Raw genomic sequence first — 60,948 nt, forward strand, 5'->3', positions numbered from 1 at the left:
AACAGTTTACGGTTAAAACAGTTCTGGCAAACATCCAAGCATGTCACTACAGCGTCCTGTAGTGTACTTGTGCCTGTCACAGTTGTTTAAAATTTGCACTTCATTATTTTAAACTGCATTATTAATTTGCATATACTATAACATTATAACTCCTTGGTGAATATGCCATTAGAGTACTGCACTGGAATACCTGGAGGGCAAACATGTACTGAAGGATGCCTTTCTGACAAGACAAAGTAGCATTCACCTTTCATGAACTCATTCATGAAAGCAGCATTACTCATTCAAGGCAGCTGATTCAAACCTGCGTGAAGTTGGCACCCCAAGTATTTAAAAAGTTCGAAATGGTATTACTGTTCGTTTGTGCCGTAAAAAAATTTTGTTTGTGCTGCTATGGTTTTTTAGATATAACAAATTATATTGTATGTGCTGTGACGTCACCCAGCACCCCAACCTCCTCCGAATTGCTCCAAAATGGTCTTGTTCGTTTGTGCTACGTTTGTGCTGGTTTGTGCCGTAAAAATTTCGTTTGTGCTTCTATGGGTTTCTAGATATAAACATTGTATTTTTGGGCGATGACGTCACCCAGCACCCCAACCTTCTCCGAATTGCTCCTAAATGGTCAGTTTCTGCTACGTTTGTGCTGGTTTGTGCCATGATAATTTACGTTTGTGCGGTCATGCTTTGGATAAACACTGTACTTCATGGCAAAAATTCTGTGACAACTTCCAGAACGCTGCTTTCTCCATAACGAAGAAAGTGAGTTCTACTGTGCAACGTTTGCTGGTTGGTGCCCTGAAAAAAAAACTTTGGCATTACATTATTTCCTGATAGGCCTACACAGAGCACTTCAATGCCAAGATCAATAACATTACATGGGATCCCAGTAAACTTACGTTGCAGCGCTATTTGGAAAAATCCAACACTTAAAAATGACAAGCGCTTGTAGCTATTTTTTAAGCCAGCTAATTACTTACAAGGCCCGAGTTGCATTTGCCAAAGTTTTTTTTCAGGGCTCCAAAAGGTAGATAAGGAAGTAATATAAAAAGAGAAACCACCTGGCCCAAATCTTGCCTCTGCTGCGGAGCTCAGCCCCAGGAGAAGTGTTTAATTGCATCACTGAATGCTAATGGCAGGGATGCAGGTCTTGACAGCTTTGTGCATCTTTGTCCTAGTATATCTGTCCCCTGTGAGAGGTGAAGTGGTGGAGGGGTTTCATGTATGCCCAGATTTCTTCTAACAGAAAAAGGAGCCACAGCTGGGCTTGCGCGACGATGCAGTGGTGGCCCGAGTGTGCCAGCACTTCAACAACAAATACCACTTTGCCACACTGTATGACAAGCAGCATCGCATAGCTGTCTACTCTGCCTACATCTTCCAGAGAAGCAATGGCGGGGGACGGTCCAACAAATGGTTTGTGGAGCCACAGGCAAGTAGACAGAGAGAGAGGGAAACATTTTACTGTTCATATGGAACGTGGCATTGATATTTCTGCATGCTTTCTCCAGCTCTTCGAACTGACATCACATGCTTTCTTCAGATCTATGTATTAGCTGTGCACAAGGTCATCTGTTTCTACAGATGGAGGGATTGATAGAGGGAGAGAGAAGAAGTGGGTAGAGAGATAAAGCAAAAGCGATGTGAGAGAGGCAGATATGGAAGAGGAGAGCAGTGTAGCATAGTGGTTAAGGAGCAGGACTCGTAACAAAAAGGCTGCCAATTTGATTCCCCATGGGGGTACTGCTGCTGTGCCCTTGGGCATGGTTCTTAACCCACAACTGCCTCAGTAAATATCCAGCTGTATACATGGATAACATTGTAAAAATACCTGTAACCTGTCACTCTGGATTAGAACGTTTGGTAAATGCCAGTAATGTAATGTAATGAGAGGGTAGCAAAGAGAAGTGGTGATTTGAAAGTTACTTTAAGATTTTTAACCTGTAGAAGGACAAATAAGCTATGTGTGTATTGGTTTTTATTTAGCATTTTCTTAATGATGTCCTAAGCTACTCCTATATGCTCTTTGTTGGTAAAGTTAGCATATCTGTGGAATAAGACTGGCAGCTAGCTGGAGCTGAGACTCCCTCTCACCAATAAATGTTGACATTCACACTGTGGTGACAGATGAAAGAGCTTTAGATGTAACAAATACTCTCAGTCTCTTCCACATAACAGAGGTACACAGCAAGTAAAGTAAAAACTGAGACCAGACCTTTGAGAAGTAGAAATACTGTACAAATTTACTGTAAATAAAAAATGAACAATCTAATTAGATGAAATGCACCTTATGTGCAATATGTAGGTTTAGATGGTTTTCTGTCAGCACTACCTGTTTTTTATTCCAATATATACAGGGGATTTCTTGGTATGACCTTAATTAGCAAAAATCTGACTTGGAACCATGCCTTTTTAATGAAAGGATCCATGAAAGCTTATAGACATGCTGCAAATGTAATTCCTGGATGACATGTATGTCCATACAAAGTGACACACAGCACAGATGGTTACTATAACAATTAACAGCTTGAAATGAAGTGAGTCTTGTAAACTTCTAAGAGGCACATATACTACACACACACACACACACACACAGGAATCAAGGTCTGACTGCAGTACTGTATCACAGCTTGTTGATCAGGGGTGGGGCAAAGAGATGATGGAAGGTGACTCGCTGCAAAGGCAACACCGAGGTATTTATTTGGGTAAAAACCAGGCTCTCAACGAGGACTACAGGAACTCTGGCTTTGACCGCGGACACCTCAACCCCAACGGGCACCATGAAGATAACACTCTCCTCACCCTAGCTCTGATCAGAGGCTGAAATACAGCAGTGGTGCCACACATTAAAAGAAAAAAAAAATATTTTCTCAGTTTTTAAGTCCAAAAGCCTTTCCATCCGTCATTCCTGCAGGGGAAAGCCGCAAAGCCACCTTTACTCTCACCAACGTGGTGCCCCAGAACAGAAAGCTGAACCAGGATGCTTGGCAGAAGTATGAATCCAAACTGACCGAAGTCTTCAAAAAGTGTAAAACAGCCTACGTGCTGGTGGGCGCCATCCCCTCTGCAGACAACTGGTTAAAGACAGAAAAAAGGGTCAACATCCCAAAGTATCTCTGGAATGCCTACTGTTGCCTGGACCAGAACGACCGGCCCAAATAGCGGGGGTGCAACCGCAGTCAACACTGAGGACAACACAGTTGTTGAACACACTCTCAAGGCCCTCACCACGTTTCTGGAAAATTACTTTGCTCCAGTGAAGCTCTTTCACAACAACTGTAGAGCCTAGACAGGTCAGCACTAACACAAGAATCAGAAAGCCAGAGAAACCAATGTCACAAAGGGCAAATTTCTCTACTCTACTAGTCAAACACAGGAGCTATTTCTCTTGCACCTTCCATTATACCGTATATTATACAGTATACGGTATATACCCATATAACCTCACTGGCTCTTCCGAGTGTTTGTATGACACCAATTTCCAATAAAAAATCTTCAGCAATCAGTTCTGCTTTGTTTGTTTGAATATGGGAGGAAATTGGACAGTAAGTGGTATTTAATCCAACAGGTACGGAAAGCAATAAAGCACACTCAATGGATCTTAAGTGTATCATGACAGGTCCCAGAATTACTCAGGCTATAACATTAAACAATGACCCAGATCAGTTTGTTTTCCAGTGGCTGGTATTAGTATGTTTATCTAATCCTGGGCCAGTGCCCGAAGACACCAAAGTGAAGTGCTATTGTTGATTATAGGACGTATGTATGTTAGCAGTGAATAAAATGGGTGTGTTATTGTAACAGAGGTATTCACAGGGGTGAGGTGAATCCCATAAATTGTTTTCAAAATGGCTTAAAATGGACAGCACGTGCAAAATCAACAAAGAGGTCCTGGGGTAGCCATGACAGTTAGCAATGACAATACAGCACTGCCAGTAGTACTATAATAAATGATGAGGGCTGTGTTCATGACTGAATTGCAGTCACAGTTGCATTTCTAGTTCAGTGTTAACTGAACTCTAGTAATGCTAGCTTCATGTTTTTCCTCTTTCAGGTAATTTTGGGTTCATCCATAGAACGATTTCCAATAAAAGGTCATAATTATTATATATTTTTATTTTCAGTGAACTCAGATAATTAATGCACTGACCTAAATCAAGCGATTAGCAGTTTGAAGATGACACAAAGGCTTTTCTACTACTGACGGACTTTGTAGCATGTAAGAGCAGTGGGATTATTGATTATGATTAATACATTGGTAAACAGGTACGATTTCTCTGCTCCACACCTAGCTTGCTTGTTTTCACTCTATTGCATCTCAATAAGCTCTTTTCTCCATATTAACACATGGAAAACTGAGATCCTCATAGCAGGGTTCCAGCACAGCGCACTAAAACTGGGGGAATTTGAGCTAACCATACTTGGTAATCTTGTGCAACCTATCCAAGTAGTTAATCTTGGAATTGTGTTAATTGTGATTGATTCCCAACTCACACAAGGAAAGCACATTAATAATATCAGAATGTCACTTTTCTATTTAAGAAATATTGTCAAAATATTTGCAAAATCTGTCACTACCAGATGCTGAGAAACCTGCATGTTTTTTCTTTCTAAGATTAGATCACTCCAATGCACTGCTTGCTGTGATGCCAAAGTCTATCCTGATCAAACTTCAGCTTGTTCAAAATGCAGGTGCAAGATTACTAATGAGGACGAAATAAGCACCACTGTCACACATCTGTACTGGCACATTTGCCCTGACTTTCAGTTCCTTTCAGAAGACAATTCAAAGTCATGCTTTTAAGCTATAATGCCCCCACTTATCTGCCTCTGTAACCGTCACTGACTGACTTTGGCCTCCCTCTAGACATTAGGGCTAGTAATGATGGGTAAGTTGCACTGTCTTTAAAATGCAAATAAAATCTTATTTATACAAAATGGCTTTTAATGCATAAACAAATTCACTCACGTTACTGTAACACTTAATGGTGTGATGAGTCTCCTTGTCTGAATATGCTTCATTTATTAATGCACATGGCATTGCTTACACTGATGTAATTATGACACTTCTGTGTTTACATTTAATGCTTTTATACTGCCATATAGTTTTGTATTATTTTCTCCCTCTAGCATATTTTTATTTGTTGTTTTCTTTGATTGTGATGCATATACAGTCCTTTTATAATGTCAAATGAATCACGCTATAGAATTTATTGTTATTAATGTTATTATTCACTGTGGCATCATTATGATTTCTTGCACCTTTAATTATAACTGCCCCATTTCAACACCCACCAGTACCTGAAACTTTTAAACATTTAATGTCATCAAAAAAGAGTTTTCTGTAATTTAGCATTACCATTACAGCAATTACATACTACTAAGTCTTACATAATTGTGAGCTGACATACAGCTGCACCTCTCTAATTCAATTCATGAACACACACTGCAAAGAAACACCTCTTTTTATTCATTAACCCCATCTGGCCTGTATGTGGTGTTGCAGCATCTTAAATACTTTAATTCAGTGTTTCTCAATCCTACTCCTGGAGGCCCAAAGTCCTGCATATCTTCTATCTATCCTTGTTCCAAACACACCTGATTAGTGTGATTAACATGCTCTTGATTAAATCAGGCCACTGATTAGTTCAGTCAGGTAGGTAGAGCAGGGAAAGATGGAAAACATGCAGGACAGTGGGTCTCCAGGAGCAGGATTGAGAAACATTGCTTTAATTGACCACATATCCACATCTAACCGCATTTTTAGACATAGCCACAGGAATAAATGTGCAAAACACGGGTATAGAGTGTAAAGTGTTAATGGAAGGTGGATAATTGTTTTGTTTTTCCATTGAGAATAAATATCATATTCCCCATTACTAATAGATATCCAAATATTACAACTCTTGTGCACATAAGCACCAGGGGCCTCATTTACCAGGCAGCCAGGTGTCACTACTCCAGGTAAGATCAATAAATTGAAGCATCTGTAGCAGGCAAAACTGTGACACATAGCAGGGGTCCTGAATGCTAGCCTCTCCAGACGGCAGGATCTGAGTCCTGACTTCTGACTAAACTAAAAAGTGGGATAGAAGTGTATAACTAGTAAACTAACAGTATACCTATAAGTTCACTTTTAGTAAAGTTCACAGTATAGTTGCAGTACAAAATAAAACTTAGATGTAAACTAGTTGTGTACTCAAAGTTTACTACTCTTACACCTAAAGAATACTTAAAGTATACTTTCATAAACTAAAAAGTGGGCTAGTATGACATAACTAGTAAACTAACAGTGTATATATACATTTATTTGCAGTATACTTCAAAGCATACTTTCATAAACTAAAAAGTGGGCTAGAAGTATATAACTAGTACCCATAAGTCCACTTATAGCATAGTTCACAGTATAGTTGCAGTACAAAATAAAACTTAGATGTAAACTAGTTGTGTAGTAGTGTAGTTTACTACTCTTACACTTAAAGTATACTTAAAAGTATACATTTATAAACTAAAAAGTGGGCCAATTTAGTCCCAAGAAGTATTGAAATAGTACACTTACAAGTATCCTACTAGTACATTGATATTAGTTTACTTACTGCATAAAGTATACTTGGGAAATATACTTGAACTTAAGTTTACTTAATAAAATGAACTTTAAGTATACTTTTTTTGTAAGGAATTGAGGTGTGCTGAAATAGTCCACCTCATTGTAATCTGCATTTCTCTCCGTTCCACCCTTCCATCTCTGTAAGTTTCCCCTTGGATCTGTCGTGCATCTCCATACAGCCTATAATAGGCTATATAAGGGCCCACCACAGGTCCTTGCCCCCTCTACAATGAAACATCAGCTCCGCCCCTGGTCAGGAGGTTTACAGAGATAAGGTATACTACTATTTAATTTGAAAATATACAGTCCATGAGGTTGTTTCTTTTTTTACTGTTACAAAAGTTATACATCAGGTCAATGCAATAAAGCCTTTTTTGAAACATTGAGATCTTGTTTTAAAAAGTTAAACAATTTCAGCCAAGAGAAATGTATATATTCTCTTCAAAGAACAATTATATATGTATAAATGACTGTCACGGAGGGGCAAATCTCACGACAGTTAGCAGACAAAATGTGTAATGGAAGTTATGATGCTGTCATGTTTCTGTTATAAGGTAATATTTATAAAGAAATGAAAGCGCCTTTTCCTTTTAAAAGACTAGTTCTTTGTTTTCTCTTACCCTACTCTTCCTCACTCTTTCTCTCAAATTTGAAGATGAGGCAGTTTGGACTGTTGTATGTATAATGCTGTAAATGAGTCAGTTTATGAGTCAGTTTTTGTTCACCCACGTTGTGGTTGAACACAAACTTCCATCAGGACCGATACCATATCCGGACTTGGTCATCATTTTCCAGTGGGTTACTATGACAGCGTGGCAAAAAGGATAAGGATGCAGGGAAAAGCATGCATGGATAACCTGGCAAAGGGATGAGCATGAAATACCATACACAGAGATTAGGCGAGCTCTGATCAGAAGCACAACAAACGTCATGAAAAATGGACTGGAATTACTGAGGGAGCAGAATTTCAAACAATTCACATGATAATGAAAGACAATATTGTGTGAAAGCAGTCTGAATTAATAACGGTTTGTTACTCATTTACTGAAATTAATTCTGGAGAATTTAACTTTTAAAGAGATCTGAAAGTACACTCCTGTTGAGCATGACATTTGTGAATAAAAAATGTTATAGGTTCCGTTAATATGAGGTGACTCCAGCCCCAATAACTGCATGTGTCTCTGCTACAGGTCTCCTTACATACTGTACCATCTTTTTTTGTTGTTGAAAATATTTAGAAATAATGACATTAACAAGCCACCTTCAGCAGCTGAAAACTTTACTGCAGCGAAAAGGTAAGACTTACATACATACTGCATATGCAGCCATTCACACATCTGTTTCATTTATGAGCCCTTATTAAGTCATTTTTCTCCTGCAGTGCATCCTAGATCAGAGTGATCCATAAATAGGACAGAGACTCTGAGGGAATGGAGGTGACCTGCCTGGCCACCGGCTTCTACCCCCGACACATCAACCTGACCCTGCAGAGGAACGGACAGCCTGTTCCAGACCAGGAGCTGACCAGGGGGGAACCCCTGCCCAACGAAGACGGGACGTACCAGCTGAGGAGGAGCCTGAGTGTCAGCGCTGAGGAGCTGAGAGAGAGACACCTCTACACCTGTACTGTCACACACAGCAGTGTGGACAACAAACTGGATGTCAGCTGGGGTGAGAAAGAAAAAACAAAAAGACTTTCTGTCTTAGGGGTGTGGATACATTATACAGCTATTAAAATATTGTTGTTGTAGGCATGTGACACTCTTTGATAAAAAACTCCCAACGCACCTGCATCTTACTGTGGTGACACTGAGTACGCCGTGTGACACAGGTTCCCACAATGTACTGTTTCACTGCTTGTGACTGTTTCTCCAACTTCATGGTGACCAAGGGCCAACAGGCTATCACCATGATCACAAACATTTACATTAATATTACATTTACATTTTGTCATTTAGTAGACACTCTTATACACAGCAACATCCAATGTGCAAATACAAAGCACCTTAAACAAAACAGCATGAAATTTTCTAGAAAAAGACAAGGACATGTACATGATTCAACACATGATGTCAGCTGGGGTGAGAAACATAAATTAGAGAGTTATGTATCTGGAATATTATGCTTTCACTGAATGCAAGTAATTAGGGGTCAAGCACCGAAGGTGCTAGGCACCTATTGTAATTGTTAGAATTTTTCACTATTATTATACTTTCTCCTCTGGGAGTCTATGGCAGCCCATAGAACCCGTTGGTGGATTTTTATTAAGTCTGGCACATTCATAGAGGACAGTCCAAAGTATCCAGGCCTCAAATTTGGGGTCAATCCATCCATCTCTGTAGTGCCACCAACAGGCCAAACTTCAAGGCTTTTTGCTTATAACTTTTGAACCATTTGTCCTAGAGTTTGATTTTTTCTCCTGAATCCTTGGGCCATATTGGATTTTCTGCCATTTTGAATTTTTCGAAAAACCTACTTTTGCAAACTAGTCCTAGGCCATTGATCCTATCACCACCAAATTTGGTAAGTATCATCTACAGATGGGTGTGACTAAAAGTTATTCAAAGATTTTTGCTAGGGCAAATGATGTGGCCGCTGTTGTCCAATGAATTTCCATGCCAAAGACACCAAAACAGGAAGTGAGCCATATGTCAGCAAAGCTTGGTTGGAGTCACGCCAAAATTGGTATACTTTATTGCCAGGGGGAATATTGGATACCCACCAAGTTTCATGAAATTTGGCCACTTGGGGGCGCTGTACCAGAAAAACAGAGAAAAAAATTCAAATGCCTATAGCTTTGGAACCAAAGCAGATGTTTCAACCAAATTTCTTGTGCATCATCACAGTGAAAGACCCTAGCTGGGAAAGCATGAAACTAGTGTGTTGGCCATTTTGTTTTTCGGGCATCTTGGTATTATCATTTTTTTCAATGGTTTTCTAAGGCAGGCCATAGAAGCCCTATGTGGATGTTGGTGGAATCTGGCACCCTCATAGAGCACAGTCCAAGGTATCCAGGCACCAAATTTGGAGTCAATCTATCAATCCCTGTAGCGCCACCAACAGGCCAAATTTCAGAATACATTTTTGCTTATTACTTTTGAACCGTTTGTCCTAAAGTTGTGATCCTTATTTATGCTGAGGGTCCCTGGGTCATGATGAATTGAATAGACTCATCCACTGTAATGGATTTTTGAAAAAAAAAAAGATATTTTCAATTTTTCAAAAAACCTACTTTTGCGAACTATTCCTAGACTGTTGATCCTATCACCACCAAATTTGGTCTGTATCATCTACAGAGGGTTCTGACCAAAAGTTATCCAAAGAATTTTGCTAGGGCAAATGATACTGCCGCTGTCATCCAATGAAATTCCATGGTGAAGACACCAAAACAGGAAGTGAGGCATATCTCAGCAATGCTTTGTTGGAGTGATGCCAAACTTGGTACACTTTGTTGGTATTAGCAACACTGGGTATGCACCGAGTTTCATGAAATTTGGCCACTTGGGGGCGCTGTACCATTAAAAATCATCAAAATACCCATTACTCTGGTAGAAAAGCAGATATCTCAACTAAATTTGTTATGCTTCATCAAAGTTAAGGATCCTATCTGGGAACCTATGAAACCTCCACATCAGCCATTTTGTTTTTCATCCATCTTTTATTTTGTTAAAAACACATTTAATCACCTCCTCCTAGAGTTATGGCACAATGAGGTTTTGTGTATTACCTCTTTGGACCATTGTCTTTAACAGTTGTTAAAGGATAGTTGCCAGGTTGAACAATGTGGCTGCAGTGTACCCACAAATTTGCCTGTGAAGTCGCCATAAAGGAAGAGTAGCCATATCTCTGCAATGCTTTTGTTCATTGGCATAAAAGTCAATACACATGCTTACAATTAGGCCAGGGTACCACACAGCAAGTTTAGTGAAATTATATACTGAAAATACTGATTATATACTGAAAAACAGGTTTAAACACCCATGTGTCCATGTACTTAGATTTTCATGACATTTTGTTCTAATGGACATCACAAGGCACAGACCACACAAAGGAAAGCAGATATTGTGACCAATTTTTTGTAGGTCATTACATCATTACATATCAGGTCCTAACTGGAAAATGAACACATAGTTCAGTGAAAAGTGAGGTTGTCTTACATGGGAGGACTAGACTTTTTAATATCATTATACATTAAGAACAGCAGATGGAGATTGAGATCTGTAGTTATGTGGTTCACTCAACAATCTGAGATTGTTGAGTGGTTTTAGAAATCCCAGTATTTTATTTTTATTTTTATTTAAATGTGGTAATTTCATCTAACAGATGTGGAAAATATATCAGAATACCTTGTTTTATTCAATGTATTTTATTAAATTGATTTCGGATTGAGATTTCCTTTATTATCATTTTATCATGCACTTGCGTACAATCAAGAATGAAATGCGATTTCTCCTATATCAACAATATATATAAATTACAAAGAGAATTAAAACAACATATCCATAAACAATACACTCAGTTTTGTAAACATTTGGAGGGGAATAGCAGCATGACTCTATGGCGGCATGTCTTTATGGTATAGCTGGAGGGGAATAGCAGCATGTACTGTCAATAAATGATCTTTTTTTGTCTGTACAAAAAGTGCCAGGTGCAACATGAAATGAATTGCACTAGTGCAGAATAGAAGCCTGGTGGTATCAAATGACAGGGGACATTTTATTATATTCAGCTAATATGGTATGTTCTCTGCCATTTTTCCCATTATTTTGGATTTTTTCAAATACCCAAAAATTACACTCCTCCAATAGCGTTGGCACTTCTCATTGCAATGTCCCAAGAAGGCACACTGCATTTTATGGCACTGCTTATGTTTAAGCTTGACATATATGTAGTGGGGGGCAGTGTGGTGGTGCAAATGGGTAGCAGAACTGCCCAAGGTTTCAAGTTCGGGGTGCGTCTGCATTCAGTTTGTACCTTGTCCCTGTGTTCATGTGGCTTTCCTCTGGGTATTCTGGTTTTTCTACCACAGTCTAAACACATTCAGGTAATGTCAATTGGACATGCTATATTGCCCATAGGTGTGTGAGTGTAAGAGTGGGTGTCAATGTGTCTGTTCAGCCTGTGATGGATTGGTGTCTTGGTCAGGGGTTGTTCTCATTAGTTGTCTACCTGGTGGCCATGTGGTGCTTGGCCCCTTCATTGCTGCTTGCAGCTATATTTATTCAATTGTTTTCACATCTCTAAGTTGTGTCATTAACTTCTCGTGTTCTGTCTCAGATGTGCAGCACATAGCAGTAGCAGGTGAGTGTTCACTCTCTCCAGTCTATGAGTTCAGTGTTTGCTGCAGATATAAAGTCTTCAGATGTTTGTTACTTTTGCTCCTTTCCTCAGAGTGGAATGATGAGTTCTCAGGTGCTTCAGAGCCACTTCAGGGAGAGCCATGTAGATATTCTAACAAAAATATACATTTTAGAATGTGGACAGAAATCAATACTCAGAAAACAACCTCTCTGAGAATTAAGTTCTTTTGGTGGTTCTGCTGAGGGTGACCTTTTATAAATAAAAATAATTTTATTTGTAATAGTAGATTGTATAAAAAATACTGAACACCTGAAATACCTGCAAACAACTTGAAGCAGTGCAAATACACATGCATTGTGTAAATAAAATGAATGTGATTTTCATGCACTGTCAAAAGGAAAGCAGATTTGCGAGTCTTCATTTTAAATAAATGTCTCACCTCCTCCATTTCCATCTGACAATGGTAATGCTAAAGTAAGCATGGCTTCCACTTGGCTAAATATAATCTGACTGTGAGTGGTCTTAATAGGAAAAAGCAGAAAAGATCAAGACTTTGGTGCAGCATGTTAGTGACATTCCCATCTGGAGTTGAGACAGTGGGAATTACAGTAATATGTCAGTGAACGTAATGTTAATGCTGAATGTTAATGTCTGTTAATGCTTAATGTTATTTATTGATCACACATCAACACATAAACACATCCTAGGATATAACCACGTAAATAAACAATCTGTATATTGAATAGATGCCTATAGAAATTCTGTGTGTGTACAGTGAATAACAGCTGGTTAAGTATTTTGCTTTTTATTGATTATATATCTTCATATAACATAATTTTAAACAGATATGGTATAGTATTCACTGACTAGAACTCTGGACTGGATAGGTATCTGCATATTACAGCTCTTGTGCACATAAGCACCTGGGGCCTCATTTACCAAGCAGCCAAGTGTCACTGGTAAATGGTACACTTTATTAATCCCAGTGGGGAAATTCGTCTTCTGCATTTGACCCATCCGAAGCAGCGGGCAGCTGCAGTGCAGTGCTTGGGGAACAACTCCAGTTCTTTTGTCAGTACCTTGGTCAAGGGCACTGACAGGAGTATTAACCCTAACATGCATGTCTTTTTGATGGTGGGAGGAAACCAGAGCACCCGGCGGAAACCCACACAAACACGGGGAGAACATGCAAACTCCACACAGAAAGGACCTGGGACGGCCGGGATTCGAACCCACAACCTTCTTGCTATGAGGCAACAGTGCTAACCACTGAGCCATCGTGCTGCCTCAAAATAAAGATATATAAACATTTAAGGCTAAAGGCATAATGATATAGAATCAAAACTGGGATACCTAGTCTGCCTGTATCTGCTGGTGTCTGTAGCTTTCGCAGATGAAGTCTAGGGTATATGACGTTCTGGCATAAATGGTCAAACTGTATCTTCAGATATTAATCAGTTAGCTGTAACAAAATGGAACTTTGGTGCATATTGTAAACATGTTGGCCTTGCCCAAAAAAAAAAAAATGAAACAGGGGAGGCCATCAGTATCAGAATTCAAATTGAAAATTGCTACAAATGAAATGTGTTGGGGATGGAATGTGAAACCCAAATATTTGCTGCCTTTTCTGGCCAATAAACACTGCCTGTCTGAAACGGGGACTTTGGATGGTAGATTGTGAGAGGAGTATCTGATTTCAGCCATTTGTGGACATTCTTGAAAAGATGCACATAGCCAGGGGCATCATGCAAACCAAATTTGTGGGTGGGCACCATTTTCAGACATGTTCAAAACCACACACAAGAAATAAAAAATACACATATGCATATATTAATATAATAAATATGAATTGTCTGCTTCATTTTACCAATAGAAATAATACAATAATATAAAATAGTCACTGACAGGATGATGGTCATACATTCAACAATAGCAGCAAGTGGGTAACTACAGTCAAATTCTGTATGTGCCCTGTGGAAAGTTACTACATAGGCTACTGTTTTGATCAGATTGTAAAAAAGAACAAGGCACACAGAACAATCACACATCCACAAAAAAAAACTGGCTCATAAATTAATCAGCAAAAACATGCCATGTAAGTAGATACTGAACCATGTAACTATTTACAGTTGCCGTAGTTCATGCGGTGAGCATGAAATGAAGTAAGCAAGTTTGGCAGTGTAACATTTAGCTAGCTAGCTAGTTAACGTCAGCCAGAAAATAGTTCGCTAGCTGTGTATGTTTAAGCTTGTAATGCAGCTTCACAGTATGTCTGTGCTAGCATATTGATTAAATAGCTAGCCAAGTAGACATGTGCTACTGCAGCATATGTCTGCGGGACAACACAGGAACAATTCAGTTACCTTCTTATTCTTGCAGCAGCACATTTGCTTGGCTAGCAGTTGTAAACAGCTAAATATAGCTAACCTTGTTTACTGTTGCTGCGACGTGAGATGAACCCATTGATGATGGGGTGCGGATTAAGAGGTGCAATCTGGCGGAGGAAGCTCGCTCATTTAAGATAAACCTAGGCTGGGTTTTCCCTGACTGCAGGCTGAACACTGTAGGCAGGTTATTGATTGATTGAATAATTATTAATACATTTTTGCAAAATATTGGGTGGGCACGTGCCCACCTAAATTGATTTGCACGATGCCACTGCACATAGGGATGCAATGGTACAGTGGGCCCACGTTTGGTATGTATCGCGGTTTTTGGGCCACGGTAACAGTACAGTTTCGGTATCTTTTTTCTTTATTCAAAAAAAATGAAAACACATCACCCTTTAAACAATGAACTCTTTATTTAGCCTATAGACAAATAAAACTGTCCATTCAGCAAAATGGCAGTATGACTGACTGGTAGGGCTGCTTGATTATGGCAAAAGTCATAATCACGATTATTTTGGTCAATTTTGAGATCACGATTATCACAGATTACCCATTGACGTTGGAAACGTCAAGCATTTATTGAACTTTTAATCCTTTCGCATAGTAACTTGTTTTTATGCTATGTACGTGTGTTACGTTACATGGTTTGTTATGTTTTCATTAGTATTATTAAGCTTCTCATAGTTTTCAGTTAGCATTTGCTATATTTTTTAACGTTAAATCGCTGTTTCCTCAAAGCTAAAATTAGCTAGAATTTTTCCAATTTAGTGTTCTAATCATACTAGAGATGAAACGGTATGAAAATTTATACCGTTGAAAAATCTCCGGAGCGCTGTCACTGCCTCCCACCATGTTTTCACTGACAACACAAACCCACGTTGTATGCTGCGCCTGCGCACCTGGGAGACTGCTGCTAACTTTGGTTGATGCTAGGCAGTATTTAACGTGAGATTTAAAAGCGCGGTAATCAACCAAGGATTTAATGATAATTAAAATTTGAAACGGTAATACTAACCGAATTTTACCGTGAAACCGGCAACCGTTTCATCCCTAAATCGCACTGGTTTTAGCATACGTGCTAAACCGCAAATCACACCGGTGTGAAGCTACGTGAGAATATTTGTTTTTAGATTCCCCTCCCACCCAGCAAAACTCGTTGAAAAGACAGCTTTGCCAGGCGTCTCAACAACGGTAAGATTTGGTTGAAAAGTGAAAGGTGAAAAGCTGTCTTTTTCAGGACGTTGAAAAGACGTCTATAAAAAGATGTCCCTCTTCGTCTTAATTGGGTTGCTTTTTCAGGCTGTTTCAACAACTTGAATTCAACCTAATTTCAACCATGAATGATTTTGTATTATAGGCCCTATTCATTATATTATTATAGGCCTATCATCATATTATATTCATAATTACTCTCACAATAAGACAATAGACAAAAAAGTATCAATAAAACATTTATTGGCACATTTCAAATAGACAAAAAAAATACAAAACAAAAACCGAAATAACAAAAAAAAAAAAAAAAACTGTTAAATTGTATTAATATACATGTTCCCTAATTATTTTAGGTTCCAAGTATAGCCTCCACCGCCAGACCATCCAGGGGCATGTTTCAGGTGGTCTGCCACAGCACGCAAAATTTCATATTCTGTGGCCTTGCTGTCCCACTTTTTGAGAAAAGGAGGGAAGGCGACAGAGATAGGGAGCAGGAGGGAGATAGAGAGAGGGAGAAATATAGGGAGGGAAGGACAGAGGGAGGGTAGAGAGTAAGATAGAGATAGGGATGGATGGAAAGAGATAGAGGGAGGGAAAAAGGGAGATTGAGATGGGGAGGGAGGGAGATGGAGGGAGAGGTGGAGATAGAGGGCGGGACAGAGATAGATAGATATAGGGTGCTTCCCATTCTCCCATTCGTTTATTTTGCATCCTGGACTCCTCCACTCGCTTCCTCTCCTTGTGTCTTAGTCCCTCCCACAGGAGAAACGAGTGGAGGGGGTGAGGAGAGACGAGGCGAGGCAACAGGCATTTGTTTTACTGTCAGAAATCTTAGCTTTTATGATGAAAGGAATGACTGCTTGTGATTTGAATGTGTGGTGTGTATTTTCGATTCTCAACAGGGCATACATGTCAAAGATCTTTGCTGAGCAGTCCTTGATGTTCTTGCCTCCAACCTTACTTAACTGTGTAATCTAAGTGAAAAGAATAAATATTTTTACTATTGTATCATTAAACAATATTTGTAACAGACATTTCTAGCCCTTGAATTCCAGAATTGTTCAGTCAGTTTGGAAAAATGTTATCATAGTGAACTAACCTCATCCATTGAACTAACGATCAGCTTTTACATTTATTGTTCAGACAAAGACCACATGTTGTGTGTAGCTCCCCATAGCCATACAGTTAGCCAAACACTGCAACTGCTTTCTCAAAATATTTTCTTTAACTATAATAAACTAAATACTTTTTAGCTTATAACCATGCCCTCGAGTCTGGATAGAGAGGGAGCCCCTAGACCAAGGGTCGGCAACCTTAGGCACACATGCCACCATGCGGAAGCGTAATCATTGGCACGCTGGCGAAAAGTGCAGTAAAGAAAATTTTTAATTAATTTTTTTTTCACCCTTTTGCACGTAACTTATTTTTATGTTATGTAGCGCGCATGTTATGTTACATGGTTCGTTATGTTTTCATTAGTATTATTAAGCTTCTCATAAGTTTTCAGTTAGCTCCCGTCACCACGTTCTTCTGGATAAGATGATGCGCCCCTTAAAACTGATGTTCCACCAATGAGTGGAAAGGGGCAGCGGCATAGCGAGCTCTGGTTGAATAGGAAATAATATACCCTAAAGAAGCGTGTCTTTGTGATAAACCATAGTCGGCATTTTCGATAAGGTTGTCACTGATTTCGGGTGACGTCACATAAAAAGCTGAAATCATCTTACACACTATCAAAACCGATTCCCGACAAGGTTCGTGTAGCGAAGGGCGAGAGCAGTCACTCCACCTGGCCTCAAACCTGGGTCTACAAAGTACTAAACATGCGACTTTGACCGCGACGCTAAAGAGCCAGGCTCCTTGGTATGGCAGTCAGAGCGCATACTCAACCGTAGTAACGGCACTGTGTCACACTTCGCTTTGGAAAAAGTATTAAAACACCACTCTGCCAAGTGTTTACTTACAATAAACTGCTGACCGTGAAAACAAACCGTGGCTATTTCTGTGCAGGAACGAGTGTTGAAATTGATTGCTAAAATGCATGTTTTATTTTGTTAAGTTGACGCGACCTCAGTAAGGAAACTAAACAATTGTCATTTCAGTCACACAAGTCAGTGCGAAATCACTACCAATTAGGCAAAATAATTATGCCAAACCTGGCAGCCCGGGTTAGCGGATTCTGTTGTATTTCCGTCCAATAATCTGTTGTTGGTGTTATTAGTTAGCCAATGTTACCATAAAACGAGATTACCAAATTGTTCCGAGTGACCCTGTGAATGAGAAGCTAATTTTCGTTAATACATTTTGATATAGTGGCTCATTAGCTACCATATGGGGACATTTTGTGATGATGTGTAACTTAAACATTGCTCAATGTAAACTTAATATCCAATATTGATTTGTTATTCAGTGTTGTCACTATGATGTTTAACTTTATATTTTTGTCAAATTTTCAAGCTGAAGTCAAATTTCCACTTTTGATTACAAAGGTGGAAAATACAGCTGTTTTCAGCTTAATTTTCTAAAGCACCTTGAGTTGCATGCACTTTCTGTCAGAAAGGTGTCTTTCCTTTTAAATATGTTTTTGCTGCCAAAAAGAAGCATATGGATATTTTATGCTTTTGACAATCATCGCTGCAAATTAATAAAATTACTGTTAAGCAGATTAAAGAGTAGTGTTTTTATTATTTTGAAATTTTATTTTAGATTTAGAATGTTAATTATCTATAAAATATATTACATTTTAATGTAATTTCACATAATATCAACATTTATTTTTGGTCCCTGGCCCTCCATCCAGATTAATTTTTGGCCCTTCATATGAAAGAATTTGGGCACCTCTGGTTTAGAAGAAAATATTTTAAAGGGAGCAGGGGAAAGCAGACTTTAATTTAAGTAAGACATTATAACTATAAGAAATTAATGTTCTATTTAATTGGTTGGGCATTGATGTGCAATTTGTTCAATAAAAGAATGTTTGAAATAATTTATTTCATTTCTTTATTCAGTGGGCATAGGCTATTCAATGTTTGGGGTCATGACATAATCCAAATATCAGACATCTTAACCTGGAAGATGTCACCTTCAACTCAACATATCCAAGACTAAGCTCCTAGTCATCCCAGTCAACCTGTCGATCCAGCACAATATCACAGTAGCCTACATCTCAGCTGAATGACACTAACTCTGTCCAGGTCTGCAAGGAACCTGGCGGTAGTGATTGATGACCAGCTAAACTTCACTGACCACATTGTGGTGACCAGATCATGCAGATTTGCACTGTATAACATCAGGAAAATCAGGCCCCACCTATCTGAGAATGCTGCTCAGCTCCTTGTCCAGGCTCTGGTCATCTGCGGTGCTTTCTTGGCTGGCCTACCTGCATGCACTATTAAGCCTCCGCAGGTGATACAGAATGCCGCTGCATGCCTGGTTTTCAACCAGCCAAAAAGGGCTCATGTTACACCTCTCTTGGTCTCGCTACACTGGCTCCCTGTAGCTGCCTGCATCATGTTCAAGGCCTTGATGCTTGCCTTCAGAACAACCAACAAAATTGCACCTACCTACCTGAACTCACTACTTCAAGCCTATGTTCCCTCCCAACCACTGCGCTCTGCTAACGAATACTGTCTGGTGGTCCTGTCACATCGCAGCGCAAAATCACTATCCAGATCTTTTTTCACTGTTGTCCCCTGATAGTGGAATGAACTTCCACACTTCATCCATTCTGCCGAGTCCCTCTCTGTCTTCAAGAAACATCTGAAGACACAGCTCTTCCACTCTCACCTGAGCACCTGAAACACTACCCCCTAAAGGAATTTCTCATGTCTCAAAACTGTTTCCTACTAAACTATCAAAAAAATGTAATCTATTGTTTTAACGCATTCGTTAGCTCTACCAACTAGCTTGTAACTTGTCTGGCCGAGCATTGAAACCTGGTCATGCAGCGTGTCTAATATTGATGACTCCTCATGCTTGTGTTGTATTCTACCTCACATGTAAGTTGCTTTGGATAAAAGCATCTGCCAGATGAATAAATGTGAATGTAAATTTAAATAAAATGAATTTCACATGTGGAGAGTTGCTACTAACAACACAAAATCATGCAGAATTTCCATGTAAACTTTTATTTTGAACTTCCATTCAATATTAACAAAAAATTGAAGTGTTCAAAATATAGCCATAAACCTAAATCATTTAGTCACATATGAACAAAATTTCAAGTTTTAAGGATACATCTAACCATAACCCGAACCCCAAATTCTAACCCCATAACCCCCAATCTTAATCGTAACCACTACACCGTACTCCTAACCATTGACCCTAACTGCTAAATCTTAACACTAACCTTTACACTTACCCTAAGACCCTAACCCTACAGAGCATCTAGGCTGGTGAAAAGAATCTGGACAGCCTCTTCCAGACTGTTCCATACAGCTTCCACCAAAATGGCTTGGTTTGTGTAAACTGCATCCTCGTAGCCGAAGATAGTGTCCATGACTGCTTTAATCTGGATCTGAAAACACAAAAGGACTTTATTCAGCATTTGGCCATGAAGTGGTATTCAGGGAGCTGTGACTGTCGTTTCAGCAAACCATCAAGGCTATAAAGAGAATGGGATGCAGGAGCTGATAGTATGCAACTAAGTCACACACACATCCCATGAGCACTTAGCAAAATCTCTCTTCAACAATGATACTTTACCGTCACATCCAAGAGGACCTGGGCTACCTCCGGCGTATGCTCCTGGTTTCCTTGAAATATGCATGTGATCAATGCATACACACGATGGAGAAAACCCATTGGTTCCTGAAGGACAGATCGGGTTCAGTGATGTCATACCATAAGGCATACATAGAAGATTACACAACTGATTAAGACCATTTAAAAAAAAATGATTGAGAATGTTTTATATTTAACCAGCCTCAGCTGCCCTGAACACGCCCATAAAATAAGGGGTTCAGGACTCATATTACAGCCTCTCAAGGTTCTCTGTAATGCAGACTTAACACAGACATGGAAGTGACGCCAGTGTTAATGTAAGAGATACTTACAGGTGGTGGCAATGGGCGTTGTTGCCAAAGGATGTGGAATCCAATGAGTTCAAACACTACATCGATGAAGTTGAAGTTGTGGATCTGAACAGAAAAGAAAAAACCTCCTGCTGGTTTTACAGTGAATACAGGTTTGAATAAGATGTGGTCAAAGTGGAGGCTTACCCCTGCAGCGGCCAGCTCCCTGGTCATGCTCTCCATGTTCGATGAATCCTCCATGTAGGTTACCAGCTGGTCGAAAAATTGTCCAAACTGCCTGGCACCCTGTCATATGATTATAACATGATTATTAGAAGCCTTATATGAATATGAATGACAAGTAAAGTGAATGAGCAAAATCAAATAGAGTAATCACAAATTTAGAAGTACAACATAATGCAAACACACATAAGCATTCTGTTGTCATTCAGTGAAGTCAGAGACAGCTTACCTTTTTGTGGAGAGCCACGCAGCCCCCCATGATCATTTTTGTGGCCACTGAGAGATAATTTTTCTTTGTGTCCTTTGCCAGGATTATCTGTGACAGATATTTGTAGAATTTTAACATTTTTATGTTGTTGCAGTTGTTTTTATTGTTTACCAACTTTAAAACAGCACTTCACGTATGAGCACAGCAAACCTTTGCTTCTTACTCTATTATAAAAGTGATGGTGTGTAACATTTACTCACGTCAAATGCCAAACGAAGAGCAGTTAGCTTCATAGTAATGTCCTTTATCCCGATTGCTTCAAAGTATAGCCTGTGAAAAGCACTTAAATGTGTGAAAAGAGCTCAGGGCATGCATGGCACATTTCCAGAGGAAAACCTGCAGATCTGGAGGTGGCCATTTGATTGATCATTTGAAGGAAGAAATCAGCACTTACCGGAGGTTGAGAACATCAGTGACTTCGGGAATGTCCTTCTCGAAACCCTGTAATAGAAGCCCAAAGCCTTACTTACTACAGGCTATACAAAAGCTCCAATATTAACCCAATCAGTAACATCTCATAAAATTTGAAAGATTATTTCCTCTTTCATGAACACAGTTGGAAAGAAGGGAAGCTGAGTGAAATGGCACTACTACAAAGTGCACACTGGGTTTTACCTGATAGAAATTCTCCTCAGGTGGAGCCTGGCTTGAAGTGCCTACTGGAACAGTGAAACTGTCACTGCTGTTCCACTCCTGGAAAAATATGCCATCCTCCCGCAATCCAGTGGATTCAACCCTTTGTGTTACTTCCATTTCCTGTTTAAAACACAACAGCGAGACCATGACAACACCACTTTCCAATATCTCAGCAAAGACTCACTAAGACTTACAAATAGTATAACTCAAATGTGGAACCGGTCAAAGTTCATATTCTTCTGCGTATTATTTATCATACATGGGTGCATATAATGTATTTTAATAATTAGTGCATTTCATAAAGAGGGAAACAACATTTTAATGAAATACAGCAGTCCTCTCCATCTGTTTAAACATTATATCATCATCCTTTCTGTTTCATTGCAAACACTAACACAGCGAGGGCATAATGTCACAAGAGACCTGCACATATACATCTATCAGAAATAAATTGCATTCTGAATATGAAATATATAACAGTGAATTAAAACAGCATACTTATCCATTATATGTTTTTTCATTACATTATGTGTTTACCTGATAGTCGTAATATCTGGTTAGACAGGAAGTCTGTGTCCAGTAGTACATCCCAAATTGGGCTACCTTTGATCCAACAAGCTATGTAAAACAACCTCAGACTGAATAAAAATCAACATTCAAATTTATATGTAGGAAATTAAAGATGAGCAACTAACAAACTATGATCTGTCTATTTCAGTAGCTTTAATTGTAAGTAATACCATATCATGCTGGTCTATTTAAACTGGCGAGCTTACCTGGATTCCAGTACCCCTGTGCTCCACAGTGTGGTGATATGGGATGCCCTAAAAAGAGAAGACAGAAAATGAATATTTGTAATATATTTCAGTCTGATACTGCACGAAGAAAAGGTCTGTTTATATGTATAGTAGTGGGGTCTAATGCAGAAACCTCTCCTACCTCTGGGCTCAAGGCAGTCTCCCCTGCTATGGAAAACCACCACATCTGTGTTTCTAAACCGCAGATGATGGACAAATGACAAAGGTTTTCACTGGTGTGCTAAGGAAAAAGGAAAATCATGGTCACTAACACTGAAGATGCAAAGTCCCTCATAGAGTACTGCTTCAAAACTACATTTATCTACAATTGCAAACATTTGGAATTAGCGCCCTTGCTAAATGCATATCAAACACTGCAGATTTGCATTAACTAGATGTTATGCATAAATTTTACTCATGAGGAATCTGTTCCAGGAAGTTTAAGGATGAAGGATGGAGTACCTGGACTCCACTGAAACCCATCCTCCACAGGTGGGCCTGGAAGGCAACGTAGGTCCCCTGTAGCTCTCCCGCCTCCTACAGAAGACACATAAAAGTTTGCAACTTCTGCAAAAGTCAATGCTAATGGCGACTAAGATCTGTAAACAGAGGTAATTTTATTATTCCAAGTGATTCAGCACTGTTCACAAAGCGATCTGTATGGTTATGAATAAAATCAAGGATGTAAGGGATGTAAGGATGTAGGGATTCATTGTATATGTATATTCTGTGGCTTCAATTGAGTATTTTTATTTGTATATTCTATTCCTCCAAAAGACATTGTAAGAAAGTGTTTTTAACTGCAAATACATGTGTATTTACGGTCATTTTAAAATGTGTTCATGAGTTGTTCTTTACAAATAATGATTAGAAATGTGTTCATTAATTACCACTCAAAATTAGCATCTCTTGTCATCATACCTGGCGAAGGACAAGGGGCTGATGGATCGGTTGTAGCTTTCTGTAATACAGAGAGCACAGGGGCTTTTCAAACTTCTGATGCACAAGTCAATATTTTAAGCTCCTTGTGTACCTCTGTTACAATCTGTACTTATACTTTAGTTATATCTCCTCCATCAAAAGTTTAGTTAACTTAAGAAATTACATGAAGGTCAAGGGCATACTGATTGCTCTGACGTTTTGACTTTAAATTGTTAATTAAGCTTTCATTTTCAATAACATTTGGTGTAGACTGAAAATATATATATATGATTTCAGCTACAATCACATGAATTCACTACGTACGACTGAAACTTGAGTTGTCTCTCTGCCATCTCTTCTTACCGATGAGCAAAGTCCATCTTTCCCAGGCCAGAATTTGTTTGAGAATTACCTCTGTGCAGCTTCAATCTTTTGTCTTATATTTTCTGCCTGAAGTTCATTCCTGCTTCTGTTGTTTTCCATGGTGGGACTGAACACATCAAGGCTGTTTGCCATTTTTGTGGTCATTTCCTCTATCTTTCTGAAAAAAATAAATCTATTAGAAATACCAAATAATTTAAATATAAATGGCTGCATTGACAATGATTGACTGTTTCAGCCAAGGTTGCATGTAAAATTGAGTATTTTCTTTTCAAATTATGTATTTCTGAATTGAAACTCTATCTTTTGTGATTTTGGTTTTGACAGTGTTAACAAATTGGACCACTTGCTGATTTCAGTCTCTCACCTTCAGCTCCTCATTTTCACTCTGTACAAAAGCCACCAGGTTCTCGATGTTCTCCTGATATTCTTCACGTTCTTTCAGCTGAAATGTACAGACGGGAGGAATTAAATGATTAAAAGTGTTCCCAATCACTCTTTTTACAGGAAAAGGGCCTCATGAAACTTACTTTTCCTTTCAGCTGTACAATTCGATCTACAGCCTTCTTCTTCTTCTCCTCCATCATTTCATTGATTTTCTTTGCCAACTCCATTTCCTTGGCTAGAAAAAAAAACATTTGAAAGTACATCAAAGCGAAAGTACTTATTAAATATGGTGCTGTAACACTATAAGCAGCCATTTTACATTTACATTTATTCATTTGGCAGACGCTTTTATCCAAAGCGACTTACATAGGTTACAGTTCTTTACAATGTTATCCATTTATACAGCTGGATATTCACTGAGGCAGTTGTGGGTTAAGTACCTTGTCCAAGGGTACAGCAGCAGCAGGGATTGAACCGGCAACCTTTCGGTTACAAGACCTAGTCCTTAACCACTATGCTACACTGCCGCCCCATGACTCAAACAGCGTAGACACCTTGAAATCACACCGTAGAGACCTGCACTTTTCTCCATGTATAAATGCATCTCCATTGTATGACATCTTAACGGGAAGCAGAACCTGCTCAGAGGTTTTTTTTTTTTTTTTTTTTTTTTTTTGCGAAAGAAAATCCTCAACCATTTATATCGGTTATTACAACGGATAGGGGCCAGGACTGACAGCTGGCCAGGAATGACTGACAGTTGGTAATGACGTTGAAGATTTTAGCCTTTTTAATACCATCCTTGAAATTTTGCCCTTCCCGGACTACCTACCGTCACGGTCGTTGTAAGCAAATGGGCTTAAAATATCCCAGAGAGTTCGCAGCTTCCGTACAGGGTATAACATAATTGATAACCCATGCATAGTTGCCATATTCTCATATATATCACATACTTTCTGATTCTCATATATATACCAGATACTTTCTAAGCACAAAGGTAACACGGTTGATGCAATGCTATTTAATGTAGTACGTCTTCAAAGTCAAATGAAAAGACTGATCATGCATGGATATGTATATAGGCCAGCCGCCACTTCACTTGTGTATTTATGACGTGAATCCATTGCGCTGTGTGACATCACAAAGAAACGTTCGATTCTGTGATCATGCCACGGCACTTGGCTTGGTGGCTTGGTTTCATGGAAGTGCGATCCACAGTTTGAGAATTGTATGTTTAACTTGTCCAACAACTATGAACCTGCGCTCACATTACAAAAGATAGTATTAGAAAACATGTTCCTGGAACGAAATGGTGTTTTAAATGATAGCCAACATGGTTTTCGCAGAGGGAGTTCGTGTTTAACTAACCTCCTGGACTTTTTTGAGGAAGCTACAGCATGTCTGGACTCAAACCAAGCTTATGATATTATCTATTTGGACTTTCAAAAGACATTTGACAAAGTTCATATTGAAAGGTGATAAAGTTCATATTGAAAATGAAATCTGCAGGAATTACAGGAGCTGTCGCTGAGTGGGTTCAAAGTTGGTTGTCTAATAGAAAGCAGACTGTAACTGTGGGAGGAATTGTATCAGAGCAGGGTCCTGTACAAAGTGGAGTCCCGCAGGGATCGGTGTTGGGGCCTTTGCTATTTCTTATATACATAAATGATCTTGATGCAGAGGTTAGTAATAATAGTATAATAGTAATAGTAGTAAAATAGTAAAATTTGCAGATGACACAAAACTAGAGGGTCTAGCCAACAGTATCCTTAGAACCTTAGAACCTTAGACAAGACTACTTCATGGGTGAAAAAAAACTAGAATGTGCTCAATTTGAAAAAGACTTGGGAGTAATAGTTGACCCAAGCTTAAGATCTAGGCAGTGTGCTGTAGCAGTAAAAAAGGCCAACAGGATGCTGGGATATATAGCCAAAAGTATTGAGTATAAATCTAAAGAGGTTATATTGAAATTATACAATGCCTTAGTCAGACCTCACTTGGAATACTGTGGCCAGTTCTGGGCACCGCACTATAAAAAAGATATCGAAGTTCTTGAAAAAGTTCAAAGAAGGGCAACTAAATTAGTTCCTGGCATGAAATATAAAAGCTAAGAGGAAAGACTCAAGTTACTTAACCTATTTAGACTAAGCGAGAGGAGGCTTAGGGGTGATTTAATTGAGGTATTTAAATTTATAAAAGGAATCAATAAGGTTAACTATAATAGATTCTTTAGGGTGAGTTCAGTCTGTAAAACAAGAGGACATAAATGGAAACTAGTTAAGAGTACGTTCCGCACTGATAAAATATTATTTTACACAAAGAGTAGTAGTAGATCAGTACATGGAATAGGTTGCCAGGTCATGTAGTTGAGGCAGAGACCCTTGCTGTGTTCAAGTCTAGACTTGATGCAGTTTTGGATACTCTTTAATTAAGAAATGGTGAGCTTAGTTGGGCCGAATGGCCTGTTCTCATCATCATATGTTCTCATGTTCTTATGTTATTTCTGCTGTTGTTTATTTCTATTATTTGTGTACGAATACAGCTGACTTTTTTAGGCAAGTGTTGTATCTTCAAGTTATTTTCAATTGACCTACTAATGGAGTTTGTCCATTTTTAAGAGTTAATAATTCAATAAAGCAATGAATCACAGATTATGGTATTCAAGTGTACTTAATATGATAAACAAATTTATAAACAACATTTAAATCTATAACAAGATTTAATATCTTCCAGTAAGTTTTTATACATAACAATGTTTACAATCCTCGAATCGTATTCGTAATTATATAGCTTTCAGCTGAAGGCATAACATAATCAGCAGGAAGGGAATATGTTTTTGCATAATGTGGTTTTTTATGTTAACATTTGATGTTCTCAGAAAAGGTAACAGGTGACACCAGGGTGAAAGAGAGTCAGTGGTGATAGGCTACAGCGTAACGATGCCGTACTGGTCAGCGATAACACTCACCTCACGGGCGGCCTCTTGAAGAACTAAGTCAAGTGAGGGGTTGGCACAGTGGACGAACAGAGACTCCGGGCATAGTTCTTTCAGTCATGCCTGAACACCCGAAAACCGTCCTGACACGTTACTAGCTCCGTCAAAACAGTATCCCCGGAGACATTCAATTGGGATGTTCAGCCTGAGAAATACATCTTTGATGCACTTGAACAGAGTTCAGCTCTGAAGGGCCCTTCTGAATGCTAGAAGTTAATGACACAACTCAGTGGAGTATTTATGTTTATTAATATGTTTATCAATAAGAGGGATAATCTTCATCCTTTTTCATCTTTCTGTCTTCCGTCTATGCTGTTCTCATATGGTAGTTCATCTTGAACCCCAATCTCTTCCCATTTTACCAGTGTCTTTTTTCCACTAGATGCAGAGGCCCAACATGGTGAGTACAATCAGAACCCCAGATAATACCTCTGCAACAACAGATTCTGACCTGGCTGCAACTGTGTAAAATCACAGATGTGGAAATAAAGATGCACAAGGAGTTCTAGGTGTTAATTTCAAAACTTCTGGTCTGGGACAGGCTGGTTGTTCCTCAGCAAGGTGAAGTTGATGTGTTGGGATTAAAAGCCAGTCTGTCCTGTGTATGAATCACTCCGACTGTACTATGCACTGCAGAAGAGAAATGGCTTCATAACAGCTCATAAATGTAACAGGTGTATGAATGCTTAAACCTGTTTCTATAGGCTTTACCTTTTCGGTTCAGTAAACTATTCAGCTGCTGAAGTTAAGTAGCCAAAGTTGATATGCACCAATACATTCTGAGATCCTATTATGTTGTATTCTTCCTCAATCTCTGGAATGGCAGTGTACCAACCTCTGGAATCAATGTCAAATTCAAATACAACTTTTCCATTGTAGGCATCACTGCTCTTGACTCTTGCAGTGCAAGATAAGTGCTTACTCTGCGCTCACACCGGCAGCGACAACAAGCGACAAAGCGACTGGGAGTCATTCATTTCCAATGATCGCTGGGCTACACTGAGCGACATGGGACGGCGAGTCGCCTGTTGACAAAATCACCGCGACTTGGCGACAAAAAAAGTTGAGCAAAATTATGCAAATGAGCAGTGACAGAGTCGAGCGACAGCCAATCAGCGGGCAGATGTGTTCCTCTTCCGTGCATGGATAGCGGTAATTGCGAATGCTACTTTGCGGTCCATGGTGAAACGGTAGTGTCTGAAGAAAGATCACACTATTTATAGGAAAATAACTTCCCTCCAAAACACATTTTTCAGCTGATTTGTGGGTTCATGCATATATTGGGTGATATATTAATAAACTTGCCTTTAAGAAAATACAAACATATAACTCCACGGTGAATATAGCAAAGACAATGTAAATACAACATATAAATAAATATTAAATATAATATATATTAAAAATATTTATTAGTATATACATTTTTTTCTGAAAATTGATGCATCTCCTGGCAATACATGTGTAGCCCACTTCCTCATACATTTACATTTTACATTTATTCACTTGGCAGACGCTTTTATCCAAAGCAACTTACAAGTTAGGTAGAAAACAACACAAGCAACAAACTATCAGGAGTCAACAATATTAGACGTGCTGCATGACCAGGTTTCAATGGTCGGCCAGACAAGGTACAAGCTAGCTGGTAGAGCTAACGAGTGCGTTAAACCATTAGATCACATTTTTTAATGTTTCTTGAAGACAGAGAGGGACTCGGCAGAACAGATGAAGTGTGGAAGTTCATTCCACAATCGGGGAACAACTGCGGAGAAAGTTCTAGATAGTGATTTTGTGCCGCAATGTGACGGGACCACCAGACGCCATTGCATGCATTGTACGATCCCACTTTGCCTACTCTTGTCACTACTGATGCCTGTGACTATGCCATTGATACAGAGCATACACAGCTCCATGGTGACAAAGAGAGAGCCATCACCTTTGCTTGCATTATACACTTTCAGAATGTAAAAGGAAATAACCATTGAAAAAGAGGCCCCTGTCTGCGTCTGGGCAACTGAGCGTTGGCGTACTTATGTCAGGGTGTCAGAGACTTCTACCCACAACAGCAGGTGTCCTCGCAACTGCCTTTCAGGTCCCGTTGCCTGCTGCTTCCCCAGTCTTCCTCCAGAGGGTCTTCCTTCCTGTCTGTGCCTTGCCTAATTCAAACGTTTTCACTTGTGTGTAGTTAGTCTAGTCATGTGTTTTGTGTTCAATATAAGCCCTGCCTGCTCCTTTGTTCAATGCTTAGTCTTGTGCTACCCTGCCTTGGGTGTTTTTCTGTGCTCTGAGTTTGGTTGTTTTTAGTGACTAGTAAAGATTCCTTGTCTTTTTTAACCTACCTGTGTTTTTGCATGATCTCTGCAACTGGATTCCTCTTACTCAACTATGACACTTACCTGTGGGGAAGCCAATTCACCCTGCAAATGGATCACAGCCCCCTGGCGACACTGCTCATCAACAAAGGCCTTGGGAGAGCAGGCATGAGGATTGCCAAGTGGTCTGCAAGATTTAGCATTCAAGTACAAAACTGAGTACAAATCTGGCTGTGACAAGGTGATCACAGACTGTCTTTCACATCTACCGCTGACTGACACTGGACTTCATCTGGAATTGGACACAGAGATGGTGGTGCTGGTGTTGGTGTTGGTGTTGGTGTCACCTGACTTTTGCTGCGGTTACTGCTGAACAACTGAGAACCTCATACAAGGACTGCCCCGCCCTGCAACAAGTGAAAACCTACATGAACAGAGATTGGCCTTGTACTGCTAAAGGCCTAGATCCAACTCTAATGCCCTGTTACAGAGTCCAGACTGAATTGTCTGAACATGTCGATTACATGGCACACACCATGTTGTTGTTGCAGCAGACATCCAAGCTAAGCTTATCCAGCTTGCCCATGATGCTTATCAAGGTAGTGTCTGAAGAAAGCAGAGGCTTAGAGACCTGCTGGTGGCCTGGCATGGACTCTAATGAATAAACTGCCAAGTCATGCTTCACATACTCTCAAATTACCGTGCTACTGCCCATGCAGTTACACAAGCTTCTCCTGCTGAGCTCCTCCATGTTCAACCTCTGAACACCAAACTGAACATCAGAGGCCCTCCTTCACGTAGCATGACACATGCAGCGTGAAGTAATGAGAGACTAGTGAAGGAAAACAAGACAAAGCCAAGCAATACATGGACAAACGCTGTGGTACACACACTCCAACTTCCCAGCGTGAGCTTTGCCCAAACAAGAAACCTGGAGTGATCAGAAAAGGCACTTCCAAGTTTACCCAGCCATACAAGATCATTGGGGACCTGCAACGCATCAACTGTCTGAGAGTTAGGAATGCCATGCACTCCTCTCCTGCCTGTCCAGGCAACACTGACTTGCCTGTGAAGTCTGCATGTCCAGAAGACGCATATGTGCTGCTGCACACTGCTCCTCCCCATGTACAGCCTGCTACTGCTCCTCCCCCAAAATGGAGAGTTGCTCAGGCCTTTGTGTGGCACAAATACTATGTGACATAGTGACATTGCCAAAAAATTGCCAAAAATAGGGGGGTAGTGGATGGACTGTTTACAAAACATATTGTGAAAATTGCTGTATCTTGCTGTTGTATTGGGGAAAAAAGAACAGAGCAGATTGTTTATCCTTACAGGTACACAGAAGATGATGCTGACATTTCACAAAGATGCTTATTTTGTTTACTTGCTCTGACTTGCATTGTGACATTTTCTAAAAAATTGTTATGATCAGACATATTCTGATACCACTGTTGCAGTTCATAATTGTGTTCACATTTAATACTTCAACTGCAGTGTGTAAGTAAGATGCCCTTCAAAAAAGGGGGACATGTGACATATTTCATTGTTACACTAAATTGGTAGAATAATGACATGGGATGTAAATGTAAAAACAGGAAACAAAATGAGATGTGCAGATTTGTGAAGTGAAGTTACCCTCCAGTTACCTGTTATTTCTGTGTGCTTTATTCTTAAATCCTACAAATACAACATCATCTCTGTTTCTTTTATATACTTTCCCAGTACAAAGGAATTTTAACCCCTTGGGCTTTTTAGCTGGCTGCACCTAAGCAACCCAAATAGCACATCAAATAAAAACAGAATTCTCATTCAAATACAATTTTTAAAGCATTTCATATTTAAATGTATTTTAAATGTCTCATCTTCACTCAAATTTAGGTTGCACCACTTCATATACTATTGCCATGAAAATTATTTTAAGTTAATGTGCTTTTTTATCCATTTTTGAGCATAAGAAACTGCACAATCATTGAAATCATTGAATATTTTGGAAAATTCAAAACAAGTTATTTTTAATAGCATATGTGAATAACTGAATATTAAGTAAACATTTGCAAACAGTGCCGGTTCTAGCTTGTATATCACCCTGGGGGAACCCCCCCTTTAGCGCCACCCCCTTTTATAAGTCTGACACCCTAAATACATTTGTTGCACAATTAAATATACATGCCATTATGCACAATTTATCAAACTTTCAGAACAGGAACCAAATGAACCATACAACCTCCTTGGCTAATTCTAGGCATGAGACACCCCAAAAGACTCAATATATCACAAAAGATACAAAATATCAGCATAATGTAGACGTCTTTTAAGTTTCCAGCATTTGGAAATTCCCCTTACTGAGCTCCGGACCAAGTCAATCCAGTCACAGAAAACCTCTGTGATGTTATCTCAGTGAAAGCTAACCAAATCCATAATGTGCTACTAGTTTGGTTGTAATCGTTTTTGCTGCGGGCTACACACATTATCATGATGAAACTGCGTGAAATTATATCCCATGTTATGTAAGCTAGTTGGACAGAAAACGGAATATTGTCGCCCTGTGTGTAACAGGTGTAGGTGCGTTGTGCATAGTAACTAGATGTTGCGTGGGTCAGGGAGCGAGCGACTTTCGAGCCTGGGTTTTTCTTACTCACTGCCAACCCCTTACAGCCAGCGTCGTTGCCAGCTGAGCTAAAGGGAAATTGCCCCTAGCTTGTCGGCAACAATGCTAGTTAACCAGGTCTCAGGGAGTGACGTAACCGCTCGGCTACCCCACAGGCTTTACGTAGGGTTCACACAAGCTATTTACTTCAGATCTGCCGCTCTAGCAACATAGGCTAACAAACATAAATGTAATACTAGCCTATTTCGTTACATGCATAATATTTTACTCATAAAGGGATGACATAGCTGCCTATCTTTATCTTTTGCGCGTTTCTCCTCTTCTTCTTTCCTCTTTTTCCTAAACTAGGCACCTGATGGCTTAGACCTTTTCTTATCCATTTGTGTTGATTTGGCACTCGAGCATTAATACATTACCCATCCCCCAACACTGTCAACCAAGAGTCAAGCCTAAACCAATTCACCTTGGTGGTGTGCAGACCGTTTTTTTTTTTTTTTTTAAATATTATTCTTAACGATTTTGCACAAACCAGAAAAAATTCAACAATATGTCTGTGAAATTATATATTCACAGTATTATGAATGACTTGTCGTTTATTTGGTAGCATTTTGTAGTGTGACTGATTTTACTAATTGCGTTAGTACTGTACAAAGTTAGAGGTGCGCTATTTGATAGATTCGCCCGCTCCCCCTACTTCGAGCTTCCAGTGGAGAGACCTGAGGGCAACCTACCCCCGCCCTTGTGTAACTCACAAACTAGGAATAGGGCGCCCACTCCGACAAGGTTAATTGACCCACACGGTGACATTGACGTGACGTGCAAATGAGCGATAGAGAACCGATCGCGCAAATGTCATCATTCCAAATTTTTTGTGCAGTCACCCCGTGCCGACCCTGGCAAGATGTCACCCTGGGCGGCTGCCCATGTCGTTCCTAAATCCGCCACTGTTTGTATGACAGCATGGAATAATAGTGCATATAATTTGAGAAAGCAAACATGAGATCAACATTAACCCTCTGCCCTACCCCTCCCCCCGCTCGCTCCGCTACAGTGTATGTGTGATGCTGTGAAGACTGTTTGCAAACTGTCTAAAAGTGTTTCATTGTTTGAGAGTGCATGTGTGTTCCTCAGTAGTTTAATCCATATTCCCACCTTGCTCTCCTGTGGAACTACACTGGTCTGCCCCTAAACTTCCCTTTCATGATGTTAGTATCTCTATGTGCCTTCACATGTTCCTGACTCTGTCTGAAGTGGCTCTGAAGCACCTGAAGACTCATCATGGTGGGACTGGTGGGACTTCTTGAGCCCTGGAAGTTAAAGACACAGCTTGGTCAGTGGAGTATTCATGTTTATGAATTCCAGCAATATTTGAGCATTCGAGGATCTTCCTCCCTCTCCATCTTTCATATTATTTCTATGCTGTTCTCGTATGGAGGTGCATGTTGAACCATAATCCCTTCCTCATCTTACCAGCATCTCTTTTTCTCCAGATGCAGAGGCCAAATATGGTGAATGCAAGTACAGTCAGAACTCCAAATGATATTCCGTACAAAGCCAGATTGCTGTGACCTGGCTGAAACTCTGTAGAAACACAGAAGTAAAGAAAAAGAGGAAAAAGATGCATATGGATGTGCAGGTCAATTTCAAAAAAGAAACCCATTACTTACTTTACATAAAGGAATGATCCCAGTTGCATAACTGTTCATTTATGTTTCTCACCCCAGCTGACATCCAGTTTGTTGTCCACACCGCTGTGTGTGACAGTACAGGTGTAGAGGTGTCTCTCTCTCAGCTCCTCAGCACTGACACTCAGGCTCCTCCTCAGCTGGTACATCCCGTCTCCGTTGGGCAGGGGTTCCCCCCTGGTCAGCTCCTGGTCTGGGACAGGCTGGCCATTCTTCTGCAGGGTCATATTGATCTGTCGGGGGTAGAAGCCGGTCGCCAGGCAGGTCACCTCCATCCCCCCAGTGTCTCTGTCCTGTTTATGGATCACTCTGACTCTAGGATGCACTGCAGGAGAGAAACCACTCCATAAGAGCTCATAAATGTAACAGGTGTGTGAATGACTGGACCTGTTTATGTAGACCTTACCTTTTCGATTCAGTAAGCTTTTCAGTTGTTGTAGATGGCTTTTCAATAGTGATATGCACCAAGGTTGGTAAAAAGTTTGGGCAATAAAAGCATTTGTGGATTCCATTAGGTTGACATTGGTTATTTCTGGAATGAGGCTGTACCAACCCTTGGAATCTGTAACAAATACATCTTCTCCATTGTAAGCATCTATGCTCTTGAATCTCTCTTTGCCATCTGCATCCAGCTCACATCCAGATAGTCTTTGGTATGTAAGGAGACCTGTAGTAGGGTTACACAAAGTAATTGGCTGCTGTGGTCAAATATTCTCAGAACGTTCATGCTTCAACTGCCCACATATGCTAATACAGTGGTCCTGAAGTCTTGGACAAAAATATGTAAACATAAATGTGTACATTCACGTTTCTGTCATTTTGCAGATGTTCTTATCCAGAGTAACTTACAGTACAAATACAAATTATATTTAATACAATGGCATGAAAGACAGTACATACTTGACACTACAGACCAGGTTTGAAAATGTGTCTGCCCCAAACAGTGCTGAGATAACTAATGCATTTAAGCTTCATTACATACATTTAAGACACACTTATTTTATCTTAAGATCTTGTTAAGATATGTTGTGATCTTAAGATCACAACATATCTAACAAAAAGCTACAGCATATCCCATAGTAAAGTAAAGTAAACAGTAAAAGTACATAAAAGAGGAGGAAAATTCATGCTGGGGTAGGGGACTGAGATGTAGTCTGAAGAGGTGGATCTTCAGTCTGCAACAGAAAATATGACTGGGATGTTTCAGCTGTGGTGCAGCCAGGTATCTTCGAAGTATTGAAGTGAGGGACCTGGCCAGTGTGTAGTGTCTGATGAAGGATTGGAGATAAGGGGGAGCTGTTCCCCTTGCTGCAGGTAGGACAACACATTTTTACCTTTTTGAAACAGATACTGCAGCCAGTTATTGACAGTCAGTAGAGGGAAATCAAGAGAAGTAAGACATGGGAGAATTTGCTGTATGCTGTATGCCTTGGGTTTGATCCCATCTGTATCATTTGCCAATGATGACCTACAGCAGCGGAACAAATTAGCGTGATTCAGCCAGGGAGAGGGGTTGGTAAGTCAGCCAGGGGCTGCTTGTCTCAACACTCATTGGCACTCCTCAGGTGAGTTGCCCAGATAACTTCATTACAGAAGCACCTATACTCCAATGAATGATCACTCCACTGTAGTATGCTGTGTGATTTTCAATAGCTGTTGGCTGCGAGGGAGTATATTGGAAGATTGCATTTATTGTGCCTCAGCACTCTTGTGTGGAGGTTGTCATGGTGAGATAAGCCAAGCATCAAATTGCTGTTAGCATTAGTATACAATAGCATTTTCATTAAAGGGGGAAAACAGTGATAAATAATGGATAAATAATAAATACTAATTGATTAATAACAATAGATTTATTATTATTATTATATAAATCTGCTTGATTTCTATGCAGGAATTTCAAGTCTCTCCAGTTAGGAAATAATTTGATCTGTGTGCTCCATCCATTGACCTTGCATACAACTTGCCTCCACTGTGATTAAAATGCTCTGCCAGTAGCTGCAGTTTTTTTGTCATCATATTTCTGGTCTGTTCAAGTATATTTTCCTTAAATGCTGCTTGTTGTACATTGCTCTCCTCTTTCTGCCAGTTCTTCCATGCAATTATCCTTTTTACTGTACTGTCATAGTAACCCACTGGAAAATCATCCACCATCTCTACACCGACCAGCTCTGGAAGTGATGTTGGTCCTGATGTCAGTGTGAGGAAGTACCACAGTGAGTGAGATCCTCCTGCTTGGGACAGAGGAAAGAGTGAAACATTAATTATTTTGCTACACTAGTTTAGCACTAAAATATCTAAACTAAAAGCATATGACCATGTGCTGACCATCAAATGGGGTAGCCTAACCTAAACCATTTAGAATATTTTGCACTTTAAAGTTCTTGTAGATTTTAAAGAGAGAAACTATGAGAGAAGGTAATGGTGACAAAAACAGAGTAGGTTTTACTACTACAAAAAACATTGATCAGGCCATCACCATTTAAAATGTGTATACAGTTACATAAATATGTGGCATTATGCATTTTACAATGAAACAGCTTAAACACAAAGGAAAGCAGAGTTACTGCAGAGTTCTTTTGCCTGGGCTGTCTATTAAACATCTTGGTTATGCAAAGGTGCTTCTCTCAAGCACAGCCTGAGCCCTACAGCCTGGGTTAAATTGGTTGTGTCATCAGCTGCCTTACAATGAGTCCACAGCAGTGGAACAAGTTGGCTTTGTTCTGCCTTAGAGGGCTCTAGGAGGGGGAGGTGTCAGAGTACGGATGGTCCAGGTTAGTTCTCAATATATGGGTCATCTATTTAAAACTGTGTCGAAAACCAGACAGTGGTCTGACTGTTCTGACAGTAGAGGGGGCTTATTCCACCACTTAATGAAAAAGGTAGAGAGGAGATGTCAATGTGATGGATGTCCCGTCCTGCAAGCAACTACTAGGAATCTAGAGGGAGTGGAAAAAACTGGTCTGGCAGGAATGTTGGATGTGATAAGAGATTGTACATTTTGGGTGCAGTTTTTGGTACAGCTCAGCAATCCAGAACTAATTTTGAATTTTATCTGAACCATAACAGGTAGCCAGTACAGAGAGATGAGGAGAGGTGTGACATGAGTATTTTTTGTTATACATCAGGCAGTAGCCACACTCTGGATTAGCTGGAGGGGTCTGATGGCACTCACAGAGAGACCACCATGAAGAGAAAATGAAGAGAAAGTCCAGTGTGGTGAGTGCTCATGCTTGAACCAACAGTTTTGCTGAGTTGGTTGTCAGAAATAGGTGGATTTTATAGATGTTGTACAGTGTAAGTCTGCGCAAGAAATGACAAGTTTATTTTGTTTGAAATGGTGTGTGTTTCTTGCAGGAAAACAGTCTTCATAAAACAGTTAGAAACATAGTTAGGAGTGGGGTGGGGAGAGGGGCAATGCTGCAAATGCACAAGAAAGTTTTTGTTCAAGCATAAGCACACACATTCTCTCTTTCACTGTGTGTGTGTGTGTGTGTGTGTGGGTATGAGAGAGAGATTCTGCAACTTTGAAGTCATGCCTGTATGAGTGCTCATGTGTGTTTCTATGTCTGTTCATATGTACATTTTTATATGTGATAAAGAGAGAGGAGGACATGGAAGAGATCAAGAGAAAATGGCTTCAGGTTCTTTACTATGCTTTATAGCTGCTATAAATCATTTAATATTTCAGTTTGTCTCTAAATGATTTTATAACTGCCAGGTCAAAAAAGACCCGAAAGCCAATCTTTGCATCCTGGTGGTGTACAGCTTTTATAAAAATATAAAAAGGGCAATGTTTAACTTTCTGTAATGTTAGGGTCACTCGAGGAAAAGTCATCGAATTTCATTTTTGACCCGTAAGACAACACAAGGGATAATCGACGTCACATTACCTCTGGCTGTGTTTTTTCTATTTTTTTCCACCGAAACAAGAACCACCAAGAGTTTCAAGACAGTCTAAGATATAAGGAAAGATTTTTACAATAACTTCTCTCTTGTATGTAAATCGTTTCATTGCGATAAGTTTTACACGCCCATTTTTGTGGTGAAACCACATTTTTAGCGCTCGTGTGAAAGAAACCGAAACAAACTACATGAAAAGAAAAATAAACCATTTTACCATTTAGTAGTGCAATGTTTTAAAATATGAGGAACTATATTCACTACTTGTTAAATCCTTTTTATATCAGAAATTTGCCCACTGTGTTCATTTGCAAAATGAAAGAGTTGCTCCTCACCGCTATAGTCAACTGAAATTCCACGTTGATTCAGAAATACACTATACTGGCTTTTCTTTTAAATGTGGGACAGAACTGAGACGCTTATTTTGGTTGTATAAACAAATACCTTACCTGTGTACACGATTTTAGCCAAAGAAATAAGAGCCAATACACGAACGAAAATCATTTTAAGATATGAGCCAGCGACCATCAATGGCGTCTTCAGGTTAATGCTTATCACATGTGCGGATTATGTGGATACGTACTTCCGTAGTCACCGGCGCAGTTTCTGATAGAGAATTTTCCAAACACATATGTAAACAAAATGTCCTGCCCTTACCCGTGGAGAAAAAAAAATGCATTTGCCTTGAAGTGCAGTATATAATAGTTCGTAATAAACTTTTTACATTTCCTGGAAAATGTACGCAGACATTCCTCACATGTTGAAATTGTATTTCATTAGTTTGTTTTTGAATGGAAACAAGGCGTTTTCTTAAAAAGCGCAGTGTTTTTAATTTGAGTTGTTTATGTATCACTTCTATATATTGAGAATCAGGGGTTCATTTGCAGTTTATTTGCATAGTAAATGTTAAGTTAATGTTAAACTAAGTTGTTACATTCATGATTTCTTAATGATCACCTAGACAGCGACAAACCGCTTGTGCATGGCAAAATACCGGGATAATCAGACGTAGAAAAATGAAGCTATTCCGCGGAAAATAAACTCACATGGCCCGCACCCCTGCCCAACGGAGACGGGACGTACCAGCTGAGGAGGAGCTGGAGTGTCAGTGCTGAGGAACTGAGAGAGACACCTCTACACCTGTACTGTCACACACAGCAGTGTGGACAACAAACGGTGGCCGGGACACAAACGCGGACCACAGGGTATTACGGTTCCAGGCGTTTATTTGAATCGGCAGGCGGTTCGTGGTACAGGGACAGGAAGGATTCGAAACACGGGGAAGCGGTCCAGGGGCAGATCCAGATTCGGGAGTCGGGACAGGCAGAGTCAGGAACCAGGCAGGCAAGTGGTGTCAAACAGATCCGAAGTGGCAGGCAGAAATCGAAGTCGGGAATCAGGCAGGAACGGCGATACAGCAAGCAATCAGGGGAAACTAATGCGGGGACGAGAGAGGAATAAACACTGAAACGAACTAGCAACAAGACAGAGACACGCAGGGAAGATATAGGGCTGGGGTGACGAGGAGATGGGATGCAGGTGAGCAGGCAGGCAGGTGCAGGTAATGAGGAGATCAGGTGGGCGGGGACCAGGCAGGGAGCGGGGCGGGGCTGGAACACAAGGAAAACAAAAGCACAGGGACGGGGAAAAACAAAAACACCGCGGCTTAAGGGGGCGGATCCTGACAATAAATTAGAGTTAGAATAAAGAGTTATGCATCTAGAATATTATATTTTCATTTATTATACTTTAATATTTTAATTATTATATTGATTTTGCATCTCTATTTCTACAGAGTCTGTCACATTATGGAGTATTGTTTGGCATTCTGACTGTACTTGTCATCACCATATTTGACCTCTGCACCTGGAAAAGAGACACTGGCAATACAGGACAGTTCATGATAAACCGTCATATGAAATTATTGTAAAGGAAACATGGAGAGAGGGAGGAAGATCATTGCTCATATTTATAAACACATTTACAATCTGTGCCCCTTCTCTGTTCCATGCACATGTTTTATAACAATATCAATTGACACATCCTCCAGCATGACTATGTTTACACTCAGTAAAATGATTTTTCAGTTGATCTTTGTACAGAATCAGCGAACGTTCTGCTTCTTCCACTATTGTTCATCAGCATACTTCATCCTCTTTTGGTCATAAAGTATAAGAGTGAATCAGCACTGTCCCAGTTTGCTAATCTGTTGATACATTCTATTTGCCTCTCTCCTACTGGCCTGGTCAAGTCCTTCAGTGACTGGCTGGTTTTATAAATTTACATAACTTACTGAAATCAATTTCAGAAAAAAGGAGACAATTTTACTTAAATGTCCATTCCATTATGCCTCACCATACCTTTCTTGTGAAGCACCATCTAACATTGTTTTTGTGTGATATCTTTACAAAGATTACACAGAATTGGCACATCTCTGCTGGCCATTGTTTGTGCCATAGCTTTCCTCTCCTTCCAGCCTGCCCCGGTTCCTCAGAGCCAGCCTCCCACAGGTCCTGGACCATCACAGCTAACCGCCGATTTTGATCTCTCCAGGTCAAATTGACCAATAATGTAGTCTACACCAGAGTTTTCAACCTTTTTGGGGCTAAGGCACATCAAAGGTCAAGCCAGAACGTCAAGGCACACCAACTTAAAGTTGGTTATCAATTATGAAGAATGTCACACACATTATGATATAATGTCATTAGCGAGATTTGACCCATATTGCATTACAGCCCACTGTCAAATAATTATCAAACAGATAATTAAATCAGACAGAATTGTATAATTTGTTAAAAATGCATTGAAGTGCATCGGAGCATAAACTTGTCCAAGATAGTGCGGCACTATGAACAGCAACATACTAAAATAATATAAATAAAATAAAACATTACTCCATTAACCCTTTCGCATGTACGGTCACACTGGTGTGATTTGCCGTTTAGCGCGTATGCTAAAGCCGGTGCGATTAGAACACTAGATTGGAAAAATTATGACTAATTTTAGCTTTGAGGAAAAAGCGGTTTAGCATAAAAAAATATAGCAAATGCTAACTGAAAACTATGAGAAGCTTAATAACGCTAATGAAAACGTAACAAACCATGTAATGTAACACGCACAGTACATAGCATAAAAATAAGTTACGTGCGAAAGGGTTAACAGCACAACAAAAAACATCAGTCTTCAATCAGACTGTGCACACACACACCTATATCAAAACGCCTCAGGTTCCTCAAAATTCCACGGCACACTTCACTTTGCCTCACGGCACACCAGTGTGCCACAGCACACTGGTTGAGAACCACTGGTCTATACTACACTGACTAACTTGTCACCCATTGTGGATTTTGGGGCCAGTCTGATTAGTGTGAAGTGGAACTCCACCAGTGCTCCTTAAGGCACAATATTCTTGATCTGTATCATGTGCCTTAAAATGATGACAACTTTACCTGATTCACTGCACATCTCACTACTGATCACATTAAGCACTGAGGATGTTTTCACTGTCTACAACCCATAAACCCTGCTATTTCGTTATTAAACCAAATGTGCTACAATTTGCATTGGACACAGAAGTCCTGTAAAACAACATAAAGGTTTTCCTGATTGTGTAGTTCTAATGAAAATACTCCCAGGAATAAATGATGGAGAGTTCTTTGTTGTTGCCTTACAGTTGCTGTCTACAGCTGGGAACAACTGGATACATCTGGGCCTTTTTAATGTAACTGGGGAAGCAGGGGACTGGAGATGGCTATTTAAACTCAGCTGGGGAAAGAGATAAATCAGAGGAACACAGACTGGTGGGAATTTGCCAGTTCAAAGCTGTCTTATGCAGTGACAGATGTGCCACACCAGTGAGGAGAACTGAGCCAGAGTAGGGAAAGCAAAGCTCATGTTCTGTGTAAAATCTATGGCTGCATTTAAGAAATAACTGTGTAATGCTCATCAAACTTAGGTTCCCTTCAAACTGCAACAATCAGTGCAAGTGAGGGGTGGGGGATGGACATGTATACAGAACAGAGTCAAAGAAGAAACATCAGTCATATGGAACTAGAGCGATAGCTACAGAAAGCAGGGAAGCAGAGTTATAGGACAAAGAATATAAGTAAGGGCTATCATGTATGATGTATGTAATGCATGTACATGCAAAAATGTAAGCACTAAAGTTTTATATATTTTTCATTGATATACTTACAGCCTTTCTTGGTTTAGTGTTGTAAATTGCCTCTCACCTGCCTGATTCCTGACCCTGTTCTCCCTGACTCCCGATTTTGGATTTGCCCCCGGATTGCTTCTCTGTGCTTCGAACCCTGCCTGTCCCTGGATAAATGTTGAGTAACACATTCTTAAATGACTTTAAAGGAGGTGAACATGCAATCAGTGGGCCTATTACAGGTGCCAAATCTCTGACTGACTTTTGAACAGTAAACCATGTGGTCTTATTGACATCCAGAGGCCAGGGGTCAGATGTACACACACTCAGCAGTAATCTGAAACAGGAGTAGCAGACCAGCAAAGGCAAACAATTGCACAGCTGATTTCTTAAAATAACTAATTATAATTAGTAGTCATTGTTGTAATTATGATTGCCTTATATTTTCTTTCAAAACGTTTTTGAAACTACCCTTATAAGCACACATACAAACACACTACTCAGGGACAAAAGAAGAGGCAGAGGTTCAATTTGCTGTTAATGCTGATCTCTGATCATTTTATTTATCATTTTATTTATCATTGCTGTTACAGATTGGTCTCTTTTTTGATCCAGGCCAAGTGGGAGCACACGCTTGTGAATATGCTTGGATGCTGATTATTACACGGCCAGCCAGCTTTGACTACCCCATACACCTCATTCTTATTTTCAAACACCAGGCCTCCTCCAGAGTCACCCTGGAAGAGAGAGAGAAAGAAAACCATGTGTGTGTGTGTGAGTGTGTGAATATGTGTGTGAATCATGTTTGTAACTCAGATTGTAAAACATCATCAGTACTTAAACATGTTGTATTCTGGTTTTCGTTTCCTGCGCAGAAGGTATCAGTGGTGACATGTCTGCCTGATGGACATGTTGCCTTCTGGATTTTCACACACTGGAGTTTAGTAGGGGATTTTGGATTCTCTCCGCCTAAAAAGAGACAAACAGGAGAGGTCAGCCATTATCATCCGTTATTATACTGCACGTTCTTTTTCAGTTTGCTTACCTACAACGCTTCCCCAGCCAGCAACAAGGAGGTCTGTCTTTCCTGGAGCCTTATCAGGGTACTTGTTGCATTCAGTTGGTAGTTTTACAGATTTCGTGGTGTCAACATCATCCTTCAGCTTAATCAGCATGATGTCATTCAGGGGGTTACCTTCGACATATCCTGGACCTTTTTTTTTCTCTAGAATCTCAACAGGTTGAATGTTATTATTCATTATGTCATTAACATCCCGGATGCTGACATACACCTGCAGATCCCTGCAAATTTAAAAAAAAAAGAATAAATAAAACATACACACTTTTTACACTTTTACACTTTCTACAGTTTACAGATTTGAATGATTGATCCTTTTGCAGGTAATACTAATCTGATGACTCATGACCAAAAACAGCATGGAACAAAGATACAACTCTTATTGGACACTGTGATCTACCACACTGTAGCCTCATCACAGTGTAATAATATGCAGAGATGATAATAATTATAATAATAATAAACGGTTCATCACGGATGCCCTCACAGCATTCATCACCCTTGTAGTTCTTCAAGTGGTATGGCAGAAAGCAGCATAACCCACCCACCAAACCCAAGCAAACCCAACCCAACATGTAAGATCACAGTCCTGATAAAAATCAGATAACACAGCAGCACTCATGCTGCCTGATAACACGATATTATTATGCAGACATCCCAGGCATCACTATGAACAAGTTGTTTCAAGCGAGAAACAAACTACAAAGTGGGTGAGGGAATAGGATAGGATAAAACCAGGGGAAGATGAACAGTTTGTGTATTTCTTTAATATCTAAATCTCTTGTCCACTTTGTATGGCGGAATCCCTGTGATTTGAACCAAAACTGAAACCCAAAGTCTCTTTTTTCGTAAAAAAAAAAAAAAAAAAGTTGTATGAATATTACCAAATTAATTTGGGTCAGTTGAGCCATTTTTATTTCAGATGGTTGTTTTAACTCTCAATAATGTAGGAAACATTGACAGATTTGGTCCAACTTTGATACTTGTAATGATTATAGGACAAGAAGTACAAACCAAAAGTCCAAAGCCCCTTAGTAAGCCTGTGAACCCCAGTTTGAACGTTTAACTGGGCAATACACAATACAACTTCTCTGACAGGTAGTATTGAGATAAACAAATTCATTTCTACTCACACTGTAGACTGTTCCAGTTGAAAATTCGCTGTCATGCTGTTTCTGTCTATTTGGAAAAATGCATCTACTACTCTCCTTAGCCTGTCAGCTCTTTGTGTGACATTGAAATACTCATGCATAAGTCTTGTGTATCACTGTGTATCAGTCTGAACTCATTCGCACTTTAATGACATACTAGCAATGTTGGGGAGTAATTAGTTACATGTAACGGCATTATGTAATTACATTATAAAATAAATGTAATTGTAATCTGTTAAAGTTACTGAGAAAAATATGTCATTACATTACACTTACTAATCAAAATGTTGGTGATTACAAAGGGTTAACATCTGAATATATTATTCAGATAATAAGGGTTAACATCTGAATATATTATTCAGGTAAAAAGATTATGTGTAGAATATAACATTCATTCTGTTGCTTTGCATCTTCTCACCGTAAAGGAATCCCTTTTAGATGTGTTTTAACCAAACGTGAAGCAAAATTTCGCTTTCCTTGCGCGGGTTTGATTGCTTGCCTAAAAAATGAACAAGCGAATTTTGCGCCACGTCACAGTAGGCATTTTTGATTACACCAACACTGCTTGCAAGTTTGAAAAGGCAAAGTCGAAAGGGGGCGTGACTTCTCGCCCTACTTGAAGGTGATTGGCTTTCGCCAGGCAAAATTTTTGCTCTGGAGGGCCCCCTGCCCTGCATGTTTTAGATCTCTCCCTGCTCCAACACAGCTGATTCAAATGATCAACTCTTTATGAACTCCTGAAGCTGCTTAATAACAAACTGATCATTTGAATATGAACTATAATATAGTTATATTACTTGTTACATTTTAACAGGGTAACTAGAAGGGCCGTGCAGAGACCTTTAGAGGGCCAGGTGCTAAAATTTAAAAAGGGGCACATGGATCAAGATGTTAGAACACCAACTACAGTGTAACCTACCGAACTATAGCAACTAATATTCAAAGAGAATATAGAATGGAATCTTATAATAAATAATATATAAAAATGCATTATTGTAATTATTATTTGATGATTACTCAGTTGCAGACTACTCTCAGGCTGTTAGAGGACATGATCAGCTGGTGTACCTGGACATTGCTGTTTCTTGTCAGTGTCTGCTGGGGCTGTAAGCAGACAAGAATACATACCAGAAAGCACTGCTGTGCACAGAGCACTCCCAGGTAAGGCTGGGAATGTGTAAGGCTGTTGTTATGAATCTGTCCTGTATAAGGAATATATGTAACGAAGCAAATACAAAGCGATAATATATTTTAGTTGTAGTTTATTATTGAAATAGACACAAAACAACAAAATAAATAATACTAAAATCTTTGGTGCCCACTCAAAACAGCCACACGTGCAATGTTACTGTGTGTTACCGTATGATGTTCAATAGATGCATAACAGAGCACGCGCACACACACAAAAGCTGACAGATATTGCAACAACAACGTTATGGAACGCATTTTATCACTAAACACATGCTGTTCAAACTAGCAAAACGATCAGAGAACTAACTAGCCTAAAACGGGACCTTTAGAATCACACCCGCTATATTGGATGGGTCAAATTCAATCATACGCTCGAATTTACGTTCATGTGATTGGCTGAAATTGTTAGAGACATCTGATTGGCTACAGAAAAACCTTTTGAAAAAAATGCATTTGTGGATCGAGCCATGTCAGGGAAGTTTCAATAATCCGCAAACAAATGCAGCGATATTCACGAATGTCAGGTGGTTTCTAAATGCAGAGTCGTCAGTTAAATATATGTAAATAAATGTAACTGCGTTAACATTTGTGAATCACATAACATTTATTTATGATTCGAGAAATGGATTAGTGAATTCTGTGACATTTATTTGTAAGCTATGAAATATATTTATGAATCGTGTTACATTTGTTTGTGAATCATGAAATATATTTGCGAATCGTGTTGCATTTGTTTGTGAATCATGAAATATATTTGTAAATTGTGTCACATTTATTTGTGAATAAAGAAACTAATCTAACTCCATAGGAGCTAAGTCACGCTGGAGAACACCCATGATGAACAAGATAAAATGCCAGGTAAAATGCAGGTTCAAGCATAATTAATTTGGAGACACGCTTTGCATTTTGTGTAAATGTAAACATTTCTCACTATCACACTCGGAGATTTGCGTATTGGGTAGGCAAACGTTAGTTGAAGTTAGCTGCGTCTTGTGTGGGCTAACGTTTATTGAAATTCGCCAAGGTGCTGTGTAGTTGGAACTCTTGGGCTTTTTGAGTGAGAATTCGGAATATAAACACTGTAGTGAAGATCTTCACTGTAGTGAAGGCACTGTAACTAATACATCATTGATTGATAGGACCAGGCCCTATGTTCTAAAAATGAAATGTAATATTTTTTATTAAGATAAAGGACATAATATGTTTGCAATTGCATATTAACAAGGACATTGTCAGACATTTTTAATAAAAACAAGAATAATATAAACAATTCAAGTTTATACCGTTGCGTTACTTTTGACCCACCTGTGTGTTACTTTCGTCCGGCCTGACGGGGTCAAAAGTAACAATGCGCAACTTCCGTTCAAAGTCAAATTATACCGAAATCGTTTCACATTTGTACAAAATAACACTTGGTGTATAGAACACACATGTGAGTTGTTGATCACAACGAAAATCAGTCTCTGTCTGTAACGTTATCTTTTAAAATGACGTTTATCTGAAAAGTGTTACTTTCGTCCCGGCTCTCCCCTACGGCATTTACCTGGGCTGACCTGTGAAGGGCCGCTGTGTAAAAAGCCATTACCCCTCCCACTGCCAACTCTTGATCCCAAAACAATAGAGCCATACATTTTTAGATGGCCATTAGGGGTGTGCGATACTGCAAATTTTTTTATCGATGCGATACCAAGTAAATACAGGGCCAGTGTTGCCGATAGCAATACCGATACCGATACTTTGTACTTAAACAAGAAGCTGTGTGCTTTCATGTAGGGGCAAGGAGTGTGTCATCATATGTTACACCCGAATACATTTTCTGACCACTAAATGAGTTTGTGATTTTTGCTTTCCACTGTTAATTAATTATGTGCATGTTAAAACCCAGAACAGATTTTAAGCAAAGTTAGGCAAATAAAAAAAAATATATTTATTAACATAAAATGTGCACAAATGAAAAATCAATATTGAAAACGTACATTCCTTTTCCCTTCAGTCTGAGGTTTTTGTTCAGAAATAACTATTTAATAACAAAACAATTTTTCCCTTTATTTACACTTCTCTGACTTTTTTAAAGAACAAAGTGCACAAAACTATTACTAGGGAACAAATGTTTTAAAAAGTCAAATTCTTCCTTCCCAGTTAGAAGTTTTGTTCAAAAACAAAAATATAATAACATTGCACTTCTTCTCTGGCTTTTTTGGAAAAAATAAACAAAGTTTACAAAGTAGACTTTGTATTCAGTTTTTGTTCAGAAACAATATCATAACAAAATTAAAATTTCTTTAGTTTTTATAAACACAGTGCACTCAAATGTTTGCGAAAACTAAAGTAAATAAGGTGCAATGTCAGGGCTCCGCCCCCTTAAGCCGCAGTGTTTTTGTTTTCCCTGTCCTTGTGCTTTTGTTTTCCTTGTGTTCCTGCCCCGCCCGGCTCCCTGCCTGGTCCCCGCCCACCTGATTCCCTCATTGCCTGCACCTGCCTGCCTGCTCACCTGCTTCCCATCTCCTCGTTACCCCAGCCCTATATCTTCCCTACGTGTCTCTGTCTCGTTGCTAGTTCGTTACAGTGAGTTTCTTCCTGTCCTGTCCCCGCTTTAGTAACCAGTACCCTGATTGCCGTTTTTGCCGAAACCTGCCTGTCTCCCGACTTCGACCTTCGCCCGCCGACTTCAACCTGTTTGACACTCTCGCCCGCCTGGTTACCGACTCTGCCTGCCCCGACTTCCCATCCTGGATCTGCCCCCAGACTGCTTCCCCGTGTTTTTGAACCCTGCCTGTCCCTGTACGACGAACTGCCCGCTGATTATAATTCAACGCTTGGCTACGTTTACCCGGTGGTCCGCGTTTGTGTCCCGATCCCCGTTCCTGACACGCAAATATATCTATATGTAGATATATCTATATATATATATATAACTATATCTAAATGTAGCCTAAATACATCCCAGTGCCCCTTTGGCAGTTAACACTAAAGGATTATTATATGCTGCCATTTTCATATTTCAGTTTTAAAATATTTTTTATATATTTTTTACTTACAGTGAAATAATTCATTTAGATAACACATTGTAATGAGGTGACTGTGTTATTTGAAAGTCTTAATATGGATATTTAATCAGTCTGCTAAAGCAACAACTAGTATCACTTTGAATTAACATTAACTAAAACTAAACATCCGATATGACTAAAATATTAGTTTCATTGCAATATTTTCATTTTCGCTTGTAAAATAACTCCAAACAGCGCTCCTCTTTCTCTCTGCCATGCTCTCGCTCAGTGCAACTGTTTGCTATGCGCTGCTGAGTCACATTACAGCAAAACAGTAGAGCAGGGAGGGGAGGGGGAGCAGAGTGAGCAAGGAAAGACATAAAGGGGGCTCTGCTTTACACACGTGTCTACTTTTTGATGAAATGGGAGTAACGTACTGAACGTAGAAGAGAAACTGGAACAAAAGAATCGGTCTCATCACGCTAGTATCGATCAGATAGTGATACCAACATTGGTATTGATACTATCGATATTTGGATCGATCCGCCCACCCCTAATGGCCATTTAATTGTCCATAAAAGTGGCCATAAAAGTGTTTGTGCTTGATACATACCTAAGACTTAATAGAATCTCCTCAAGTGATCAAAACAGTTCATCACAATGGGTAAGGTAATGTTTTTCACACATTCACAGTTCTAAAACTACTTTTTACAAAAGGTTCATTTACCAGTTATTTTTTTAAAAAGTACAATCATGAAATACATACTACTTAGATATTATTGTAGCTGAACTTGTGCTGAATACAAAAAAAGTCATGGGACTTTGAAAATACTTGTTACATTTCTTCAAATTGACAAAAACATCAGAGCATGCCAAAATCATCAGAGTGTCTGAAAATATCCTCAGACTCCAGAGGGTTAATGTGACTGTGCTATTACATGTGCCTGCTTTAACTTGGCTCTGTTATCAGACACAAGCCTATACAGCATTCTGTTCAGCCAGAACAAACTCTTCAAAGTGTAACTATCTGGATCTGATGAACAGAGTGAGTAAACGCAAGTGACCCCCTGTCCCATGCTACAGTAGTTTGAAGCAGGATTCATCACAGGATCATTTCTCAAATGCCTAGCACTCCCACTCTGACAGCCTGCATGCAAACGTTTATGGGTAAGAGGCCCATGAAAGCTGCCTCATCAATCTTGCATGTTTGGCCAGGCCCCTCACTTATCAATGAATCATAGTCTGATACCTGCTCTAGGTGAAATGTATGCCTTTGAGTATTCCTGATAAATCAACAGCTCTCAATACTTTATCATATCTTTGTCTTTGAACTTAAACCTATTCAACAGTCTTGACATTAATTATGATTGGGATATCCATTTTGGACTTTGGGCAGAGTTGGGACTCGTGAAGTATATATCAACCAGTCACTCCATTATTTGAACTGTATCTGGGTATCCAAGACATTCTTGTCATCAACCCCTGCCAAGTAATTACGTTGGATTTTAATATCTAATTTCATCCAAACAACAGTCTGTGCAGTGGTTCTTGTTTTATCTTCAGATAGTTAATATCTACCTGCAACAAATAGAAAAGGACTCAAGGGCTTTCAGGTAAGTATCTCTGTGGGCCAAATGCATCTGATTGGCTAATCATGTGTTTGCAGTGAGACGTTAATGTATTGCTTTTAATTTTGCTCTTGTTTTCCATTTGTAAAAGTTTGAAAGTCATACTGCAGAAGTTGATTTTAACTGAAAAATGTGACAAACTTCTGATCACCCAGAAATGAGTAAATATGTATACGGAAAAATGGGATAAACCCCTTAAATGGATGTTATTTAATCTCCATATTTAATGAGACACAGAACCTTCCTGCCACTGTGTGGCTTTCACGGTGCCATCAGTGACCTCATCAGCTGGCGGTGTAGCATTGGTGATGAGAAAATACCTTATAATCCACCTCCTTTTATCCTTTCACCAGTGTATGAAAGAGGGTGCAGGTATGTGGGTGTAGGTAAGAGGGGGTGTATGTGGTTGGAAAGATGTTTCAGGGGTGATTGAGAGCAGTTTTGTGTCACTCACCTCTGAGGATCCTTACAGGCCTGACTCCACCAGCAGGAGACACAGGAAGCAACTAGAGAGAGAGAGAGAGAAAAACACAGAGCAAAGGGTCATTACAAGCCACCAGGAGCAGACACAGGAACACACCAAAACTTACTGGCAGGACAGCCCATAACAGTAACAATCAGTCCATAACAGTAACAGCAATCCAGCTAGGCTTATCATTTATGACCCTCTGGCAGAAAGGGGGAGAGGGTTTATTTCCAGAGACTTTATTCACCTGAACTGTGAACCTTCAACTGAGTGGATGTTATCTAAAATGCAAATGTATTTGCACCTCCTTTAAGAGGACAGGCCTTCTTCAGGGGTGTAAGGTATCAAGGGCCAGTTTCAGTCAGCTGTGCTTTCTCCTTAAATCTGAGTAGCCTCACCGAAGTCCTTAAGACTGGTATTCAAATCACACATGATCCTTAGTCCACTCACACTATGTAGAGCAGTCGTCACATCAAGGTTCAGAAAAAGAGTGAAACTAGCTGCGACTCTCCTCTGCTGCAGAATGCTAGGGAGGGGGACAGTTTGCTCAATATGCCTCCTGTGATGAATAGGGCTATTACTAAACCAATGGGTCAAAAATTGTATTCAAATGGTCCACAGAAAGCCTTCAGTAGAGCTCTCAAATAAATCTCCACTCTGCAGCTTACAATTCCCCAGCTACTCCACGCAGATGGTAAACATTTTGGCATACACATGTGAACATATCTTTTGCTCTTGAATAGTTCAAAATATCCTGCAGTTATCTGGGTTATATATATATAACACTTTAAGAAGCCCTTTCTGGGAGCAATCACATTACTTAAACAAGTACCGCATGTGCAGCAAGAGCATATCTCCACAACACCAGGTCAAAGTTTAGGTTAGGCTAAATGAGGTACCATGAGCATGCAATGTGTCAAGGTGTTCTTACATTGTGGAAAGACAACACATGTGTCAGTACTCCAGCCTGAGATGACTTTCTTGTATTGTGTTTCTCTGTCTTCCTGTCTGTCATTGTGGGTGTGCTTTTTTTTGTTTACAGCCCCATCATCCCACCTCCTGTCCTACTGATCTGCCCTTCCGCCAGACCCACCACCTGAAGCCCGTTCTGCTCACCTGCTCCCTGTGTAGTCATTATTAGTCTGTGTATAAATACCCCTCTATTTTCTTTATTCCCTGCCAGTTTGTCTCAGTAAATTAGTCTGTTTTGTTCCTGCCTGTTTAGATCTGCATGCTTTGGTGTTTGACTTCTGCTTTGCCTCTTGGATATTCTTCTTGCCTGCTGTTTTTGGAATAATTCCTGGTTAATTTACCTTCTCTGCCTGTGTTTTTGGATTTGTCCTTGCCTTGTGATTTTGGGTTTCTGCCTGTTTTTTTGGATCTTCTGGTGTTGACTTGAAGTGTTTTTGACAACTGTTTTGTGGCTTGCTGTCAAATACCTAGTTTGGCATTCTGGTCTGCGCCTGGGTCCTTCCAGCGGAAAGCTGGAGCTGTTGTCTGTGCTGCTTATGAACTGCTGCTTAAAAGGTAATGGAAAGCTTTTGTTTGCTCAATGCAGCCCTGACTCTTGCTGTTTAATCAATGTTTTGTTTGCTGAATTTTCTGGGTCAGAATTAAAGTGCAAAAAATAAAGTCGGGTAGTGGGATTAGAGAGCAAAAAAAAAAACAAACAAAAACCTCAGCCAGGGCAGGTATAAAGATACAAGCCTATTCAATACAAACTGAAAACACATTTAGTCTTTAAATAACAATGTCAGATATTAAAGATATTTAACTGGGGTTCATTTCATTTGATTTAAAAAAAAGAAAAGTTTACAAAAATCCGGCTAAAGAACTGTCTAGTCCTTGAACAACCATGCAAAACTCCAGCCAATGGCACAGGCCACTCTGATCTCAGACCATAGACATCATGTGGCTGCACCCAATCGCTGGACTTTAGGTGACAAAGCTGCACACAGCATTGTTTACCATCTGAGATAAGAAAGAGATCAAACTGTGCATGCTTGGTTTATATATTATATATAGGCTTGTCCATGTCACACAGAAGTCAGATTATCACATATGCAGTTTCAATTTTTATTTTGTTCATTAAATATTTGGAGCATGAAACAGTGTGCAGGCACTCATGATTTCTCTCCTGCAGAACCTGTGTATCTATAGGTAGGTTCATACCCACCACCTGTGCATCTATAGGCAAGCTCATAATCAGCACTTGTGTTCCACTGGATGCACATGTGTGCAAAACTCCTGGTTTAATCCTGCAGATGGTAAGGCCTGCAGTAGATCAGGTTTGGTTTCAATTTGTCATCTAACACCAATAAGAGATATGCTTACAGGGACTTTGGGTCAGTGCTTACAGTAAAAGCTGTTCACTACACCCACTGAAGCTAGTTGTTCCCCTGCACTGCCCTCACCTCGGTTTCATTTACAGGAAAGGAAAAGGGAATCCATCTTTGTAGCGAAGGGCGAGAGCAGTCACCCCACCCGGCCTCAAGCCCGGGTCTACGGGGTACCAACCATGCGACTTTGACCGCGACGCCAAAGAGCCAGGCTTGTTGGTATGGCAGTCAGAGTGCATACTCAACCGTAGTGATGGCACTCCGTCACACTGCCCTCCCCTTTGGGAAGCGTGTCCATGCGCTTCACGCACCAAGGCATCCCTCACGCATCCCCCACCGTACTTCTCCAATCCCAGGGTGCCCCACTCACTAGTGTTTCACCCATCTCTGGGGTCCCTTATACTGTGCTTCACCCATCTCTGGGGTCCCTCACACACCGGGGTCAACCGCACCGGGGGGTCTCTCATATGACTCACACACTGGGCACACCTCCGATGGCCTTGTGGCAAGCCATCCCACTCTGACACCATTTGTAGCGAAGGGCGAGAGCAGTCACCCCACCCGGCCTTGAACGAGGGTCTACGGGGTACCAACCATGCCACTTTGACCGCAATGCCAAAGAGCCTGGCTCGTTGGTATGACAGTCAGAGCGCATACTAAACCGTAGTGACGGCACTCCGTCACAATCTTTCTAATCTTTCAGCTCAGACACTTCCTCTATTGGCTCAAGCCAGAGTCACACACACACAATTAAGTCAGACTGTGATCAATACACTGAAAACTACTGCTAGGTTCATTTCATGCCACAGTAGCTCAATGATAGTGCGGAGCAGGTATTTGCACAGCGAGAGGGTCTATCTACACAGCACATATCCCTGAAGCCACAGCTAATACAACACACATAGGGGGAAAGCAGGACTGAGCTACTGGGCACCAGTCAACACTACCTTCTGCTATGTAGCATCTGCTCAAATAGTCAAACCACTAGGCGCACATAAACCACACTCCTTCAGATACTGCACACTAAATAACTATACAAGCAGCAAAGCCACTAGGCACAGACAAACCCCACTCCTTTAGATACTGCATGAGAAAACTGAGAAAACTGTAATGTGATGATACTGCAACACAGGGGATGGGGTGTTAGTCTTGCAGTAATGCAGAGTAACCAGGATTTACATTCAAGAACCTTTCTGAAATACATCATAAAACTGTAGTGTGTGTATCTTTCTGTGGTTAACATTTACTTGCAGGAGGAGTAGACTGGATCTAAAGTATGATTAAGCACTGAAACAGCATTATCCTCACATTGAAGCTGTGACAGGTATATTATATTTATATTTATTCATTTGGTATATCTGTACATGGTGGCATCACCCCTTATGCAAAAAGACGGCAGGACTTCCATCAGACAGTCAGAGGAAGATCATCTATAGCTTTAATCGTCTTTGATCAGAGCTTAACACAGAACCTTTTACAGAACCGGAGTCCCCACACTGATTTATGATGGCATGAACTACAAAAAGCACTTGCTTTGAATACACAGTGTTAGCATGAACTACAGAAAGTTCTGGCTTTCATTACACAGTGGCAGCATGAACAACCGAAAGCACTGGCTTTCATTGACCCTCAGTTGCATGAGCTTTCCACATAAAAAGAATTACGCACACTGCTATAGCAAGAGAAGTGACTACTGTAAGGGATGTTAACCAAGGCTTTGTGTGGTCACTTTGGTGTTTCTCTGAAGTTTATCTGTTTTGGGGGGCTGATACACATCTCCTGCGGTCCCTTAATGAAGTCAGAGGGGTACATGTGTAATCACAATAACAGCCAACATTAGAGTGACAGGAACACTCCTGACCTATGGATTATCCAACAAGGGTGGACTAAATTCAGGACTCCTCCGAACTTGGATTTTTGACATATCTGAATTCTTGCAACAGATGCTGCAGAAATTGAAAGTATGGTATATGCACCACTCTGCAGCTTAGTCTTTTTAAGAGAGGCAAGGTCTTGCGCAAAGTGTTGGAGCAGCAGCTGCTCCTGTAGTATCACGTCTCTCACGCCTCACGCTGCATGTGGGAATCATGTGTAAATCAACTCTTCCTTCCTGAATGCAGCTTCGAAGCATTAGCTATTAAAAGCTTAACTGCTTAACCCATCTCTGTGTTTTTCATCCTTGGGATAATTGTCATTAAACTTATTTAATTTTTTTCGCATTCAAACCAGAGATTGGCCAACTTGAATTTTTCAGGGCCTGTATAAATATTGATATTTAAGATTGATATTTGAAAATTTTTGATAAAGTGTATACCCCAGGTCTGGATGTGTATAAGGAAACCAGACAATCCTTAAATAATATGTATTCTAGTATACTTTGTATAGTGGAAAATATTGTTTGCATTAAGCACTACTACTGAAAAGTAATATGATGTGATTCTCTGCCTAAATAATGCTGGGGGTTACCCTAGGTCATAAACATTGCATGTAGGCCATTGTAAGACACCGCTAGGGGGGTAATCTTGGGGGCTATTACAGGACAGTGGGTGACCTTGGGGAAGGAACACTGCCTTCAGCATTGGCCCTCCCTGGAAGTCATCCCAGAACCTTCGTGCACTATGTTGCTGTTCCATAGTCATGCCAACTTCTCCTATTGGTTCATGGTCTACGCTTATTGTATCTTTCCTGCCTTCACTTCTCCTATTGGTTCATAATCTATGCTTATTGTATCTTCTCTCCCTTCACTTCTCCTATTGGTTTACGGTCTACGCTTATTGTATCTTCTCTCCATTCACTTTTCCTATTGGTTTACGGTCTACGCTTATTGTATCCTTTTTCTCTGACTCATAGTCATGCCACCTTCGCTTATTGTATCTTCTCTCCCTTCACTTCTACTATTGGTTCATAATCTATGCTTATTGTATCTTCTCCCCCTGACATGCCCCTACAGCGTGTCAGCATGTTTTTGCCTCCTTTTAACATGTGCATCCCATTTTAGTTTTATATTTTCTTTTAGGAGTCATACAGCTAGAAAATAAGAGCTGATTGCCTGCTTTGGCCTAGCTGACATCTACTGGCAAATGCTTGCGAACTGTATGTGGATTTACTGCAGTTTGTCATAGTTGCCCATCATAGTAGTGCTGAGCCAACGGCCCCCCTTTGCAGGGTTTAATTCTTCTTTGTCTTGTTCCTGTGGCCCATCTTCTGGGCTGTGTCCAGACGGGGCCTAGTTCTTACATTAACCCTTTGCTTTAAGGCCTAACCTTGTAGCTTATGGCACATAGATATCTGTGTGCCTTCTTACAGTCTGCAGCACCGCGGTCTGGCTAACTGAGTTACTTAACTTTTTTTTATTATCTAAATGTGGGCCTGGAAATAATGGTAATATTTCAGACATATATGCTGTGTATTATTTAATTATGTTTAAAAATCATATAGGTGTGGAGTGGAAATAATGGGAAATTTCAAAAGTGTTATGTTTAAAAGTAATATACAATTAATGACTATGGAGTTTATGGGACTTTCCAGGCGGGGTAAATGTAACAGCTTAAAAATTAAATAATGGTGTATTAAATGGAAAATGGGATGATCTTGAAGGAGGAGCCTGGGAGGAGTTGGAAATTGTGGTCTGGGATAGGAGGAGTGAGAAAAGGCATAAATGATGGATGTAGGCTGAGGGGAGGGCGGAGTGATTGGTGAGTGTTTGTGAATGTATACACACCGCATATACACCTGTTGCTCCGCGGACCAACCCGGTTTACTGTATGTGATTGATCACCATATGCAATAAACCAAACAACCATGATTACATCAGACTCTGTGAGGACTTATTATTTTTTGGAAGGCATCAAAATGTGGAGGAAGACCCTTGGTCCATTTGGGCCAGACCAGGGGGATATCCACCACACTTATCTTGAGTAAATTTTTTATTTTGTACTCACAGGTTCGATGTCCACTGCTTCTAACCGGTTAGCTGTGGAGCTGCATCAGGTAGGCTAACGTTAATTCAAACAGCGAAAAATATCATGGAGCTTACATGACCTTACTGTCTGTCCAACCTAGACCAGATGCAACTGAACTTATGATATATGGGCATAGCTACGTAAAGCTGGCGTTTCTTGTGTAGGCTGCCTGAAACGTTTTGCCATGTTCATGACTTTTCGCATAAATAGCCTGGGTTTTAAACACTGCTTCTGTGTCCTTATCGTTGGTGAAAGGATCAAGCCAGCTGGAGACCTTTTTTCCCAGAAGAGGGGGATGTTGTCAATGTTTTGTACTGATACAATAAATTTTTATGAAAAGGGACAATGAGAAGTTTTGTCACAGAAAAATAAAAAGCAAGGATAATATACAAAATTGTATTTTGTCTTGTTTCATAACGCTTCATAACCTACTAGGCACTTGCTGGCCGATCCGACTGCGTGAGGAAAGAAAATAATGTTAATTAGACGTCAAACTTGAATGGTTTTTACGCTATGTTGCAATTACCTGCGTGAAGTTGGCACCCCAAGTATTTAAAAAGTTCTAAATAGTATTACTGTTCATTTGTGCCGGTTTGTGCCGTAAAAATTTTCGTTTGTGCTGCTATGGATTTGTAGATATAAACATTGTATTTTTGGGCGATGACGTCACCCAACACCCCAACCTTCTCCAAATTGCTGCAAAATGGTCTCGTTCGTTTGTGCTACGTTTGTGCCGTAAAAATTTCCGTTTGTGCTGATATGGATTTGTAGATATAAACATTATATTTTTAGGCAATGAGGTCACCCAGCACCCCAACCTTCTCCGAATTGCTCCAAAATGGTCACGTTAGTTTCTGCTACGTTTGTGCTGGTTTGTGCCATGGTAATTTTCCTTCGTGCGGTCATGCTTTGGATAAACACTGTACTTATTGGCAAAAATTCTGTGACAACTTCCAGAATGCTGCTTTCTCCATAACGAAGAAAGTGGCTTCTACTGTGCAACGTTTTGCTGGTTGGTGCCCTGAAAAAAAAACTTTGGCATTACATTATTTCCTGATAGGCCTACACAGAGCGCTTCAATGCCAAGAGCAATAACATTACATGGGATCCCAGTAAACTTACGTTGCAGCGCTATTTGGAAATATCCAACACTTAAAAATGACAAGCACTTGTAGCTATATTTTAAGCCCGCTAATTACTTAGCTGAGCCTGAGTTGCATTTGCTAATTAGCTGGTTAACGTTAGTCACGTAGTAGCCGTCAAGGTAATTAACGTTGTGTCATTAACGTTAGGTAAAAATAATACATTAACGCTGGCAATAAAACACACAAAATAAATGCGCTTTATATATAACTTAAAGGTGTCTGTCTGATATTTGTCCTACTTTTTAAGTTACTTACATCTAGTCAGTAGCTCAGATTTGATGCGAATAACGCAATTCGTGCAGCACTAGAACCTGGACAAAGTTGTAGGCCTATTCGGCTCAGAGGGAGCTAATTGTGTTATAAAACGTAAGGGTAGGTGTGTAATGATTCACAAATTGTCCAAAATAGATAGCTAGCTAACTAACTATACGTTTGTATGTTTTGTTTACGCTGCTATGTTTTCATTTTTTAAAGACATAGGCTAAACATTATATTTTATGGACTGTGATGTCAACAGCACCCCGACGTTTGTGCCGTAGGCTAAACATATTTGGTCGTGCTGCTTTGTTTTTTCAGATGGATATAACGTGATCATTGCTGACGCCATTCAAACTTTGTTGGAAACAATCCAAAATAGCCTCTGTGGGTTGGGTTGGATTCAGATATTAACTGTAGGCTAAGTCGATATCATTAAACGTGACATTGCCCCAGCCTTTCCCTTTTAGACAGTGATCACGGAACTACAGGTCAAGAGGGACCGCACGCAATCCAAACCTCCTTCCCCGAAAGAGAAGTTCCAAGTGCAGATGCAAGCTACGTCATTCACATAAAACTGGAAATTGCAAAGCACCTCTGATGTAAATGTGATGAGCTTTATCGATACCATGATCAGGTTTCAAAACGGTTGTAAATTCAGACCTTTGTGTTGCATTTCCCTCAATTACACCATTAAACGATTTAGAATTATTTAAATTTAAGCCTTTACAGTGTGGTTCTTTGACAATACATATATTGAAGTTTATGCAGTGTTGCTTTACAACCACCATCAGTAAATCAATACAACGTCCATGAATTCTTCAGACAGACTTTCTTCAGACGTAACGCTAAAATATTGTATCAAATTTATCACATGTATTGCAATGCATTTTGGGAACAAGGAAGTTTAGAACATAAAGTGTACTGTACATCAATGTGACAGCATTGACATTCTGAAAACTTTTAACATCGCTTTCAAATTCTCTTTTTTTCTTAAATCAGTTCTCCTTCTCAGAACAAGAGCATAACATAATGTAGAGGGTATTTCAGGGTCCTCTGGAAACGTTAGTTATGGAAACGAAAGTTATTTGAATCTTGTACAGTTTTGGATGATTAGCAGCAGGAAGATAAAGTAACATGCTGAATCAATCACAGTTCTTTTCTAACTAGTCTATTAGTGTTAACGTATGTATTAATGTATACATACATGGTATTCCAGTACACCTACGTAAATGCATAATTATGAAAGTTTAAAAAAAATCTGACTTGTGTATTTGTCATAAAATAACAACAGAGCAATACTCTCTCAATAATACTCCAAATGTGGCTACACCATTTCAGGGGTGCCACAATGGCACCAACCAGTACAATGTTGCACAGCAGACCACTTTCCTCGCTCTGTAGAAAACGCGTTCTTGACATTGTCACAGAATTGTAGCCACAAATACAGTGTGTGAATTCAAACGGATTTTTTTCCAGTACAAACGAATGAGGCCATTTTAGAGAAATTCGGAGAAGGTTGGGGTGCTGGGTGACGTCATCACCTAAAAATATAATTTTTATATCTACAAATCCATAGCAGCACAAACGAATTTTTTTACGGCACAAACGTAGCACAAACGAAGGAGACAATTTTGCAGCAATTCGGAGGAGGCTGTGGTGCTGGGTGACGTCACGGCACATACAATATAATTTGTTATATCTAAAAAACCATAGCAGCACAAACGAAGTTTTTTACGGCACAAACCGGCACAAACGTAGCACAAACGAATGGGACCATTTTAGAGAAATTCGGACAAGGTTGGGGTGTTGGGTGACATCATCGCCCAAAAATATGTTTATATCTACAAATCCATATCAGCCAAACGAAATTTTTACGGCACAAACGAAGAGTAATACCATTTCGAACTTTTTAAATACTTGGGGTGCCAACTTCACGCAGGTTTGGTATGCTGAAGCATTAACATTGCCCTTCACTGGAGATAAGGGGCCTAGCCCAAACCCTGAAAAACAAGTGTGGCCAAATACTTTTGTCCATATAGTGTATAGTTGCAGCTACAATCACATGAAATCACTACCTTAGACTCAAACTTGAGTTGTCTATCTGTCATCTCTTCTTACTGATGAGCAAAGCCCATCTTTCCCAGGTCAGAATTGTGATTTTGGTTTTGACAGTGTTAACAAATTGGACCAGTTGCTGATTTCAGTCTCAGCTCCTCATTTTCACTCTGTACAAAAGCCACCAGGTTCTCGATGTTCTCCTGATATTCCTCACGTTGTTTCAGCTGAAATGTACAAACGGGAATTAGATGATTAAAAGTGTTCCCAATCACTCTTTTTACAGGAAAAGGGCCTCATGAAACTTACTTTTCCTTTCAGCTGTACAATTCGATCTACGGCCTTCTTATTCTCCTCCATCATTTCATTGATTTTCTTTGCCAACTCCATTTCCTTGGCTAGAAAAAAAAAAACATTTAAAAGTAAATCAAAGCAAAAGTACTTATTAAATATGGTGCTATAACACTATAAGCAGCCATGACTCAAACAGCGTAGACACCTTGAAATCACACCGTAGAGACCCACACTTTTCTCCATGTATAAATGCATCTGCATTGTATGATATCTTAACAGGCAGCAGAACCTGCTCAGAATTTTTTTTTTTTTTTTTTTTGCGAAAGAAAATCCTCAACCATTTATATCGGTTATTACAACGGATAGGGGCCAGGACTGACAGCTGGCCAGGAATGACTGACAGTTGGTAACCTATCGTCACGGTCGTTGTGAGCAAATGGGCTTAAAATATCCCGGAGCGTTCGCAGCTTCCGTACAGGGTATAACATAATTGATAACCCATAGCACATAGTTGCCATATTCTCATTCGTATCACATACTTTCTGATTCTCATATATACCAGATACTTTCTGAGCACACAGGTAACACGGTC

The 60,948-nt window shown here is 39.9% G+C and overlaps 1 protein-coding gene and 1 pseudogene across 1 annotated transcript; one reads left to right on the plus strand and one right to left on the minus strand.

Annotated features, from left to right (window-relative positions):
• Positions 1–3,286, plus strand: part of LOC118769347 — an 8,537-nt pseudogene extending 5,251 nt beyond the window's left edge.
• A 29,993-nt stretch (positions 3,287–33,279) lies between these two features.
• On the minus strand, positions 33,280–60,452 carry LOC118769348 (major histocompatibility complex class I-related gene protein-like). Its single transcript, XM_036516380.1, has 8 exons — positions 60,372–60,452; positions 60,239–60,289; positions 50,292–50,343; positions 35,867–35,977; positions 34,156–34,416; positions 33,784–34,074; positions 33,535–33,645; positions 33,280–33,371 (listed from the first exon to the last, which is right to left on the minus strand). Exons 1-8 carry the CDS (start codon positions 60,450–60,452, stop codon positions 33,280–33,282), a joined length of 1,050 nt encoding a protein of 349 aa, XP_036372273.1.
• Between the last annotated feature and the right edge of the window lie 496 nt (positions 60,453–60,948).

Source organism: Megalops cyprinoides, chromosome 22 (genome assembly GCF_013368585.1).
Source record: "Megalops cyprinoides isolate fMegCyp1 chromosome 22, fMegCyp1.pri, whole genome shotgun sequence".
In the NCBI taxonomy this organism is placed as follows: Eukaryota; Metazoa; Chordata; class Actinopteri; order Elopiformes; family Megalopidae; genus Megalops; species Megalops cyprinoides.

Bases quoted from the DNA above. Each gene is read 5' to 3' on its own strand.
- LOC118769348 (XM_036516380.1), bottom strand. From the start codon at position 60,452: ATGGAGTTGGCAAAGAAAATCAATGAAATGATGGAGGAGAATAAGAAG. The intron at 34,417-35,866 runs GTACAGTAAAAA...ACCCTACTACAG, and splicing joins TCCAGTGGGTTACTATGACA to GTCTCCTTACATACCAAAGA. The intron at 33,646-33,783 runs GTGAGAAACATA...GTGTTTCTACAG, and splicing joins CAAACTGGATGTCAGCTGGG to AGTTTCAGCCAGGTCACAGC.